This window comes from Microtus pennsylvanicus, chromosome 7 (genome assembly GCF_037038515.1).
Source record: "Microtus pennsylvanicus isolate mMicPen1 chromosome 7, mMicPen1.hap1, whole genome shotgun sequence".
Classification (NCBI taxonomy): Eukaryota; Metazoa; Chordata; class Mammalia; order Rodentia; family Cricetidae; genus Microtus; species Microtus pennsylvanicus.
Genome location: NC_134585.1, coordinates 52985261 through 53052727, shown reverse-complemented (window position 1 = coordinate 53052727; position 67467 = coordinate 52985261). Strand labels below are relative to the sequence as shown.

The 67467-nt window shown below is 52.2% G+C and overlaps 6 protein-coding genes across 6 annotated transcripts in view; 2 read left to right on the top strand and 4 right to left on the bottom strand.

Annotated features, from left to right (window-relative positions):
- Hsp90ab1 (heat shock protein 90 alpha family class B member 1) overlaps positions 1-4559 on the top strand; it is a 6185-nt gene extending 1626 nt beyond the window's left edge. Inside the window, exons 2-11 of the mRNA XM_075980706.1 lie at positions 314-460; positions 574-780; positions 1000-1293; positions 1390-1698; positions 1929-2094; positions 2287-2477; positions 2565-2712; positions 2829-3097; positions 3764-4097; positions 4206-4559. Coding sequence (XP_075836821.1) covers positions 314-460; positions 574-780; positions 1000-1293; positions 1390-1698; positions 1929-2094; positions 2287-2477; positions 2565-2712; positions 2829-3097; positions 3764-4097; positions 4206-4315 — 2175 coding nt within the window. The 3' untranslated portion in view covers positions 4316-4559. The remainder of the gene's footprint in view (positions 1-313; positions 461-573; positions 781-999; positions 1294-1389; positions 1699-1928; positions 2095-2286; positions 2478-2564; positions 2713-2828; positions 3098-3763; positions 4098-4205) is intronic.
- Positions 4560-4654: 95 nt separating this feature from the next.
- On the bottom strand, positions 4655-8436 carry Slc35b2 (solute carrier family 35 member B2). The gene is made up of 4 exons (XM_075980709.1): positions 8313-8436; positions 7614-7807; positions 7288-7445; positions 4655-6048 (listed from the first exon to the last, which is right to left on the bottom strand). The coding sequence occupies exons 1-4, from the start codon at positions 8321-8323 to the stop codon at positions 5113-5115; spliced, it is 1299 nt and encodes a 432-aa protein (XP_075836824.1). The 5' UTR covers positions 8324-8436; the 3' UTR covers positions 4655-5112.
- A 746-nt stretch (positions 8437-9182) lies between these two features.
- Nfkbie (NFKB inhibitor epsilon) lies at positions 9183-17251 on the bottom strand. The gene is made up of 6 exons (XM_075980707.1): positions 16574-17251; positions 14336-14438; positions 13104-13326; positions 12087-12175; positions 11701-11940; positions 9183-10367 (listed from the first exon to the last, which is right to left on the bottom strand). Exons 1-6 carry the CDS (start codon positions 16939-16941, stop codon positions 10302-10304), a joined length of 1089 nt encoding a protein of 362 aa, XP_075836822.1. The 5' UTR covers positions 16942-17251; the 3' UTR covers positions 9183-10301.
- Positions 17252-22451: 5200 nt separating this feature from the next.
- On the top strand, positions 22452-30139 carry Tmem151b (transmembrane protein 151B). The gene is made up of 3 exons (XM_075980704.1): positions 22452-22895; positions 25031-25471; positions 26173-30139. The coding sequence occupies exons 1-3, from the start codon at positions 22779-22781 to the stop codon at positions 27301-27303; spliced, it is 1689 nt and encodes a 562-aa protein (XP_075836819.1). The 5' UTR covers positions 22452-22778; the 3' UTR covers positions 27304-30139.
- Drc5 (dynein regulatory complex subunit 5) lies at positions 29443-48941 on the bottom strand. Its single transcript, XM_075980705.1, has 6 exons — positions 48702-48941; positions 45829-45913; positions 38437-38816; positions 36626-37194; positions 31607-32056; positions 29443-30991 (listed from the first exon to the last, which is right to left on the bottom strand). Exons 3-6 carry the CDS (start codon positions 38705-38707, stop codon positions 30782-30784), a joined length of 1500 nt encoding a protein of 499 aa, XP_075836820.1. The 5' UTR covers positions 38708-38816; positions 45829-45913; positions 48702-48941; the 3' UTR covers positions 29443-30781.
- Positions 48942-54919: 5978 nt separating this feature from the next.
- Positions 54920-67467, bottom strand: part of Aars2 (alanyl-tRNA synthetase 2, mitochondrial) — a 13660-nt gene continuing 1112 nt past the window's right edge. The window contains exons 3-22 of the mRNA XM_075980703.1: positions 66694-66839; positions 66301-66468; positions 65726-65870; positions 61021-61166; positions 60746-60854; positions 60372-60410; positions 60183-60294; positions 59692-59825; positions 59218-59362; positions 58812-58984; positions 58581-58694; positions 58356-58496; positions 57950-58087; positions 57760-57869; positions 57533-57641; positions 57132-57254; positions 56823-56933; positions 56248-56331; positions 56011-56121; positions 54920-55623 (exon numbers count right to left, since the gene is read on the bottom strand). Of these exons, the coding sequence (XP_075836818.1) occupies positions 55459-55623; positions 56011-56121; positions 56248-56331; positions 56823-56933; positions 57132-57254; positions 57533-57641; positions 57760-57869; positions 57950-58087; positions 58356-58496; positions 58581-58694; positions 58812-58984; positions 59218-59362; positions 59692-59825; positions 60183-60294; positions 60372-60410; positions 60746-60854; positions 61021-61166; positions 65726-65870; positions 66301-66468; positions 66694-66839 (2523 nt within the window). The 3' untranslated portion in view covers positions 54920-55458. The remainder of the gene's footprint in view (positions 55624-56010; positions 56122-56247; positions 56332-56822; positions 56934-57131; positions 57255-57532; positions 57642-57759; positions 57870-57949; positions 58088-58355; positions 58497-58580; positions 58695-58811; positions 58985-59217; positions 59363-59691; positions 59826-60182; positions 60295-60371; positions 60411-60745; positions 60855-61020; positions 61167-65725; positions 65871-66300; positions 66469-66693; positions 66840-67467) is intronic.

Genomic DNA, 67467 nt, shown 5'->3' with positions numbered 1-67467 from the left:
CAGGGGTTGCTTGGGGGTCTTAGTGTGTTGGCGAGTTATTCTCGAATTTTAACAAGGTATGTCGGTAGCCAGGATTGAGAGCCTGATGATCGAGCATACCGTTCAGAAATTATGACTTTGCGTTTGTTGGAAGAACCGTTCTTTGGGGAATTTTCCACTGTGGATTTGCTTCTCGCTGTAGCTTCAAGGTCTTTTTAAAAATGGCGGTTCTCCCTTGGGAAATGGATACTACCCAGTTTAAAGCAGTTTGAACTGGATTTTAAAATGTGCAGCTACCATGGTCTTTGATAAATGTGTGATCTTTCGTTCTTAGATGCCTGAGGAAGTGCACCATGGAGAGGAAGAGGTGGAGACCTTTGCCTTCCAGGCAGAAATTGCTCAGCTCATGTCCTTAATCATCAATACTTTCTATTCGAACAAGGAAATTTTCCTTCGAGAGCTGATCTCCAACGCTTCTGATGTGAGTGTTCTGGATTTCTAAAATTTTTGGAAGTGTAGGGAGTGCCAGTTTGAAAGGGGAGGGACCGTTTGGATAAATGGAATAATGTGGCTGTGTATATTATGTATTTGCAGGCCCTGGACAAGATTCGCTATGAGAGCCTGACAGACCCTTCCAAGTTGGACAGTGGTAAAGAGCTGAAGATTGACATCATCCCCAACCCTCAGGAGCGCACGCTGACTTTGGTGGACACAGGCATTGGCATGACCAAGGCTGACCTCATCAATAACTTGGGAACCATTGCTAAGTCTGGCACAAAGGCTTTCATGGAGGCTCTGCAGGTGTGTGGTCATTCCTCGCCAGCACTGGTCCATCATTGCTTTTAGCTTGTTAATTTCCCAAACCTTGTTTCACTAACAAGTACATGTGGAGGTCAGTGGATAACTTTGACCAGTAGGTCCTGGGGATTGAACTCGATTGTTATACTTGCTCAGCAAGCACTTTTGCTTGCTTGTGCAGAATCGTTTGCTTCCCTCTCAACTTTTAAAATTCTTTGGCAGGCTGGTGCAGACATCTCCATGATTGGGCAGTTTGGAGTTGGGTTCTACTCAGCCTATCTGGTGGCGGAGAAAGTGGTTGTGATCACAAAGCACAATGACGACGAGCAGTATGCCTGGGAGTCCTCTGCTGGTGGGTCCTTCACAGTGCGTGCCGACCACGGTGAGCCCATTGGCCGGGGCACCAAAGTGATCCTTCACCTCAAAGAAGACCAGACAGAATACCTGGAGGAGAGGAGGGTCAAGGAAGTGGTGAAGAAGCACTCCCAGTTCATAGGCTATCCCATCACCCTATATGTGAGTATGGGCTTGGCAGTTTGAGAAGGCTGCTGGGGTGTGGCTCTTGCCTTTCCTGGTGGTCTCTACAATTCATTATTCAATTTGATGATTTAGCTGGAGAAGGAACGAGAGAAGGAGATCAGTGATGATGAGGCAGAGGAAGAGAAGGGTGAGAAAGAGGAGGAAGATAAGGATGATGAGGAGAAGCCTAAGATTGAAGATGTGGGATCGGATGAGGAGGATGACAGTGGCAAAGATAAGAAAAAGAAAACAAAGAAGATTAAGGAGAAATACATTGATCAGGAAGAGCTGAATAAGACTAAGCCCATTTGGACCAGAAACCCTGATGACATCACTCAAGAGGAGTATGGTGAATTCTATAAGAGTCTCACCAATGATTGGGAGGACCACTTGGCAGTCAAGGTATGTAACTGGAGCCATAGGACCTGTGCTTGACAGTGGTTTTACTACCTTTTGGAGGGACTCTGGGTGTTGGGCATGACGGCCATAGTTCTGATTGGAGGGCACTTTGCTGCTAGTATTCTAGGTTTCCTTGGTACTGGGGCTGGTTTCTTGCTAGGGCTTTAGGAGTGTTGTTTCTGTGGTATATGCTGGATGCTGGGACCTGAGATGCACTACTGGGTTTCTTTCAGCACTTCTCTGTGGAAGGTCAGCTGGAGTTCAGAGCATTGCTCTTCATTCCTCGGCGAGCTCCCTTTGACCTTTTTGAAAACAAGAAGAAGAAGAACAACATCAAACTCTATGTCCGCCGTGTGTTCATCATGGACAGCTGTGACGAGCTGATACCTGAGTACCTCAGTGAGTACCTTCTGAGCTTCGGTTATGTAGTGCACACAAACTCTCAGTAAATCCTGCAGCATACAAACTGAGACTGTCTTTAGCCCAGATAATTAGAGTCTTTGGCTTCCCAAACCTTCACTTGACTGGGTGGTTTGAATCTGACAACCAGGCCAGGTTTGATGGGCTGTGCCTTGCTCTGGTTGATTGTAGACTTCATCCGTGGCGTGGTTGACTCTGAGGACCTGCCCTTGAACATCTCCCGAGAGATGCTGCAGCAGAGCAAGATCCTGAAAGTCATCCGCAAGAACATCGTGAAGAAGTGCCTGGAGCTCTTCTCTGAGTTGGCTGAAGACAAAGAGAACTACAAGAAATTCTATGAGGCCTTCTCCAAGAATTTAAAGGTAAAATGAACAAGTATTTTCTCTCCTGATTACTTTGTTTAGGGTATTACTTCTTTCCAGCTCATAGGACTCTTTCTTTGCCTATAGCTTGGGATCCATGAAGATTCTACTAACCGCCGGCGACTCTCTGAGCTGCTCCGCTATCACACCTCTCAGTCTGGAGATGAGATGACCTCCCTATCAGAATATGTGTCTCGCATGAAGGAGACACAGAAGTCCATCTACTATATCACTGGTATGTAGGAGCTTGGGTATGACGGAAAGAAAGCTGCCTTGTGTGGGAGATTGAGGAGGGACAAGTGGCAATATGGAGGCTTTTTGGTCACTGCGTCATGTTTAATAATCCTATAGGTGAGAGCAAAGAGCAGGTGGCCAATTCTGCCTTTGTGGAACGTGTGCGGAAGCGGGGCTTTGAGGTGGTGTACATGACTGAGCCTATTGACGAGTACTGCGTGCAGCAGCTCAAGGAGTTTGATGGAAAGAGCCTGGTCTCTGTGACTAAGGAGGGCCTGGAGCTGCCAGAGGATGAGGAAGAGAAGAAGAAGATGGAGGAGAGCAAGGCAAAGTTTGAGAATCTCTGCAAGCTCATGAAGGAGATCTTGGATAAGAAGGTTGAGAAGGTGAGTTTGTTGTAAGTTTGCCCCCTAGAAATGCTCCTGCTGCTGTATAGCTGCTACTGGGTTGATCAGATAACGAGCTCTCTAGGCTCTTCTTCCCTAGCAATATTGTCAGTCTCTTGATGAGAAGGGTAGGAACTTTTTTCCTAACAGTGATTATCCCACATAAAACATTAGAAAAAGGCCCTGATGTGTTGCCCAGGGTTTTTTGTTGTTTCAAGGTAGGGTTTCTCTGTAGCTTTGGAGCCTGTCCTGGTACTCACTTGGTGGATCAGGCTGACTTCTAACTCAGTGGTGCTCTGCCTGTCTGCTGGGATTTAAGGCATGTGCCCCCACTACCTGGCTGCCCAGGTGTTTTTTTTTTTTTTTTTTTTTTTGGTTTTTCGAGACAGGGTTTCTCTGTGGCTTTGGAGCCTGTCCTGGAACTAGCTCTTGTAGACCAGGCTGGTCTCGAACTCAGAGATCCGCCTGCCTCTGCCTCCCGAGTGCTGGGATTAAAGGCGTGTGCCACCATCGCCCGGCTCCAGGTTATTCTTGAATCTCTGAACTCAAGCTACTTTCAGCCTTCATAGTAGCTGTAGTCTATTCATCTTCCATACTTAAAGCAAAGAACTTTACATACAGCAGTTCCAGGGCAGCCAAGGTTACATCTTGTGACTTTGTCCATAGGTGACAATCTCCAATAGGCTTGTGTCTTCACCCTGCTGCATTGTGACAAGCACCTATGGCTGGACAGCCAATATGGAGAGGATCATGAAGGCCCAGGCACTTCGAGACAACTCTACAATGGGTTACATGATGGCCAAAAAGCACCTAGAGATCAACCCTGACCACCCCATTGTGGAGACCCTGAGGCAGAAGGCTGAGGCTGACAAGAATGACAAAGCTGTTAAGGACCTGGTGGTGCTGCTGTTTGAAACTGCTCTGCTCTCCTCTGGCTTCTCACTTGAGGATCCCCAGACCCACTCCAACCGCATCTACCGCATGATCAAACTAGGCCTGGGTGAGTGAGGGAGGCTAGGCTTGTGAGCTGTAGGTAGCAAGTTACTGAACCGGCTAGACCCTTGGACAGACTTAATACTACCATCTTGTTCAAATCTTTTTTTTTTAGGCATTGATGAAGATGAGGTGACAGCAGAGGAGCCCAGTGCTGCTGTTCCTGATGAGATCCCCCCGCTTGAGGGTGATGAAGATGCCTCCCGCATGGAAGAAGTAGATTAGAGATGCCCTGGGAAGACCATGTCCTCTGTATAGTTTCCCTGTACTCCCCTAGCAGCCTTGACTGGCCCTGACCTACCTGGCTCTCTGCTCATGCTAGAGGATCTCTTACCCTGTCTTGTGCCTTAAGGCAGGAAAATCCCCTCCCACAGAATAGCAGGGTTGGGTATTGTGTATTGTGTTTTTTTTGTTTGTTTTATTTGTTCCGGAATTAAAAGTATGCAAAAATAAAGAAAATGCAGTTTTATGTAGTCCTGTTCTCCTTGTAACCCTCAGGATGCTGTGGTGGTCAGTACATTCACTTCTTCCCTTGAGTCCCTTTCAGCCAACCAAAACACATGGCCAAGTCACTGCTGCAGTTTAATCAAATAAGCAAAAGGTGACAAGTACCAAAACTTGAGCAAAGAACACAAGGGTCCCAAGGGGCTGGGCAGGGCTCTGCCTTTGGCACAGCACCATTTTTCACTGACACCCCCTCTCCAAGGTAGGGCCTGTAAACGTTTTGTTTTTCTTGTGCTGTTCTTGAGGGGTGGGTGTTAAGGGAACAAGCAAAGGCCTGGTGGTACTGGTTCACAGGTCCACCAACTAATCTCAGATTGGGGGAGCTCCGCGTGGATCACCTCTAACTCAGACCCACAACTGCCACTAGCATGAATAGTAGTAGGTGGGGCTCTTAAGGCAAGGCAAAAAGAGGCTGCCGCTAGGGCTCCAATCCTCTGCTTATACTGAGAATATTTTGCCCTTGAGCCAGTGCCTCTGAGAAGCTACAGAAACCAGAGTGAGGGTCCTTATTCCATTCCTCATACCTTCTGTACTGGGGGCTCAGTTGGAACAGCCTTCTTTCCCCGCTGCTTACGGCCCCGGGCATAGACTCTGAGTAGTAGGGCAGTGAAGACCACAGCCACTCCTAGTCCCCCCACCACAGTGACAGTGTGACCATAGAGAAGGCAGGAGAGAAGGATGGCAATAGCCTGGCGGAGAGTCATGATGATGGTGAAGACAGCAGCTCCGAACTGTCCAATGGTATAGAAGATGAAGAGCTGACCAAAGGCAGAGCAGATGGAGAGGAGGAGGGCATGGAATGCAAACTCACTGTGCCGCCCCATGAAGCGGGCTCCCTCCAGTAGGGCCCCCTGCTCCAGTAGTGAGCCTACTGTGAAAAGACAGGAGAATAAATTGACCCCAAACATCATCTGCACTGAAGACATCTTATAGGCAAACAGGGCATCCTGCCAGTTTGAGGTGAAGCTGTCAAAAGCGATGTAGCCTGCCAGTAGGACCAAGCCTGAGAGTGTGGTGGCTGGAGAACTTCGGGGCTCTGGTCCACTAGACAGCAGAAACATGCTCACCCCAATGGAGATGAGGCCAGCAGTCAGGTATTCCCAGTGTTCATAGCTTCGTTTAGATACCAGCTTTCCCATCATCATGACAGGAATCACCTTGGAGGCCTTAGCCAGTACCTGGGTAGGGAAGCTGACGAATTTAAGTGCTTCATATTGGCACCAGCTGCTGAGCACATTTGACAGACTGGCAAAAGAGTATCGGTACATGGGTGCCCCATGACGGGGTTGCTTGCATAGGACACAGTAGAGACCTGCCACAATCAACGCCAGCACACGGTTCATTAGCACCAGGAACTGTGAGTCCGTGAAGTGCTCGCCTGGTGATGTGTCTGTGGCTCCATAGCTGCCAGTCATCACTCTTTCCTGCAGTACACCCCAAGTCAGATAGGACACCTGGGAGGAGGGGAAGAATGGCACCAGTAAGCAAAAGGAAAAGGGTCCTTCATTTTCTCCTTTCCTTGGGATGATGGCATGTGATATAACGGACAGCATCCTTTTGGTTTCTCTCTAGTAAAGGTTTCTTTTCTAAGCTTTACTTCACATTGTAGAAAATCAAATGGAGTTGTAAACACAGTGACACCTGCTTCAGGACTGGACACTGCCCAACTTCTTGGCACAAGTCATTAGAGCTGGCTCCATATACCATATAAAGTTTTATTTTGAACCAATTCAAAATAAATTGGGATGTTTGGAAGCCTCAGGGAGGGCTGGCCACTTTCAGTTCAACATATAATCTAAGGTGAACTGGCATCCACTCCAAACTATGGCCCGTGATAGTATCCCACACAAGGAGAGGCATAAATTCTTGTGTGTGTGGTCCCGGGGATCGTCTAAGGTTTGTACATGGCAGGAAAGGGCTCTACTTTTGGGTTGTACCCCCAGAGCCTCTCCCACATTATTACTTTCAGACAGGTCTCACTACACAGTCTTAGTTATTCTGAAACTTGACATGTAACCAGGGCTATCTCCAACTCAAAGATCCACCTGCTCTGCCTCCCACACGCTGGGACAAACCCACCATAAAGCTTGATTTATTTTATGTTTTGACAGAATCTCACACTAAATTGCTCAGGCAGGCCTTGACACCCCTCCTCCCCTCTCTGTCGGCTTTTCGAGACAGGGTTTCTTTGTGTAGCTCCAGCTGTCCTGGGATTTACTCTGTAGACTAGGCTGGCATTGAACTCAGAGAGGTCCTCGAGCCTCTGCCTCTAGAGTGCTGGGATTAAAGGTGAGTGCCATCACCACCAGATGCTGCAGGCCTTGAACTTTCAATCCTTCTGTTTCAGCTTCCAAGTTTTGCCACCATGCCTGGGATTCCCCCCAGATTTTGTCAGCGAGATTATATATACAGAAAGCAGAAAAAGAGCACAGAAAAAAAAATACAGAAAAGACACACTAGACATCATTATATATGTGTACGGTGAAATTTCAGTACAGGTGCAGAAGGAGGAAAAGGTAAGAGGAAGGAAAGCACTTCAACGCTTTCAGGGTGGGGCCGTGTCCTGGTCCTGCAAGGACATAAACCATACCTAAATCAACAAACCTTTGGTGTGGGCAGGGCAACTTTGGTTTTATTAAGTTCCTGGCTATCTGGACCCAATCTGGCAAGAGAAGGGGAGCCTGTCTACTTACTTGGAGCCCCGAGGCACAAAAGACCAGCTTCAGGATCTGCCAAGACGGGGTACTATCTGCCGTAGCATCTGCCCGGAGAGTTAGCGGAACCTCATCAGAGGCCTTGGGCTCACTGCCAAACACACAGGCTTTCACCAGCGGAAAGCAGAGACCCCTGCCTGAAGAAGACACAAAATCAAGCCCCACAACTTCTCCACAGCAGTCAGCAAGCTCCCCACCCCGACCTACTGACCTCCCTCCCTTCCCAAGTCACACAGTCTGCTTTGAATGTCTGTCAACACCTGCAATAGAACCTGGTTTGTTTCCCTACCCTTTGACCACATTACCTGTCTCCAGGTAGTTCTTCCGTCTAAAGTATTGTACCAGAAGGTAGCCAGGTACCATAAAGCTGGCATAGCCAGCAGCATTCAAGAAAAAGCGGGAGAACCACAGCTGTGTCCATGACTGCGGAGGGGCTTCGGGTGACTCTCCACCTGCTCCCAAAGAAGGGAGCACGGCGAACACCACCAATGTCCACCATCTGCTGGGACAGCCAAAGCAGCGATTAGGGTTGAAGCTCTTCAGCCCCTCTGCCCTCCGGAGGGGACTGTACCAGGGAAGTGCCCAGTGGCGTCCCCGCCCCCTCCGCTGCAGTCCAGCGGGACAGACAAAGAGCCTCTCTCTCCCTCTCTTTCGGGGGGTCCGACGCAGGCCAGGCAGAACCTCCTCCCTTCCCAGGGGCGGCCCCGCCTGCCCAGCCACATAGGTCGCCTCTGTTCCCTCCAGCGCGCGGGCAGCTCAGGCCACAGGCGCCCCCCCCCCCCCCGCTCCGGAGCGCCACAATCCCACGTCTCCTCCGGACGACACTCCCGAAGCCCCCCAGGATCACAGGCCACACGCCGCGCCCCTATTCACACTGGCTCCCTGACAGCGCCACGCGGGTCTGCAGCTGGAAGACCCCACCCCGCCTCCCGAACCCTGGGGTCTCGGTCACGTGGCCCTGGGGTCTTAGTCACGTGGGCCATGGCTGGCCGAGCCCCCCCCACCTGGCGTCCATGGCCCAGCCGCGTGGGGCGGAGGGGGGACCGGGGAATGCGAGTCCCCGGGCCGCACGCTCCCTCCGCTCCCTTCGCCACCCGCTCCAGCAGCCAGCTAGCCAGCCAGACAGCGGAAGTGCCGTGCTCTTCCCGCCTCCTCCCCGCCTGAGCCCCTCCGCGGAACCCCGGCCACAGCGCCCCCGCGCGGCCCGGAGGCAGACCAGGCCCGGTTCTCGCGGGGAACCCCAGTTGGGACTCCCTCCCTATTCGTCAACTTGCTTGGTCACAGCCATCAACCCTTGCCATCCCAGACACAGGGACGACTGTTGCCACCTAGCGGAATGGACTTTTGAGTATCTGAGACCAAGCACTTCCCCTTATGTTTTACCTTTTTTTTTTTTTTTAACAATGATGTCTCCTTCCTGCTATCCCCCTAGCACCGGTGACCGTGACCTTCCAGACACTGCACGACCTCGTGCGTCCTCCTCGCCCACTCACTCGACCAACCTTGTAGAATCCTGCTAACCTGTTTTCAGTTCCTTTAACTCATGGGAGGCCTTCCCCCGATGCTCTACCCCTTTCTTTGCTCATCCTATGTCACAACTTCTGTCTCTTTCGGTTTTTCCACACAGGGTTTTTCTATGTAACAGCCCTGGCTGTCCTGAAACTCACTTTGTAGACCAGGCTAACCTCGAACTCACAGAGATCTACCTGCCTCTGTCACCCAAGTGCTGGGATTAAAGGTGTGTGTGATAATCACCACCAGGCTCTGAAGCTTCCTTGGTCACCCAAAATAATAGTTCTCCACCCACTCCACTGCCCTCCTTCCTGCTAGTTTTCCCCCTCCCAGCACCCATTGCAACTTCTGACCACGTATTTAGTTGTCTATAGTTTTAATAGCTGTCCCACTCACAGGATGCACTTGCTTAGGGTTTATAAGCACTAAGCATCACAACTATGTTGGTTTATTTCTTCTTGTTCTTCATGCCGGTCATGGGCCTGACCTAGCAGGGCCCTCAGTGTGTGAAATCTAAGGGGAAGTAAAGTAGAGTTGCAGCAGCTCTCTTGTGCTCAACGTCCCCAGCATCTCTAGGGACATGTCTCCAAATTCCTCCATCCCTGACCATTCCCACATGAAGGAGATGTGTCTGTGCTGGCAGGAAGCAGGCCTGAGAACTCCCAGGCCTCCCACCCTACCCAGTAAGTGTTATAATTCCGCTACCCAGGTGACAGGGAAAGCCAGCAGAATTATAACAGCAAGGCCCTACTTCCCCGTCTCTGTCTTTACCCCAGGATCACAGGTCCGGCCTGCCTATGCAAACAATTGTAGAAGGGAAACATTTTTTTTTTAAGTCTCTCTCTTCCATTTTAGTGTCATGTTACAGAATTATCCCTTTCCAAAGGCTCAGTTTGGAGCCTTATGTATGAAGTCTTTAGATATGTGTGTTTTTCTGGGCCCACTGCCATCAGACCCATAATCCCAGTTACTCAGGAGGCCAAGCAGAAGGATCCTAGTTCAAGGACTGCTTGGGCTACAGAGTGTGTTCCAGGCCATCTCAGGCAACCTAGTGAGACCCTGCCACAAAATTAAAAGTAAAAAGAAGGCTGGGGACAGAGCTACTTGATAGTAAGCTTGCCTACCATTGGGAGGCTCTAGGTTCAACCTCCAGTCCCAAGCATGCTCACAAAGGGGTTTTAGGTAAGGCCCCTCAGGGTCCTGTTTGCTCATCCGTTTTCCTGATGGTTGTCAGTTTCAGCCCATGCCATCTTCAACAGAAGCAAGCAGGCTTTGAGGGTCTTTCAAGAATCTCTATCCTGTCCACCTGGGAAGTTCTTCCTTCCAGACCGGCTTCCTCGTTTGCAATCCTTCCTCTCCTGTTAGGACTACACTAGCCCCCATGCTCTGGCCTCTGAGGAGGGGCATGCTGCTTGGGCCCCAACTGCAGCAGCTGTGGCTCCAGCTTCCAGGTAGGAAAAGGTGGGACCCCTGGCCTGGCTTCAGTCAGTACACAGCAGTGGCTTCCCGGAGATTTTCAGGTCATCAAAGGGCAAATAAGAAAGGAGCTGAGGAAGACAATGAAGAGGAACAGAGTTAATTTAAGGTCACGAGAGAGGGCAGTAGGGAGCAGGTAGGAACCCTGCCAATACTAACTTCCCAGACAGTGAGTGACCTGGGTATGGCAGAGCCCTAAGGCTTTAGACAAACTCTATAGTAAGTCATGCAGAATATCAGAGCCAGGAGTGACTTAGAGCTGATCTAGCCCACTGGACTATTCTTTGTTGGTGGTATTGGGGGAGTGGGGAAAGAAGAGCATTACATACTTTGTTTTTGAGACAGGGTTTCTCTGAGTAACCACCTTGGCTGTCCTGGAACTCACTTCATCGTAGAGGAGGCTGGCCTCAAACTCACAGAGCCTTTGCCTCTTAAGTGCTGGGACTGAAGGCATGTGCCAGCACACCTGGCTGAATATTTTTTTATGTATAGAAAATGTGAGTTTTGCTGGTAGGAGGAGGCGCACACCTTTAATCCCAGTACTCAGGCAGAGGCAGGCGGATCTCTGTGAGTTCAAGGTCAGCCTGGTCTACAGAGTGAGTTCCAGGACAGGCTCCAAAGCTATAGAGAAATCGTCTCAGAAAAAAAAGAAGATAAAATAAAAGAAAATGTGAGTTTTGCTAGGTGGTGGTGGCGCACACTTTCAATCCCAGCACTCAGGAGGCAGAGGCAGGTGGATCTCTGTGAGTTTGAGGGCTGCCTTGTCTACAAAGTGAATTCCAGGACAGTCGGGGCTGTTACACAAAGAAACTCTGTCTTAAAAATAAAAAAAAAAAAGGTCTAAGACCTGGACCAGGTATAGGTTTGTATGCTGCAGTCATTTGCTGAAGCCATGTGCAGACAGGTATTGCTCTTTGGGTTCTCCCGGGCCTCAGCATGGCTTTGTCTTCCATGTGGGTACTCACTGATTCACTCCTGTGAGAGTCCAGGTTTGGGCTCTTCGGGCCTGCTAGTTTAGGAAACTGGCTGAGGGCCAAAAACAACCCAAGATGTCACGGTTGTTAAGCTTCAGTCCTGTTCTGCCCTAGCAGTTTCGGGGAGAGGGAAGGGTTGAGCTGAGGCTGGCCCTGAAGTTGCTATATAGATGAAGACCTTCGGTATTTGATCTTTCCGCCCCCATTCCCCAAGTGCTGAATTCTAGGTAATTGTCACTTTATGTGGTTCTGGGGACTGAACCCAGAGCCTCTTACATGCTAAGCAAGCCGTCTGTCCACTGAGTTGCACTCCCAACCTGACCCCAGCACTGTTAACTTAGTGAATGAGACAGAGGTCCTTTGCCTAGTTGAAAGAGCCCAACTCTGTTATGGGTGGGAGGCCCTGCAAGGCAGAGCGTCTGTCTCTTACATCCTCAGCCAGGTCCTGGGGTGTCTCATCTTCTACATTCAACAGCAGGGAGTCTGCACCAGCCTCACACAGAGTGGATGAGATGCTGTTGAGGCCGCGGCCGGCTGCCAGATGCAAAGGCGTGCAACCATTGAGCATGCGGGCATCTACCCGGGCACCAGCCCGGAGCAGAAACTGTACCAGGCTGCGCTCCTGGGTTTCCACAGCCAGGTGCAGTGCGGTCTTTCCACTGGTGGCCTCCTGGAGATGAGTGGGGGTGTCAGTTAGGAAGGTCAAGAGGTAACAGGCTGAGCCTGAGCTCTAGAGTTTAACATTAGTGGGGACCTGCAGTTAGAGCAGATGGTGGCAGGTGGCGGGCCAGGTGGTGCCCTGATTGGTGCCCTCACCTGTACGTCAATGTCAGCTCCGTTCTGAAGCAGCAGTTCTATGAGTGGTTGGTTCCTCTGCAATGTGGCGATGTGGAGACAGGCCAGACCTGGGGTGGAGTAGGTGGGGACTGCTGTTTGGTGTCTACTGATCCTTTTCTTCAGGGACTCCCCAACCCTTTGGCCTCATGGGACTCTGCCTACTCAATGCCTCTAATCACAGGACTGTTAAAATACAACCTCCCCAAAACCCCCTCAGAAGTCTGAGAGGAGCGGAACTCAAAGTTTCCATTTGTTCAGTCATGTTACTGAAACCTTCATGCTTCGAGGGTCAGGTTGCTGAGTGACAGCCCCAAATGCACACATTCTTCCAATAGACACCCCACGCCTGGTAGTTCCAGACTTTCACCTGCCTGGGGATCCTCATGGCCCAGTCTCTACCCATGGGTGGTTTCTTCCTATATGCCCCATAGCTTTTATTTTACTTTATTTTGCTATTTCCCTCCTGGCTAGAACCTTCTTCCTTTCTCCAAGCCTGCCTGTAATAGAGACCTAGATTAAAATGTCCATTTTTTTTTAAATCACATTCCAGTCTCTTCTGTTCAAAGATCCTTGACTCTGAGGACTTCCCTGACAACCCTACAAAAAGCCCCCCCCATCTCAGTTCTCCTCCCTCTGCTCCCCACCAACGCCCATTTCCTTTAAACACACATAGAGTTCGCTCTGTGTAGTTATCAGCTGTCTCTTTCTTCGTTGGTTTTGCTCGCAGATGGTTTTGCTCCTAGGGCAATGTGTGGCGCACAGAAAGTGAGATCATTTGTTCATCTAATTGTTAATAAATTAAATATCTTTAGGATTTAGATTTCTGCTCACACACCGCAGGCACTGGGGAAATTCTGAAACAAGTCATTCACTGGGTCCCTTAGTAAGGACATATTGAGTGCTCATGTACTTAGCCGGGAGGAACAGCAACAGGCAGGGTCACTTGGGCCCTTCCTTACCCCTCCTCTACCCCTCAGGCCCTGGAGCTACATGCACCTTGCCAGTTCTTCAGTTGGAGGTCCAGGGGGTGAGATGGCTCTCTGCCTGGCTCTGGCTGCTCCTCCAGCAGGCAGCATGCACAGGCCAGATTCTGGCGCTGACAGGCTACATGCAGGGCTGTGTCACCGTGTTGGTCCTGTAGTATCCGGCTGGCTCCCTTCAGCACCAGTGCTCGAACTATATCTGGCTGGTCCAGGTGAACAGCTAGATGGAGTGCTGTCTGTAGGCACAGAGGGTCACAGGGTCACAGGGCGCTGCAGCAGGCTCCTACCTCTGAGAACATATTTGGGGACAGGGTACAACCATGTTTTTTAAAGATTTATTTATTTGTTATATGTGCAGTGTTCTGCCTGCATGTATGTATGTATGGTTGTGAGCCACTATGTGGTTGCTGGGAATTGAACCTCTGGAAGAGCAGCCAGTGCTGTTAGCCACTGAGCCATCTCTCCAGCCTGGTACAGCCATCTTTAAGTCCTAGCATCTTCTCTGAAAGTAACTGTAAAAGCCAGACTTGGATCTTTCATGAAATTATTCCTCAGTCTTTCCCCAAATGCTTGGGACTCCAATTCTGGTATCAGGGTAAGGGAAATAGAGCTCCCTGCTCTTAATCCTTCATCCTCTGGCGATATCTGTCTTATCCTCAAAGGTTGGTCTGCAGGGGTTGAGTGAGGGGAGGAAAGACAGAACAGCCAGGGCAGTCTCTCTGACAACTCCCTCTTTTAAGACTCAGTTAAGATGTCATCTCTTACCCAGACAACAAAGAGGACCCTAAGAGAGACATACATGGATCTAATTTACATGGGAAGTAGAAAAAGACAAGATCTCCTGAGTAAATTGGGAGCATGGGGACCATGGGAGAAAGTAGAAGGGGAGGGGAAAGGAAGGGAGGAGAGCGGAGAAAAATATATAGCTTAATAAAAACAATTTAAAAAAATATGTCATCTCTTTCATTTGGCCTTCCTTGCCTGTCCCTCAAAGTCACCAGCCCCCCCTGAAGCTGGTATGATCTTCAGTACAGCTGTTACCATGTTATAGAATTATGTGAGCTCTATATATATGATGAGTCTGTGGGCACCTCGTGGGCAGAGGCCACATCTTACTCAGTCATCTGTGTTGCAGATGCTGGCTCGTCTGGCAAATGGCTTCCTATGGCCTCTGGTTTGGCTGCTGGATTTGGTAGCCAGGTTACAGACAGGTATCTGGACATAGCCTTCTCTCTCTCTACTCACCTGGTAAAGGTTGTTCTGAATGTCCAGAACTTCCTGGGGCAGGAAAGTCAAGCAACAGAACAGCACCGCTGGGGCTTCGTGAATTACTGCCAGGTGGAGCAGCCTGCAGCAGGAGAGGGCTAGGGTCAGGGCCCAGGCGGGAGAGGGTATACCAGAGTCTTGGGGTTAGAATGAATGCACCAGCCTCTAACTCACTACCCACAACCGAGTCAGGGCAGGAAGTGAGAGTTTGGGCCAGGAAGTAAGGGGTTGTCACAGGAAGCCAGGATTCTGGAGGTGGGAGCTCCAAGATCTGCCGGCTAACCTGTGGAAGGCCTTGGCTGGGTGGGCATGTGGGCAGGGTGCTGACAGGGCGACAGCCTTCCTGTCCGACTTGCCCACACCCAGCTCCCTTCTGCCCCCAGGGCCTTGCCAGGCCAGCTGCAGCTCAAAGCTAAACTGAGAGCTGCTGGCGGAACTCAGAGGGGGTTTCCAGGGCCGAGTTACCCACCTCCCCACAACAGGGAGGACAGGAGGAGGCAGATGTGGGGTTCCCCCGGCAACTCAATGTCACACATTCCAAGGGAGGGGAGAGAGCAAGCATGGCATGTCGATCTGTTGCCCTACCCATGAGTCAAGAGGCCCATCCTGCAGCCTGGGCAGGTCAGAGGAGGCCTGGTCAGAAACCCTCTCCTAAGCACAGCTCCAGGGGGAGTTTGGTGCAGTGTAGAAAATGTGTTTGATGGGGAGGGGGTGACAATGGGGCAGTTGGGGCATTTGGGATGGGAAGTTCCAGTCTTGGGGTTTCCCCACATCAGGTGGGGAAAATGAAAGCTAGGGCTAAACGCCCAAACCTGGACAGCTGCCTTGGGGCAAGTTGGCTAAAGGCCTGTCTGGGCTAGGGAGGGGGATACTTAGGCAGGAGAAGGGCAAGCTTTTGCTGCAGGCGGGCGGTAAAGAAGGCCAGGAGAGAGTGACGAGGGAGGGAGGAACCACTCTGGAAATCCCCTCGGCCAGGGCCTGCTCTCTGGGTCACATTCCTGCAGCCACCTCCCTCTCTCCCTCAGTCTCCCCTCCTCCCACTTCCTTTCCCACTTCCACACTTCCCACAGTCCAGCCACCTCCAGAGGAGGAAAGAGCTCCGTTGGGGAGTCCCGACGCTTCTCTGCACACAGCACCCGTCTCTAGTCTCTAGCCAGAGCAGTCAAGCCTGGAGCTCAGAGGCTCACAAGGGGGGCAGCAGGAGAAGTTCTGCACGGAGCTCCCGAAACTCTTGAGGTTCTGGGCTAAGGGGTTGTGATCCAGGCACCAAATACAAAGGGCTTCCGTCCTGTCTCCCACTCACAGGGTGGAGACCCCCGTATCTCCAACAGGCACAGGACAGGTACCCCCTGCATCCCAGCACACCTCTCATCTGGGACTCCAACAGCCCCTGTTCTGTCTGTCATCTCAAAGCCCAGTCACTCCCTCTGCTAGCCTGTTCTTCCACCTAGGGCCAATTCTCATACTGGCCACTCGATTGCTCTTAGTCCAGCTGCACCTGACTCCAACAGGGCCTAGGGGAGGAACAGGCAAATGAAGAGATAAGAAAGGACAGTGAGGAGAATTTGGGGAGCTCAAGAGGTGCAGGGTGTTGGGGAGGCTGACACCAAGCCATCACTTCCCTTTTCTCAGCAGAGGAAGTGAGCTGGGGCATCCAGCAGCCTGCCCTGTTTGCTGGGGCAAGAATTCTCAGTCCAGGCACCCTGCTTTTGCAACCAATTCCAAACAGGCAACCTGGGAGTTGAGGTAACCCTTAACTCAGCTTCCTGGGCTCAAATGGCAACCGTAAGCTGGTGTTGCTTTTCTTCCTAGGGACAGGGCATTCTGAGCTCGGACCCTGGACTCTCAAATTTTGAGCAAACAGGGATGTCCCCTCTCCCAACATGAAAAATAAAAACTGAATTGGTGTGGGGAATTCCTCTTCCCAGGGGTGGGTCATTGGAAGATTTTTCAAGATTCTGGCTAGTGTTCCTGGTTCCCAGGGCCCTGCTAGCTCTGCCTACCCCTAAAAGAGGGAGATGGTGTCTCGTCTTTTGGTGTGAACCTGGCTATAGCTTAAAAGTAGGCTATGTGAGTTAAGTTTAGAGAAGCATGTTGGCCCTTCCAGGAAGGGTCTATCCTCTTGGGTGGTGATGGTGGTGGTGGATGCCCAGTCAGTTTTAGCTCCCGGGGAGCCACTGACGGAGCAACGGATCTCGGACTAGCCAGTTTACTCACGTGTCTCCATCTTCAGAGATGTATGTGAGCGCTTCGAGTTGCTGAGGGCTCAGTACCTCCGTGTGGGGCAGCGGTGAGCCTGGGGCCGGGTCCTCTACTTCGGGTCTCCCCAGCAAGGGCAAGGACTCAGTGAGAGAGGAGGAGGCATAGGTGGAGTCCGCCCGCTCTCCGTCTGCATCTTCTTTCTCCCCTGGTTCCTTGTGGGTCTCTGGAGGGTGGTTCCAGGGCTGTGGACAGCCTCTGTGCGATGGTCCGGAGACTAGGGCCGCAGCAGGCTCGGGCAGGGAGCGCAGAGAGCGCAGCGACTCTATGCCCGAGTCGCACTGGCTGTCGTCCGCCTCGTCAGGCTCCTTCCGCGCATCCGACATGCCGGCCTCCCCAGCCCGGGGTCCGGGGTCCAGCGGGATCTAACTCTGAGATGTGCTGCGCGCTTTTCCGGGTTGGTGGGGCAGCCTAACGGAACCAGAGTCCCTCTCCGAGAGGCCTCATTACCCGGCTGTGCAGACGCAAGGAGCGGTCCAGAAGCGCGAGAGGTCCGGGGCTCCGGCCAGGTCCACGGCAGCGGATGCTTTGGGCAGCTGAACTGTCCCTAGTCCAGTCTTCTCTCTTGCCCCGCCCCCGGGCCCAAGAAGTGGCGGCCAGTCACTACCACGCCCACAGCCCCGCCCCCAAAGGCGCTTCCGGGTAGAGCCCCGCCCCTCAGAATCCCCCTGACTGCTGCCTGCGTAGGCTGGGAGTCTCTGGTTACCAGTCTTGACTCACTCCTGTGTGGTTTCGCCCATTCATTCGTTCATCATTTCACCCTTCCCGTTCCCTTTTATTTCATTCATTAATCCCATGTTCGTTCGTCCTTTCTTTCAGTTCTGTGTCTTCATTATCTATTCGTGCATTCTTTAAAAAGTGTATTTCTTTTTCTGCACAAACTGGCTGCTTTGTGGGGAGACCGCATAGGTCGGTGGGATGGTGTCTTAGCGCTTCTGTTGCTCCAAGGAAACACCATGGCCAAAAAGCAAGTTGGGGAGGAGAGGGCTTATTCCACCTACACTTTCACACCACTGTTCATTAATGCGGGAAGTCAGGACAGGAACTCAAATAGAGTAACCTGGAGGCAGGAGCTGATGAAGAGGACACGGAGGAGTACTGTTTACTGGCTTGCTCCTCATGGCTTGCTCAGCCTGCTTCTTATAGAATCCAGGAGCAGCAGCCCAGGGATGGCTCCACCCACAATGGGTTGGGCCCTCCCCATCAGTCACTAGTTAAGAAAATGTCCTGCCAGGCTGTGGTGGGGCACACCTTTAATCCCAGCACTCGGGGAGGCAGAGGCAGGCAGATCTCTGTGAGTTCAAGGCCAGCCTGGTCTACAAGAGCTAGTTCCAGGACAGGCTCCAAAGCTACAGTGAAACCCTGTCTCCAAGCCCCCCCCCCCCCCAATTATCCCACAGTTGGATCTTATGGAGTGTTTTAATTGAGGTTCCCTCCTTTCAGATAACTAGCTCCTGTCAAGCTGACATAAGACCAGGCAGCACAGACGGGAAGGCTTTCCCTTTGCCTATTTTTCTTTTCTTTTTCTTTTTATCGACAAGGAAGAATGCTGGTGCTCCACTAACTTCTTCTTCCTTTTTAATTTTATACACATTTGGTGTTTTTGCCTTCATATATGTCTGTGTGAGAGTGTTGGATCTTGTGGAACTGGAGTCACAGACAGTTGTGAGCTGCCATGAGGGTGCTGGGAATCAAACCCTGATCCTCTGGAAGAGCAGCCAATGCTCTTAACTGCTGAGGCATCTCTCCAGTCCCCCCCCTTTGCCTATTTTTCTCAATTTCTCTTGTCTTTTTATCTTTTCCTATCAGTGCCCAGGGTTATGGGTAGGAAGGGGGTACACTTCATTATCTTCAGGGAAGCAGCTTTTTCTTGGGGAATCTTTATAGACAGTCTCCTGTGCCAGCTCCCCAGATTCAGCAGGAGGATGTGATTTGGAGAAGTGGGTTTTCTGGGGCAGACTTGTCTAACAAGTCATGGTGGTCATGTGGTTTCTCCTTCCTCACAGGGTGATGCATTGGCCTTTGGTGGGTACAGTATCTGGCTACCCCTAGTAATCAGAGTCAGAGAAGTCTAGTTCCTCACAGTGCAACCAGGATGGGGAGGCCCCTGACACTATGGAGGTCTCCACCCCAGCCCCAGCCATGAAACATCTTTCTCTCCCTGACATAGCGGGGTTGAGAACAACACCCACACGTGAGCCTGAGCTGGAGCTTCACGCTGCTCTTCCTTTGGGCTAGCAATACCCTCGAAGGTCCTTACCCACTCAGGGAACAGCTACATTGCATTCCTGGCACTGGAGAAAGGAAGCTGGGGTAGATAACTACTAAGCCATTCTCTACTGCTCTTTCCCCAGGATTATGCTAGTCATCCAACCATTCACTCATTTGCAAACATAGATTAATTATATTGATATATCTGATATCCTCTGATCTCAGAGACAAATCAATAGCCACAGTAACAAGCAACAGCCACTAGCATTTCCACTATCACCAATGCCATCACCATAAGAAAAAACAATCCAGTCTTCTAAAAGTGTTTGGCCGGGTCTGGAGAGATGCTCCAGCAGTCAAGAACACTTGCTGCTCTTGCGAAGGACCCAGGTTCAGTTCCCAGCACCCACAAAGGGGGCTCACAACCACCTGCAATCTGATGTCTGATCTGATGCCCTTGTCTGACCTGCATGGGCACTTGGTGTGAACACGGTGCACATGCACACATGCAGGCACAGTCACATAAAATAAAACAAATCTTTTAAAGTTTCTGGCAGTTGCCACTTGGAATGTTTGTCACACAGCAGGGCCAGCTACCTCCTGAGAGGCGAGAGGGACGAAATCGGTTCAGTTTGAACTGGAGATGGGGAGGGAAAGAGCTGAGAAGAGAAGCTGCCTCTTCTCACCCACCGCTCTCCATCCAACTAGAGGACTAGCCAGCGGACGCACTGAGCAGAAGGCAGGTGGGATCCTGTCAGGATAGTCAAAGAACCAAGGCATCTATTAAGAATGTAGATCAAAGGGTAGAATGCTTCTCTGGTAAATGCAATGCCTTGGGTTTGATCCTTGGCATGGTACCCCACAACAAATACCCCAACAATCAAAACAACAACAGACACTCCATTAGGGTCAGAAGTTTTCAACCTCCTCTTCCATTCTCAAAATTTAAGCAAATGTGCATGCCACAGGCTAAAGAAACTGCCTGAGGCCCAGAAAGGTCAGCTGACTTGCCCAAGAATCCATAGTCAGAAAAAATACAGAACTGGCTTCTTCTGACCTAATCCTATGTTTTATACATTTTCTTCAATGGAATTCTTATCACGATCTAAATCTCACTGATGGTGGAACCTGTGCACTCTGCAAGGGCACAGACTCAGGAAAGTGCAGGGACCCTCTTTCTAATTCACAAAGAAGCCAAATTTGAAGATGACCCTATTCCCACCCACCAGGTGTCTGTGTAGTCCTGAACCCTAACAGTTGTGTGGCAACTCCTTTATTGACCACAAGAGGGCAGCATTGAGCCACCCACAGCCCCAGCCCCAGCCCAAGCAACTGTTCTCTGAGAGAGCCTTTCTGTCACTCCCACAATGGAGAGGACCCCAGTGGCAGTGTTCTCGAAAAGGAGGGCCTTTGGCCTTTGACTCTGGCTGCAGTGTGGTCAGGCTCTGACTTTTCTTAGCAACTGTTCTCTCCCAGGTGTGGCCACTCAGCCCCTCCTTTTGGCGTCTTCTGGGTCCCTTTGGATGCTTCTACTTCCCACCTCCAGCCACTGAGCTAGGCTTATCTTCAGAGAAACAGGTCCAGTTTCCATGGTGACCAGACGGTCAGCTTCTTCCACTAGCTCCTCCTTTCAACCCCTGTTTCCTGGAGTTTCCAGGGAAGGATATTGGTTATGACCAGAGAAGATGGGGGTGGTCTCTTGGAAGTTCTGGAGTTGACCAAAGAAGTTTCAACGTCCCCTGAGGTAGGGAGACAGTGGATGGCATCAGGAAGAAGAGCATCACTGAACTGAGAGTGTGGTGAGTCCACATGGGTTTTGTGCAGGAGGAATGAACACGGTGAGATGAGGGGCTGACACCAGAGCGAGGGGCTGGAGCTGGCTGTTAGGCAGGCTTCCCCAAGAGCAAGGGTGGGGACCACTGGAATGAGCGACCAAGACAGATTCCTCTTGCATTGTGGTGTGGATGGGAGCTCTCCCTTTCGGAGACCACATCCTTTTGAGGGAGAATGGACTTCTGAACTGAAGAGGGTGATTCTGGCTGACACTTCAGGACAGTAGGTGGCCAGAAAGCCTCCGGTCCTCACTTGGAAGATGGAGGCAGAAGCAGGAGTAAGGATGGAGAGAGTGGTTCTCCTGATCCAGAAGAGGCAAGGGGGCACCGGGGTACCCGAGCATGCTTACTTCCTGTCCCCAATAACAAAACTGCCTCAAGGCCACTTCCTGCTCCAAAGGGACTCCCGGTATTGCGATTGAAGCTAGCTAGGGCTTGACACAGTGTTCTGCTACTGGACCACAGCCCCGACTTACTACCTACTTCCCCCCTCCCCCGTTTTTAGTGTTTTCTCTGTGTAATAGTCCTGACTGCTCTGGAACTTGCTTCATAGACCAGGCTGCCCTTGAACTCACAGAGATCTGCCTACCTCTGCTGGGATTAAAGACGTGCGCGTGCGCCACAACCGCCTGACCAACCTACCCCTTTTTTGACAGTGTTTTGGTATGTAGTACAGAGTGGTTTCAAAGTATTGATCCTTCTGCCTCAGATGTGTGCCACCTCCTTTCATGAACTTTTTTTTCCCCCAGAAAAAGCTCTAAATTCTAGGAGTAATTCTGTAGGTGCTGGCGGGGGACCCCATAAGCACTCACCTGCTCTCCATTGGCCTTGGTTCCCTACTGGTAAGAGAGAACAGTTTTTGCATGTCAAAGACCCTGGTAATACAGTCACCACACAGACTGACCACGCCTGCCTCTCACCACACTCTATAATAAAGATTGGATGCATGTCTTCTCAGTTAGTCTGTGCTTCTTGAGGATGGAAAATGCTCTTTTATTTCTATACTTGACATACAGTAGGTGCCGAGTACTTGCTTATCTGTGGATGTACCTAGGAATGCATGCCCGAAAAAATACCAGTCTCTTGTGTGTCCTAGGCAATGCCGGGAACAACAGTGGGTGGACAGCACAAAGGGCTTGGCTGCCTGCAGCTACTCAGCTTCCCTGTGGTCTGTGACTTTGTCTCCCTACCCTGGCAGCCTAGTGAGGAGGAAACAAGGATTTAGAGGGAGAAGGTACTTGTCTAAGGTCGCACACCTATTGTGAAGGAGCCAGATTAAGAGATGTCCTTGACCCCTATCTTAGGGCACTGGGCACACTTCATTGCTTCTCTGGGGCTCTCTTGTGAGGGGCTTAGTGTCTCCGATCTCTGCCCTCTAAGGAGTCCTTTCTGGGATCTAGCGCCAGTGTCTTCTCTTTCACCCTATTCCGTCCCTCTGGAGTCTGTCTCCTGACTTAACTCCTTACCACGCAATTAGAAGCAACGGTCTTCCCTAGGATGCCCAGACTCATTTTCCAGTCCCCAGTCTTCAGCCTCAAGGACTTGAGGATGGAAGAGGGACGCTGGTTGACTTCCCAGGGCCCTTCTAGCGAGGGCAGCTGGAGAGGGGTTGAGGCTGCGATCTTCCCAGAATGGGCAGGCAAGAGGAAGATGCGGTGAGCAGGGTTGAGAGAAAGGGTGTGGAGAGCCCCTGTTGCTTCACCCCTTTGGCGGTGTGGTGGTGGTTATTAGGAAGGCTTGGTGAAGGCGGAGTTTGGGGGGCCGGGGGCGGGGCTCTGCTGCACTGGGAGGAAGAGGGGGGGCGCGCTGGCTCCAGCTCGGCTCAGACAAAAGGCGGCGGCGGGAGCGGGCGGGAGGCGGAGCGGCGCCGCGAGGGCCTCAAGGTGACACCCGCCCCCGGCCCCGGCCCCCCCAGCCCGGCCCCTCCAGCCCGCCCTCCCACCCATCCCCCTATCTCCGGCCCCCCCTTCGTGCCCTTTCTAGGCCCCCTCCCCCCGGCGGGGGGTGGGGAGCAGAGAGGGCCCCGCCCCTCGCGCCCCCTCCTCAGGGCCAGCGCAGGATGCCCCCGGCCCCTGGCAGCCCCCCGGGAGGTCCTGAGCTCGACGCGCCCCCTCTACGCCATGTCCCCCCCTGGCTCGGCCGCGGGAGAGAGCGCCGGCGGCGGCGGCGGCGGCGGCGGCTCCGGGGTCCCAGAGGAGCCCATGGCAGCGGCGGACGAGGGCCCCGCCCGAGAGGAGGTGAGAGCCGGCGGCCCTCGGTACCCCCGCACGGCCGCGACCCGGCCCCCATCCCCCGCGCCTCGCCGGCCCCCATCCCCCGCGCCTCACACGGTCCCCGCCGGTTCCGCCGCAGAGCGGCCGGCGCCCCGCACCCCGAGCCGGCCGCTGCAGCCGCAGTCCGCGCCGCTGCCCCGACCTGGCGGCCCGCTCAGTCCGCGGAGGCGAGGAAGGGGCCGCGCAGGGGGCGGGGCTCGGGGGGTCCTGGGCAGGGGGAGGGGCCCGGGGCGGAGCCTCGCAGACCCCGGGCTTAGCGGAGAGGGGCTACGTCGGCTCCTGGATGAGGATGGTGGGCGACATCCCACCTTGAAGGCCGGGAAGGAGGACTGGAGGGGCTAGGAACCAAGAAGGGTGCCTTGGGGAAGCAATGGTGTCGTCCGAGCTGGGACCACAGGGAAGTCAGACGTGTACAGAGGCCATACCCCCTGGGGTCACTGGGAGAGTGAGAGTGTAAGGGGGCTATTCACCTCTCTCTCAATGCTGGCTGCTCCCCCTAGGGGGCACTAAGCTTAAGAATTTTTGAGTCAGTACTAAGCATGTACCTAATTAGGGTCTTACTTTAGTCTTTTGAGAACTGGAGACAAAGAAACTAAGGGAAATACTGTAAGCCCTCCGCCCCATCCTCCCATGCTCTCTTGTGCACACCGTGCCCTTTGAACAGGGGCAGGAGGACAGTGGGAACAGACTTTCGGGTAGCCCTTTTCAGTTGTACTCACACTGGGACAGCACATAACCAAATGGGCATACAGGTACACGCAGGTACCCAGCTTCCAAGGACACAGATCCTGAAAGGCAAGGGTACGCTCCCTTCCTTGCAGACACATGCTGTCCCTCCTACCTATCCACAGAAATCTAGGGCCTGCTGTCTAACTGTACACTTCGTTTCCACTGCTTTCTCTCTCTCTCTCTGGCTGGCCTCAAGGCCAGGCGTGAGGAGCTGAAGGGGCCAGTCACCACTGCAGCAGACGGTTTTGTGTGTGCATGTGTGTGCACACACATGTGCATGAGTGTGCAACAATGTAGAAGGGGTGGGAAGACAAGCTATTTGAGCAATCAGACTCAGCCTTCATTGATTATGTGCCCCATGGGTGTCACTTAGGAAGCAAAGAGAACAAGACATGGGCCCTGCCCTCAGGAGCACTTCATCTGGGAGAGAAGTAGACACGTAAACAACTCAGAACGTGCCAAATGCTTTTAACAGACAGACCTAGGAGAGTATCAGAAATTAGTGACAAATGGCTGGGCTCCCAATATCTTCCTCACTCCGATCCCCTCCTCTCCTTAGCCACAGGCCTCTGCCCTTTTGGACTGTCTTGTGTGAAGGGGCCCCAGCCATTCTTTCCCCATCCTAGAACAGAGGGGAAGAATGTGTGTTTGTTGGGAGGCAGGTGTGAGCAGTAGGAAGACTCGCGGATCATCAGAAGTGAGATTGGCCTGGGTTAAGGCCCTTCTCCAAGGGAAGTGTTAGATCTTGTCTGTGGGGGCAAAGGAGAGGTGAGTGAGACAAAGGGGCATGCTTCTCTAGAACCCAGGACTGAAACTATCTGCAAGAAGTCAGGGCCCTGTTAAGTGGGGAGATGATGTCAGTGGGTCCTTCCCTACTCTCCCGGCCCACCTGGAAGTCAGGGGCCTGTTAAGTGGGGAGATGATGTCAGTGGGTCCTTCCCTACTCTCCTGAGACACTTAGAAGAGGTCTGGGCCAGGGATCTGCCTTCGCTAATGCCTGTTTGTCTATTCCTTCTTTCCCATCCACACCTTCTCTTCCTTCATTGCCACCTTGTGTCTGTCTTGGCCTCTCTGGATTCCATCCTATCCATCGGTGTCATTTTTGCTTCCTGGGCCCCCACTTCCACCTCTTGGGGTGTCTCTCTTTGCACTTTCCTGTATTGGCGTTCTGGTCACCTTTTCTGTCCTCATGGCTCTCTCTGGGTCACTTCTGTGTTTATCTCTGGTCACTGGCTCCCATCTTTCTCTTCCTGTTACATTCCTGTCTGTAACCCTTGTGCCGGCCTCTGTCTCTCAATCTCTGTGCTGGGTCCTGCCATTCTGTCTCACTTGGTCCTCTTCTTGGCACCCCTCCCTGCCCATCTAAGCAGCAACGACCCATCCAGCCCTCTTTCACCAAATCTCTCTGCCGTGAGTCCCATTGGAAGTGCCTCCTGCTCTCACTGCTCATGTACGGCTGCCTGGGGGCAGTGGCTTGGTGCCACGTCACCACAGTGACCCGCCTCACCTTCAGCAGCGCCTACCAGGGCAATAGCCTCATGTACCATGACAGCCCCTGCTCCAACGGCTACGTCTACATCCCCCTGGCTTTTCTGCTCATGCTGTACGCGGTCTACCTGGTGGAGTGTTGGCACTGCCAAGCCCGCCACGAGCTGCAGCACCGAGTGGATGTGAGCAGTGTACGGGAGCGTGTCGGCCGTATGCAGCAGGCCACCCCCTGCATCTGGTGGAAGGCCATCAGCTATCACTATGTGCGACGAACCCGGCAGGTCACCCGATACCGCAATGGAGATGCCTACACTACCACCCAGGTGAGAGGCTGGAGGTGAGTGCAGGCCATTCAAGATGAGAGAGGTTGCTTGGATTGCCTGCCTTTCTCCCCTCTTGTGAGGGAGCATGAGGCAGCAGCGAGCCCCCATGGGCACTCAGTAATAACAGCAGACACCAACAGAGCCAAGCTCTAGGCACTTATAAGCGATTTATTTCTTACAACAAATCTATGAAGTAGGTATATCCCATTTTACAAAGGAGCAAATGGGTGTGCAGTAAAAAAAACAAACCTGTCCAGGGTCAAATAGTGAGGAGAGGGACCTTAAACTCAAGTTAGCTGGCTCCACGGTGGAGTCTGCTCAGAGCGTCCTGGCTGCAGATGGCTTCACAGGTATACACTTACCTGTCCAGTGGAGTAATTATTACTGACTACTTATTCACAGCTAAGGAGAGACCTCAGCTCAGACTGGCCTGGGGTTGCTTCTACTTGGCAGTGCTAGGCTTAAACCCAGGCCTCTGGATCTCAGCCCAAGACTCTTAGAGGAGGTGGGTGTGCGTGGTACAGGGTTTTCAGGGCAACCACCACTTATCGCATTAACTCCCTTAGGGTTGGGAGAGGGAGGGGGAGGAGATGATGATGGAGATGAGCCCAGGTATTATGACTTCCGTCTCGGTATTGGGATGGGTAGACAAGCCGCGGTATGTTCCCCTTGCGACTCCAGCCTCCTCTTGCGCGCTGCAGGTCTACCACGAGCGTGTCAACACACACGTGGCGGAGGCCGAGTTCGACTATGCGCGCTGTGGCGTCCGGGACGTGTCCAAGGCGCTGGTGGGGCTGGAGGGCGCGCCGGCCACGCGGCTGCGCTTCACCAAGTGCTTCAGCTTCGCCAGCGTGGAGGCGGAGAACGCATACCTGTGCCAGCGCGCGCGCTTCTTCGCCGAGAACGAGGGCTTGGACGACTACATGGAGGCGCGAGAGGGCATGCATCTTAAGAACGTGGATTTCCGCGAGTTCATGGTGGCCTTTCCCGACCCGACTCGGCCACCCTGGTATGCCTGCTCATCGGCCTTCTGGGCAGCGGCGCTGCTCACGCTGTCGTGGCCGCTGCGCGTGCTGGCCGAGTACCGCACTGCGTACGCTCACTACCACGTGGAGAAGCTCTTCGGCCTGGAGGGGCCAGGCTCGGCCAGCAGCGCGGGCGGTGGCCTGAGTCCCAGCGACGAGCTGCTACCGCCGCTCACTCATCGCCTGCCTCGGGTCAACACGGTGGACAGCACCGAGCTCGAGTGGCACATCCGTTCCAACCAGCAGCTGGTACCCAGCTACTCGGAAGCGGTGCTCATGGACCTGGCTGGACTGGGCGCGCGCTGCGGCGGGGCAGGGGGCGGTGGCTACGCGCCCACGTGTCGCTACGGCGGAGTGGGTGGCCCGGGCGCGGCGGGCGTGGCCCCGTACCGGCGAAGCTGCGAGCACTGTCAGCGAGCGGTCAGCAGCTCGTCCATCTTCTCGCGCAGTGCGCTGAGTATCTGCGCCAGCCCGCGGGCCGGCCAGGGGCCTGGAGCCAGTGCTGGGTGCGGGGGCAGCCGCTTCTCGCTCGGTCGCCTCTACGGTTCCCGGCGCAGCTGCCTGTGGCGCAGCCGGAGCGGGAGTGTCAATGAGGCGAGCTGCCCCACGGAGCAGACGCGGCTGTCGAGCCAGGCCAGTATGCGGGACGACGAGGACGAGGACGACGAGGAGGAGGCCGGGCCCCCGCCGCCCTACCACGACGCCCTCTACTTCCCGGTCCTTATCGTCCATCGTCAGGAGGGGTGTCTGGGCCACAGTCACCGACCACTGCACCGCCATGGCTCCTGCGTGGAGACCTCACTGTGACCTCCCGCTCTTGGAGGAAGCCTGCGCCATTCATTCTCCCTCCTGCCCCTTGATGTGTTGTGCTCCCTGTGCGTAGCAGGGGAAGGCAGGATGGTGACAGAGGCCAGGCAGGGTACGCGTGAAGGCGGGAGGTGAGGGGCACGCCCAGACAAGACTCCAGTGGGCCTGAGACTGCTTCCCTGTACACGGACAGAGGATGGAGAGATTGTCAGCTCTCTGAGAATCCCACTCACCGGGGCAGAGGTGGCTCTTTTTCAGTCCCCACCGAGTTCCTACGGGGACATTTACTTTTCCACACGCACGCGAGGTCCCTCCCACCCCCAGGCTTTCATCGAGTCTTGACTGTTACCAGGCAACTATGATGTGGAACCCTTTTTTTTTGGCCTCCCCACCAAGGGAACCATCATGGCAGGCCTCAGGAAAGGCATTTGGGGCTTTTTTATTTTTGCGTCGCCCCCCCCCAGCCCCTGGGGGTGGGGCAGTGATTTGGTGAAGAGTGGCCAGGCCGGTTTCCAACCACCTACTGAAAGAGGCCAGCTGGCAGCCCAGTATTCCTCTCAACACCTTGAAAAAGTTTTGACCTCTTGGCGCCGGGTGGGTGAGGCTCGGTGGTTCCTTTCTGCCGCTCCCACCCCGGTTGTTTATTTCACTGCGCCTCAGAGGTTCAGTCCTGGAGGGACTTTTCACGCACCAATGACGTCATTCACCTCGGGGGCTTACTGGCTCTGAAGAGCTGTTGTTAGGGTGCAGGGGGAGGGAAGTGAAGCTGGGGAGGGCACATCCCCGCCCTTTCTGGAAAAGACCCAGCCTCCCATCAATCAGAAGCTTCCTCCCCTGGGTTCTCAGTAGGTGCTTCCATTAAGGAGGTCCATTAAAGTTGGCCAGAGTGAGTGACCAAGTGGACTGGAGCTTGAGACACACTTTGGTGTCAAGAGAACTCAGAAGGCAGGTGGGAGAAAGAGCAGAGCTGGTAATGGTGGATGGAGTGAGACCAGCTCTGAAGGGGTGGCGGTGGCATAGCATTTCCTCTCAAAGATGCTTAAGAAGTAGTATGTCCCTCACACATGCCTGGGTGCAGCTGAGTCCATCACAAGCCCTAGCTGGAGAGGCACTCAATCCCAGAGGCAGGAGATCAATTCTTGCCAGACCCTCCACTTCCTCTTATCCTATGAGCTGAAGTTCTAGGTCTTCAGAAGGGCATCATGCCACAGCCCCAGGGTACCAGCCCCTGTCCTGTCCCTTCAAAGCTTTGACTCCAACTTTGCTCTCCCACCCCTTCTGCTTCCTTAACCCCTCCACCCCACTGTACTTCATCGTGCATGTCTGTGTTTGGCCCCTTGCTCTCCCAGCTGCCCTGGCTGAAGTTTTCCAAGCAGACGTAGCACCCAGGGATTGGGCTCACATCCATCCAGTCTTGCTCCCTCTGCTTCGTGCTTTGTCATCACCATAACTCCATCTTCTTGGCCTCCCCTCTTCCTCCTGGCCATGCCAGGCCTACGCCAACCAATGGGAGTGGCCCCTACCTATGCAACATCTCTTCTGGCTCCCTATCCCTTCTTCCCAGGGGGATGTGGGAAGCCCAAGTTGTGGGGATGCCATGATCTATGGTTCAGATGGGGGTTGTACTTTCTAGCCATACAGAGATGGTTGGGTGAGGAGGGAAGGGTGGCAGAGAGGGAGAGGTCTGGGCAGACAGAATCAGCGTAGCTGCCCATCAGGATTCCTGGACAGCAATGTCCACTGGCCTAGCAACACTGAACCCTCTAGGACCCCGAGTCTGAGTTTGTCCCCGTGTGGGGGTAGCTTGGCTGTTGGAGCACCCCGCTTTCGCTTGAGCAAGGCATCTGCTGAAGCACAGGTGGTGGGGGAGCTGTGGCCTTGGGCCCCAGTTCTTGGCCAGCTGGCACCTGAATGTCTTGTTCTCATTTAGGGTCAGCCTGGGTACCTCACAGCTCCAGGGAGGGAAGGACTTGGCTCAGTCTCTGTCACGCTGGGTCCAGAGACAGAGCTTGGCCTTGGGAGAGGAGGAGGGGAAGCCCTGTTATTATTTCTGCCTGACCATTTCTGCCTAGGTCTTTTCATACAGACAGCCTCACCTCCCACACACGCACAGACTTAGAGAGAAAGCAATTCTTTGGTCTCTTTTCTTGGTAGCTTTATTGATTGCCAGGGAAAATGAAAACCAGAAAATTAATTAATCTCTAAAATTAAACTTTACACTGAATGTTCTTGTTTCTCTAATTAGAACCTCTGCTAGCAGCTGTGGCTACACACACACAGACACACACACACCCTCACACCTACATGTTTGCACTCTGGAACTGTCAAGAGGGTGTCAGGCACAGATGGCTGTAAGTTGCCCGGACAGGCACACACATGGTCACTCCCAAGTCCCCTCTGGTGCTCTGTTCTGTGTCTGCTTGTTGCAAAGAGTCCCTGGAGTGCTGGCCCTCCTGGATTGCAGCTGCAGTTCAGTCAGCCGTCTTTTGGCGAGGTGGGCTCTGGGCCACTTAGCTCGAGGAGAGTTGGGAGATAAGGGCCTTGGCCTGAATGGGTCTGTCAGATCCTCTCACGGACCCATAGGCTGATGTGGTTCCTACGGGGGTAGCCCCAGGGTGGGCAGTCCCAGAGAGACAGGGACTCGTGGAGGGTACCTGGAAGACTGTATGTCCTGAGGATAAGGGCTTGTGGGGTGGGCTGGGCCTGGCTCGGGAGAAGACAGAAGAGTTCTGTCAAACTGGGTGCATCACACTGTGGCCTTTTTGTCATGGAATTCCAAGCGCAAAGATTGTACAAATCACACTGGTGGATAATAAAAGTGTGGATGACTCACTGATCCCCTCCTCGGAGTGATGCTTATTCCCTGTCCTTGGTAGGAGGTCTCTGTCTGAGCCCCTCTGTCACTTGTTACCCCTTCCTAGCTTGAGAATTACAGATGACGCAAGGTGTAGAAGTGGGGCACACCAGGATGGTGACAGGCAGGTGGCATCTTCAGGTAGGGTAGGAGAGCAGAGAAAGACAGGCTGTGTGTGTGTGTGTGTGCGTGTGTGTGTGTGCATGTGTGTGTGTGTGTGTGTGTGCATGTGTGTGTGTGCGTGTGTGTATGTGTAGATTGAGATCAGAGCTCTAGGGTCTGCTTAGCAGAAAGGGAAAGGGTGGGCCGAGTTGGGGTAGATGGCGTTCATGAAGAGTTTGGGCAGAGAGACTCTCTTTAGAATCCTTCGCCTTCCCTGTTCCTGGAAGCTGATCATTTATGCAGGTCTAGTAATGGCCACTTCCGGGTGCAGGAGTTAGCTTACCCTCTCTTTATCCTTAGGCTCCCTTCCCTACCTCAGCATCTTCATGCGTACAAACTTAAGGAGATTCACGATCCCCCCTTCTCCCCCAGACCCAGGGACAGGCGTAGCAAGGGCGTGAGATGAAGGGATGGCTGTTACAGGGACCCATCAGATCACTGTTCAAGCCCTGTCCCCTCATCTTAGCCTACAGAATTCTCAGTACTGTTGTTAGTGATGGATGACATGAAGTAGCCAGGACTCAGGGTCCGCTGGCGGGTGGCCTCTCGGTTGGCATGCAGAACCTGGCCAATGAGGTACTCGCTCTCCTGGGATACATCTGACAGACGCAAGTCAAACTCCAGGATGGTCTTGTTGTCTGACATGCCTTCCAGGAGCTGTTTCCCGCCATCCTGGGGAGGGGAGAGGCAGAGGGATCATTTTTTATTATGTCCCAGGATCAAGTGCACACACACACACACACACACACATACACACACACACACACACACACAGATGGGTTACCTTTTGCAAAGCCACATGTAGCCCATCTGTTTGGGACATGGATTTGGGAGGTTGGCTCAGTGGGGAAAGCACTCATGGGCGAGCATGAGAATTGGAATTAGGGTCTCCATAACCCACGGAAATGCTGTGTGGGCATAGCAGCCCACTTGTAATTCCAGGGGGAGACAGAGGACCTTAAGAGCAAGCTAGCAAGCAAGACCAGTCATTTCAGAGAGCTCTGGGTTTGCTTGAGAGACCCTGCCTCAGTGAATAAGGCGGAAGAGCAATTGAGGATGATCCTTGACCTCAACTTTGCATGTCCACATGCATGCACACACGAGCAGAGGCTCATACATGCAAAAACAGGTATGCATGCATGTATACTGCAGATACATGAAAATGAAAAGAGGAAATGGACGCTGGAGTGCAGACGACAGATGAGAACACAGTCTCTAAGCAGTCCACCGCACAGTCGGTAACTGGATCCCACCCCGTGCCCGCCTGCGCCAGAAGCCATGACTCACCAGCCCGATGTGGTTGCAGGTGAGGTTGAGGCTGATGAGCGTGGTGTTGACGGGGAGCACCTGGGACAGGAGTGTGGCTGTGGGCTCAGACAGCTCATTGCCTCCGAGGTGCAGCCTGGTGAGGCACTTGTTGGTCTCCAGGGCGTGGGCAATTGCTTGGCCACCCTCGTCCTCGATGCAGTTGAGGTGGAGGTTGAGGGAGACAAGGTTGGTGTTGTGTGCCAGGGCGTGAGCCAGCGACTGGGCACCAGGCGCCCGCACTTGGTTATTGGCGAGGTTGAGCACTCGCAGGCGACTGTGGCTCAGCAACTTGGCCGCTGCTCGCGCGCCACGGTCTCCAATGAGGTTGTGGGACAAGTCCAGCTCCTCCAGGGCTGGGTGGTCCAGCAGGCTCCGGATTAGGATGCGTGCCTTGTCATCATCCACCTTGCTTCGGGTCAACCTGAAGACCTGTGGGCAGGTAGGAGTGTTATAGCATCTGCCAGTCTGGGATAGCCTGGACTACCTAACTGCCCTGTGCTGGCAGAGAAGGAGGATACAAGGTGACTGGAGGCTCAACACTTGGTATTGGCCACCTGCCTGGCTTTTAAATGGGAGGAGGATCTACCCAACGATACAGAATTGGTGGCAGGTGGCAGTGGGGGAGGGTGTCACCATGGCCAGCCCAGTCTATGCTTTCTGCATTCTTCTGACCAGGCTACTGACAGCGGAAAAGCTCACCTATGGCACTGATTGGCAGCACAGAACCTTGCAGTGTGGTGTGCCAATCCAACCGTGTTTCTCTGGACAACAAATTCTCTTATAATCTGTGACGAGTTCAGCCTTTCCTGCCTCCTCACACGCTAGCATCTCCACACGCTCCCTTTCCACTGACGGCCTCTCTTCTCTTCTCCTGGTCACTAAACAGGACCTGCTACAGCAATCCACCACATGCCAACCGCCCCACGTCAGGTCTCAGTCCCAGCTGAGCCGTCCCTGAGCCGCGAGCCTCTCTCCTATATATAACTGATGATTGTATTGCTGACAGATTCAGCATGAAGTACATGCAATTTCTTCTCCAGAGACCCGGATCCTCATCTATTCCAGCTCTGCTCCCCACTTCACAATCAAGCTCTTCACAAAACGATCACAGCCACCTTCTCCCTCACTTCCCACTCCCTCCATATCCACAGCTGCCCAGCTTCTGCTTCTGGCGCCCGATGAAGTACCACCTCCCAAGGACCTCCATCCCATCCTATGGCTCACTCCTGCTGCTTGAAACGTGCCTCTGTCTGGGATCTGTGACAGACACAATGTCATGTCCTCTCCACTCCTCCCTCTGGGATCTGTGAACATGTCATGTTCTCTCCACTACTCCACTTTTCTCCACTATCACATGCTAGGCTTCCCTTTGGCTCTTCCTTGTAAGACTCCATCCAAATGCAATGTCACACTTAAGACAGCTCAATTTAGACTCCTTCTCCCAGCATCACATCCCCTGTGCCGCTATCAAGATGATCTCTGCTTTGGGCCACCTCAAGCTGAAACTCACTCTTTCCCCCAGAATGGTCCTCCTATTTTATTCCTTGTCCACCGGTGATCCCTACGGCAGCTGGTCTCATGAGAAGGGGCCTCGACACCTCTGCGCCTTCCTTCTTGTGTCCATCTTCCTTACCTCACAATGGCAGGCGATCTGACTGTGTATCTCTCCAGATTCTTTGCTTCATTCATCTTTTCAGATATGACGGTGGCTCTAACTAACCTCATTTGGAAGGGGAGGGGACGGGGACACTGCTTAGAGTCATCTGAGAAGAGATCCTCACTAGAGGACCTAGATCAGATGGGCTGGGAGAACGCCTGTGTGGCTGTCTTGATGGTCAATGATGCAGGAGGGCCCAGCCCACCGTGGGCAGCACCATTCCTAGGCAGGCAGTCCTAAGCTGTATGAGGAAGCTGGTTGAGAGGCAGGAGAGCTAGCTCCAGTGGGTCAGAACCGGCACTGCTCTTGGAGAAGACCAGAGTTCAGTTTCTCCTACCCACATTAAGTCGTCAATAAAGTCCAGCTCCAGGGATTCTGAGGCCCTCTATGGTCTCAGTGAATCTGAACTCATGTGAATGTACCCTCTCGTACATATAATTCATAATAATAAAAATAAACCTAAAAAAAGAAAGCCAGCTGAGTAAAAGCTGGTCTCCGGGCCAGCTCGCAAGCAGCAGTCACCTGTCACTTCGTGCTGGACTTCTTTGGCTGTGAGGGAGTTCCTTGGTTAGAGGCAGTGCTATGCGGAACAGCAAGCAGGCCTTCCTTCACGTCCCTGCCTTGACTCCCTTCAGTGGGGACTGTGACCTGGGAGTGGAAGCCAAATCCCTTTTCTCTCCTAAGTTGTTTTGCTCAGAGTGGTTTTTTTTTTTTTTTATCACAGCAACATAAAGGGCACTAGAAGAATCTTACATAGGAAGTCCAGGCTGGCCTTGGACTTCCTATATAGCCAAAGACAATCCTTTAGCTTCTGATCCTCCTGCTTCTGCATGCTTCTGCTGGGATCACAGGTGCAGGCCGCCACACCTGGCTTATGAGGTGCATGCTAGACAAGTGCCCTGCCAGCCGCGCTCTACTTCCAGCCCTAACCCTCAACTTCATCTGCACTTGCAATGGTCTCCTAGGTGACCAGCCATGTCTACTGTGGCTCTGTCCAGGGCATTCTCTTCCGTAAGCACAGTGGCTTTTTCCATATGTACAGTCCAGTACCCTTGGACGGCACTTTACTTTGGATGAGGTAGACAGCCCCCTCGCCCACCCCCACAAAGATCCCTGTGCTAAAGCTTGGTCCCCTCTGTGATGCTGAAAGATGCAGACTGATGGAATGCAGCTAGGTCACTAGGGACACCGCCCCCGGAAGAGATGGGGAGGCTCTCTTGGGAACCAAGTTCTTGCAAGAGTGCTTTGCTTGTTCCCTTCTCCCTGCTTTCCCACCACTAGTGTAGGGGAAATAGTGTGGTCTGTGAGTCCTTTCAGCTGCCAGGATTTAAGCCAACTATGCTTCTCCCTCTCTCCTTCATGTCTTCTGTCTTATTAAAAGAATATTTTTAAGTGTGTTACTCGTGTGTGTCTTTGTGTGGGTGTGTGGGAGGCAGGAAGAGAGTCAGAGCCCCCAGAGCTGGAGTTATGGGCAGTTGTGAGCTCATGTAGGTGCTGGGAACTGAAACCGTGTCTTCCACTAGAGCAGTATGTACTCGTAACTACAGAGCCACCTCTTTATTTTCTGGGGGACAGGATTTCCTGTAGTTCAGGATGATCTCCACTTCACCATGTAGCCAGGAATAGCCTTGACCTTTCAACCTTCCTGTCTCCAACTGCGGAGTGCTGGTATTACAGGCATGTTATACCACACTTGGTTCATGCAGAGCCGGTGATCCAACCCAGGGCACCGTGCGTGCAAGGCAAGCACTGTAGCAGCTGGGCCCCTCCCGTATCCCAATTTTTGTATTTTTATATTTGGTGCTGGGAATTGGATCCTGAGACTCATGCCCGCTAAGTATGGGCTCTGATTTCCAGCCCCAGACTGAGCACGTTACATGTTACACGTCGCTACAGGTCTTGTCGCTGTGATAACATCCTGACAAAGGTAAGTGAAGGAAGGAAGTGGTTATCCGGCTCCAGTTTCAAAGGTATGGTTCATCATGGCGGGGAAGCAACATCAGCTGCTGGACTCCGTGAAAACCTTGGAAAAAGTCAAAGTCCTCAGCTCCCCAGCTTTGCAGCCAGCCCTCAGACTGACAGCGTCAGGCCCTGTCCCAGGTGCTGAAGATGCAGAAAGAAGCAAAATTGCACCATTTGTGCCCTGTGGAGCGAGCAGTCTGGTGGGATGAAAGGCACTGATGAGCAGTGATATAAATGTGCAGTTGCAGCTAGGCTACGACTGCCAGATTTCACAAATAGAAACACGGGACGTCCAGTTAAATCCGGATTTCAGATAAAAGCCACAGTGTTTGGATGTGTAGCCCAAACATTACAAGGGGCATACTTGATGTCTGAAATTCTCAATATAACCAGTATGTTGGTTAATATCACCAACTTGACAAGATCTAGACTAACCCAGAGATGAGCCTCTGGGCATTTCTTTGGGGGATTATCTCGTTAAATAGCTAGCTAAATTACCTAGTTGGACTCCCCGCCTCCCTTTTCCCCTTTGAGACAGGGTTTCTCCGTGTAGCTTTGACTGACCTGGAACTCACTCTGTAAACCAGGCTGGCCTCAGACTTACAGATCCCCCTCTGCCTCTGCCTCTTGAGTGCTGAGATCAAAGGCATGCATCATCATGGCCCAGTTCATCTAGTTAAACCTTAAGTGTGGGTGGGGTCCTGGATTGAATACAAAGGAGAAAGTTGAGTACCACTACTCCATGCTCTCGGCCTCACCAGTTCCCCAAGCCCTTGCCACCATAGCTTCCCTGTCATGATGAACCATGTCTTTGGAATGGTAGCCAAACAATTGCTTCCTTCTTTAAGTTGCGTCTGCGAGACATTTTAACCACAGCGACAAGACAAATGAGTGACAACGAGCTATCCTGCTGTAATAGTGCTTTTAAACTTTCACCAGCAGCAGGGGCCAGACCCAGGGCCTCACACATGCTAAGAACACTCCTTGTCTCTGAGCTGCACCCTCATCCCAGGCAGTTTTTCACTTTGATCAGTCCTCAGCATCACATAGACCCAGCGTGGTGTGTGCCTGTAATCCCCACACTTGGGTGTGTTTGTGTTACTAATGTACATGTGTGTGGAGGCAGGAGGATAAGAAATTCAAGGTTATTTTCAGCTACCAGCGAGTTCCAGGCCAGCCTAAGCTATTTGAGACCCTGTCTCAAAAAAAAATAACCCCAAACATTGTTTCCAAAAACCCAAACATCTAAACACTAAACAGTCTCCTTCTCTATTGATGGATGAGAATGAAATGGGAGAAGATGGTAGGAGGGGAAGAGGTGGGGAGAAGCAGTCCTAGGGGTACTGAGAAGGGAGGAAGAAGAGTTGGGAGGCTGGTACCTTGAGGGTGTGGCAAGCTTTGATGGTGGCTGCCAGAGAGTGGCAGTCTCGAAAGGTGAAGAGGAAGAGGTTCCACTCGAAGTTCATGCCACAGTCTTTGACGCCGTACACCAGGTCCAGCTCCTCCAGGTGCTTGAGGCCAGCCACCAGACTCTCCAGCTGGTAGTGGTCCTTCTCCGGCTCGTTCCCCTCTCCCTCACTGCCAGAGTCGGACTGTTCCTCAGCCTGGGGCGGGGTTGGCAGCCTCACAGGTGGGAGGAATTGATCCACTTGGATGCGGCGCACGTAGTTCCTGCAGAGGGGCAGCAGGTCCAGGATCACATTGGGGTCCGTGGTGCCTGGGATGAAGAGCTTCAGCAGGTTCTCCAGGTGTCTTTCAAAGAACATACGCTTCCAGCTCCCACCATGCTTGTCCACGTGGCACACGGGCCAGCGCTTGATGCAGCAGCGGTGCCAATAGTTCTCGTCATCGATCAAGTTGGCGGTCACCGTCAGTGGCAGGTCATGGGGCAGGTGGCTCAAGACCTTCTTTTGGTGTTCTGGGAGCAGCTGCTTCAGGATAGGGTTGTCTTTGGGGATGAAGGAAGAAAAACAGGGTCAGCCACAGGACTGGGAATGTCGCAGCATGACGCCCTGGGCTGTCCTGCCCAGGGACACTGAGGAAATGGAAGGCACTTTGTGCTCTTGGGAACTTTGCTCTGAGAGGAGAAACAGTCTCTTAAACAGACACTCTTTAGGGTTCTCTTGTCTGCTGGCCATTGCACCAGGCAGTATCTGGTCTCACGCTAACTCCCCTGGAGAAGAAAGGACAGAATCTCAGGGCCAGACACAAGTGTCTTATCTAGTCTATTGGGAGAGACAGCTGACTTCTGGGACTGACTCCAATCATTCATTTCAGAATAACTGCATGTACTCTAACACCTACTATGTGCCCAATGATTTGGGAAAAATGAGGGAAATATGGGGCCAGGAAGATGGGTCAGTGAGTAAAGAATGCTTACTGAGAGAACCAGGGGCCCACAGTCCACCCCAGGACTCACACAGAGGTGGAAGGAAAGAGCTGACTGTGCAAGGCTTCTGATCTCCACATGTGCGCTGTGTTCTGTGGCAAATACCCTCCCACTCCCGCCTCCCTTTCTCTCTCTCACACACCAACATGTTTTAAAAATGGCCAGGGAGTGGTGGTGTGTGCCTTTAATCTCAACACTCAGGAGGCAGAGGCAGGTGGATCTCAGTGAGTTCAAGGCCAGTCTGGTTCCAGGACAGCCAGAGCTATTACACAGAGAAACCTTTTCAGAGAGAGAGAGAGAGAGAGAGAGAGAGAGAGAGAGAGAGAGAGAGAGAGAGAGAGAGAAACCAAACAGACTTGGCCCTGGCCTCTTGGAGTTCATATTTAGCTTGCTGGGGCACATGGCCAATCAATAAACAGCAGAGGAACATGTTGCATTAGGTGGCCAGGCCTCAGGAAGCCCTTGTCCCATAGAATAGGAGAGGGCCACTACTTTTCTCTGGAAAAAGTACACCAGGAACCCATCTGCGTCTTGGAAGACTCCAGCAGATGGGAGACGAGAACCAGAAGCTTCCTGGAGGAGGAAAAGAGGATGTGGCTAAGACTGAACTTGCAGGAGAGAGCAGACATGACCAGAGAAGAACAAAAGCATGGAGGGCACATTGTGTGTGTGAGGTGTGTATGTGTCTGGGGTGGGAACAGCAGGAGACACCACTGGTACTGGATGGGAGTGAATTTGAGAGTGCTTCCAGGCCTGGGTATGATGGTCCCCCCTCCTCCAGCCCAGGGCAGATGAACTCACTCTGGAAGTTCTTGACGATATGTTGAATGCAGAGCTCTGTAAGGAATGGTACAATGGCCAGAGTCCACTCTGCGTCCTCGGAGATGATCCGACGCATGCGCCGTACATTTGTGGTCTTGGGCTTCAGGTGCATTGGGGCAGGGTTTGGGGAAGTCTTTAAGGGTGACGCCCCGGAGCTGGCACCACCTGCAGTGGAAGCCTGGCTCTGGAGGTTGAAGGCGGACTGGCTGTGAGTCCTGAGGCCAGATGTTGCTGACGGGCTGTCCTGCATGTCGGCTGCGGACGAGGCAAGGGCAGGAAGCCCTTTCGCAACTTGTTACGGGAAATTTCTTAAACTGGAAGATCCTTGATGCAGGCAGGATATGAGATGGGGGTCGTGGCTTGAGCAAAAGGAAGCGGGGACAGTGTTACTTGGGGGGATTTAAGTGGCACAGAGTGGTGCTTACGTGGCAGTTTCTGGAGGGGAATAGACACAGTGTGGCTTTGGGCAAGTGAGCAAATGTTCTGGATTTCAGATGATGCCCCTCTGTGAAGTGAGGGCCATAGCTCTCTATAGGATTATTAGAGGAGTTGATGAAAATAACGCATTCAAAGGGCCACCGTGTGTGCAAGGAACATCTCCGAAGTTTAGATGATAGTTATTAAGCATTAAGTCATTCCTGTACTCTGGTATTCATTTTGGATATTGACTCATTTATCACAAAAAGTGGGAGAGGGGGAGATAGAGAGATGGCACTGAGCAGTTAAGTGCAGTTAAGAGCACTGGCTGCTCTTCCAGAGGATCCTGGTTCAATTCTCAGCACCCCCGTGGCGGTTCACAGCCATCTGTGACTCCAGTTCCAGGGGATCTGACACCCTCACATAAACATACATATGCAAAAAATACCAATGAACGTAAAATTGAAATAAATAAAAAATGTTTTGGAGACAAGAACTCATTATTTTCATCATTTTCCCCCCTGATGGGTAACAAAGCACAGAGAAGTCATTGAACACTGAGCAAGAGGGAACGTATTTTTATTTTTTAAAGTGTGTGTGTGTGTGTGCACATGTGTGCATTGAGGCCAGCATTGGATTCCCCTAGCACTGAAGTTGCAGGAGTTGTGAGCAACTGCTATGGTCCTGAGGCTGAGAACTGAGAACTCCCTCTGCAGTAAGTGCTCTTAACCAGTGAGCCACCTTTCCAGTCCAGTCATGTTGTGGGTTGTTCCCGTACTGCCCCTCTAAGGGTGAGCAGGAGGGAGGATACAGAATGCCAGAGGAGAGAGCTGTAGTGAGCAACTGTCTAGCTCCCTGTTCCTGGTGATGTGACTGAGAACACTGGCCAACAGTGTTGGGTGCAGGCCTCATGCACTACTTTCTCTTTATATTTATTTATTTTGAGGCAAGGTTTCAGGTTTCCAATGCTGGCCTCCAAGTTGCTATGTAGTAGAAGATGGCCTTGGACTGCTGATTCTTCTGTCTGTACCTCCCAAACACTGGGGTTACTTCTTCAGTGTAGTTACATGTCATCACACCCAGGGTTACGTCATCAGTGTAGTCATACGTCGTCACACCCAGGGTTACATCATCAATGTGGTCATATGTCATCACATCCAGGGTTACGTCATCAGTGTGGTCATACGTCATTACATCCAGGGTCATCAGTGTAGTCATACGACATCACATCCAGGGTTACATCATCAACGTAGTCATACGTCATCATACCCAAGGTTACATCATCAATGTGGTCATATGTCATCACATCCAGGGTTACGTCATCAGTGTAGTAATACGTTGTCATACCCAGGGTCATGTCATCAGTATGGTCATACGTCATCACATCCAGGGTCATGTCATCAGTGTGGCCATACGTCATCACATCCAGTGAGACTAGCACTGGGATGGAACCCAGGACTTTCTGCTTACATCAGGCAAGCTCTGCCAACTCAATCATACCCCCAGTACCTGTCTTTAAACTTCCTAGCATCCACATTTAAAGAGTAAACAGAGGGGCTGGAGAGATGGTTCAGCAGTTAAGAGCACTGGCTGCTCTTCCAGTAGACTTGGGTTTGATTCCCAGCACCCACATGGTGGCTCACAACCTTCTGTAACTCCAGAACTAAGGGATATAACCCCTTTCCCTGTCTTCCAAGGGCACTTGGCAAACGTGGCGCATGGACAGCATGTAGGTAACATACATATATAACAATTTTTATGTTGTTTCACTTTCCAAGACAGGGTTTCTCTGTGTAGCCCTGGCTGTCCTGCAACTAGCTCTTGTAGACCAGGCTGGCCTTGAACTCACAGAGATCCTCCTGCCTCTGCCTCCTGAGTGCTGGATTAAAGGTGTGTGCCACTACCAGTAAACAAAACTTTTTAAATATGGAAGAAATAAAGGCTTAAGTAGAGCTGGGGGTGTGGCTCCACAGCCGAGCTTGCCTAGCACCCCCAGCTTTAAACAAACAAAACAAAACACAAAACAAAAAAAGCCTACAAAAAACACAAACAAACAAAACAACAAAAACCCCAAAACAGGTGAAATTAATTTTATAATTAACCCAGCGTGCCCAAAATATTATCATTTAAATGCGTAATCTTTGTAGTTTGTTTTTATATTTTAATTTATCAAGTGTCTATCTGTGTCTGCACATAGGGTGTGAGTGCATACAGATGCCCATGGAGTCAGGGCGGGTGTCAGATCCCCTGGGGCTTGAGTTTGGGTGTGAGCCAACAGATGTGGGTGCCCCGACGTGGGTCCTCTGAAAGACCAGTCAACAAGCCCTCTTAATAGCTGGGCCATCTCTTCAAACCTCTGCGTAAAGGTTTTGAACAGGAAGAACAGGTCCCTTTGTGTTCACATCAAATCTGAGCCTGTGGCCTCCATTCAGAAGGGGACGAGAAGACACAAGCTTGACCAGAGTGTCAGTGCCTCTCCTCACACCCCTCACTCACAGCCGCTCCTTCTTCAGTCTCCCCTCATACCAGACGGTGGCAGGCAGGCGTGGGAGGCGAGAAGGCAGCTAAATATGGGCCCGAAGACAGAAGACCAAGGATGCTGTCTGGGTCTGGGGGACCTTCCTGCTGCAGGCACCCTGCCAGTGACCTGGAGGCAGTACAGGGGTGTCTGGACCTCTGCCCATCCTGGGGATCTTTCCTTTGTGCCACGGGGAGTGTGGCCAGTGAGAGGGAGCACCCTGCTCCAGCAAAGGCGTCCTTGGCAGAGGGAGGGACCAGATGGTACTCCCTAGCCTGCCAGGCAGCTCGAAGAGGAAAAGCCTGGGGAGAGGGGCCCTGCAGAGAAGATATTTATGCATTATGTCATCCTGTATGCAAATCAAATGCAAATTCACAAACCGTGTCCATCTTCAACTAAAGCCTTTAATCCCAGCACTTGGAAGGCAGAGGCAGGTGGATCTCTGTGCGTTTGAGACTGTTTGTGACTCTCTCAAAAGAAAAAAGGACAGAGCTGAAAGTGGGTACCATTTACACCGTTTCTGACTTGCTATGTGACCTTAGCCAAACTGCATAACCTATTTGGACTTCAATTTCTTCCCTTTCTTTATCTGTAAAATGGGATAATAATGTCTTCCTATGTAGACCTCTGTGGAGATTTCTGTCTGGAGCGCTGAGATGCGGCCTCAAATGGATGCCAGGTTTCTGAGACTTGTCCCTATCTCTACAAAAGAGGTGAAGGGCAAGGGGTCAGCAGTGACTTGGGAGTTAGAGGCTGGAAGGGGCTCAGAGGCAACAGGTTAGGCCCCTCCTGCCAGGCCTGCGTCTGGACTCCTGACTTCTAGGCCTAAACATCACATGATTCCCTAGGATACCTGTGGTCCACACAGGGACCCAGGAGCAAGCTTGGCAGGAAGGCCCAAGTTCCTGGTAGGTGTGGCTTTAGAGCTGGGGTCTCCGGCATCATTCACCTGCCACCAGTCCCACTAGCTTGGGGCATGGTCCTGCTCCTTCTTCCTAGGAGGCTGCATCCCAGCTGGGGCCAGCTGCGAGCCCCTCAGTGCTGCTGTCTTTTACTCTGGGTATCAGGCAGTTCTTCCTTAGGTCTAGCTCTGGTTGCTTTTGCTGCTGTTTTGTGTTTGTAGTCTGCCTCTGGCAGAGGTCACAGAGCAGCGCATGACGCTGACAAATCTCTCAGGAGAAGGGGTAGAGCCCCCACCCCCATAGCTACTGCAGGTTCAGCAGACATATCAGAGCCCCTGCCAGCCTTCCATGTTTACACAAGTACTCATGCCCTGGGTCTGATGTCTTCTGGTTTTTTATTCATTTATTTTTAATTGTTTTGAGACAGGGTCTCACTTTGTGGCTCTGGGTGTCCTGGAACTCACTGTGTAGACCAGGCTGGCCTTGAACTCACACAGCTCTGCCTACCTTTGCCTCCTGGGTTCTTGAATTAAAGGCATGGACCATGCCTGGCCTGATGCCATTATTTTTTTAAAAAACTTTTAATTTTTTTTTGCCTGATGCCATTTTTAAGGCAAATATTGAAAACAATTACATTATAAGGTCAGAGTTGACCATTTTCATTTAATCTCCCTTTGAATGTTTTAAATTATATTATTTGTAATATGGAGATTAAATACAGGGCCTTGCAGATAGCAGCCAAACATTCTACCACTGAGCCACGCCGCCAACCTGCTGCTGCTGCTTCTTCTCCTTTTCTCCTTTTTTGAGACAGGGTTTCTCTGTGTAACCCTGGCTGTCCTAGAACTTATTGTGTAGACCAGGCTGGCCTCAAACTTGCAGAGATCCACCTGCCTCTGCCTCCCAAGTGCTGGGATTAAAGGCATGTGCCACCACCGCCTGGCTTTATTTTTTATTCTTGAACTCATTCTGTCGCCTGGGCAGACCTTTGAACTTCCTATCTCCCTGTGGACACCTCCCCGGCAGTTGGAATTACAAACCCGCACTACCTTGGCTATGAAGAGATTTTTTTAACGGAAAGTGATTACCAGGCACAGCTGGGTCTGGTGGTGCAGACCTGTAACCCCTGCTGCAAGGAGGCTGAGGGAGAAAGATTAAAAATTCAAGGTCGGTCTGGGCAATTTAGTAAGACTCAGCTTAGTGATAGAACATTTGCCTAACATGTTTGAAGCCATGGGCTCAAACCCTAGTACTGCCAAAAATAAGAAATAAAATCAAATAACCAAACAGAGAGTTCATCTGTAGAGATTCTAGTTCCATGTGTTTTCAAACATCTATTTTGAGGACTGGGGGCGTAGCGCAGTTGGTAGAGTGTCTGCCTAGCATTTTGGAAGCCCTGGGTTTGATCCTGTTTAAACTGGCTTCGTGGTACACATCTGTAACCCCAGCACTTAGGAGGTAGAGTCAGGAAAATCAGAAATTCAAGGTCATCCTTGGGCTACACGTCACAAACAAATCAACAACAACAACAAAAAAATCTATTTTGAAAAACTATTTCAGAAACAGGAGTTGGTGTACGCTGCTCTTGCAGAGGGCTTGAGTTCAGTTCCCAGAACCCACGTAGGCAGCTTGTAACCAGCTCCAGCTCCAGGAGGATAAAACACAAGCACATTTAGCTTCAGAAGGTACCTGCACTCAAGTGTACATACCCACACAAAGATGCACAGTTAAAAATAAAGCAAGGGGGCTGGCGAGATGGCTCAGCGGTCAAGAACACTGGCTGCTTTTCTAGAGGACCGGGGTTCAAGTCCCAGCACCCACATGGCAGCTCACAACTGTCTGTATTTTCAGTTCTAGGGGTTCTGACACCCTTACACAGACACACATGCAGGCACAGCACCAATGTACATAAAATAAAAATAAATAAATAAATAATTAAAAACTAAGCTTTGAAAGAAAGAAAAACAATCTACTGGTAATACATCAAAGGACCCTTGGTAGACCAGTGAGAAAACAATCCCTTGGCTGTGACACTCCCACCTCTTCCTCTGCCTCTCACGCCATCTTTTTTTTTTAATTTTTAATTTTATGTGTATAAGAGTTTGCCTGAATGTATATCTGTGTACCGCATACATGCCTGGTGCCTGAGAAGGCCAGGAGAGGACACTAGATCTCCTGGAACTGGAATTACAGCATTTGTGAGTCCTCTGGAGGGGCAGCCAGTGCTCTGGACCTCTGAGCCAATGTCTCTCCGCCTCCCCCCCCCCCCCCCCCCGCCTCCCCTCCCCTCCCCATCGTTTCCAGGATGCCTGCAGACCGTGCGTCAGGCACTGTCCATGGTTCTGTCCACCACTCTCCAATCTCTTTTGAGTTTCACACTCAGGTCCTGAGGCTTCCATCCGAGTCCCTTCAGACTCAACCTACACAGAAGATGGAGCTGAAAGCAGGTAGCCAGCCTCTCCTGCAGGCCACACAGGTACTGGCCTGTCCCCTCTTAGTTCTCTTTCTCCTCACTTTGTGCCTGTCACATAGAGCTCCGGCTGCTCGGCACCTGGCCCTGGCGTTCAGGCTGGTCCCCTCACAGACAGCCCTGCACAGCTATGGTGGCCGGCCTCTTCAGTGGCCCACCATTGCCCGAGGACACAAGTCAGCTCCCTCAGCCCCTCAGAGGACAAGGGCCTTCTGCCATGACTGGTGGTTCTCTGAAATGAAGTCTCCTCTCATCCAGGACACTGACGTCTAGTCGGGCTTTAGCTCGAGCCATTCCTTAAACTTGGGATGCCCTTCTTACCCTCTTCTAGGAAAGAGACAAACTTTCATCCCTGACTAGTTAAATCACCACTTCGTCACCCCCACCTCACCCCACCAACCCCTCAGCTGGAGCCTCAGCACCCCAAGACCCCTATGTCCCCTAACCCTGTGCCCCAATCTACAGCAGAGCTCTGCATCTTGGATCTGCATCCCCAAACCCAGTGCCAGGTCTGCCTTAGGCAGGTAGCTGCTTTGGGTCTGCCCTGTTTGCTTCTAATAATAGATTTTGAAGAGTATCCTATTGGCTCCAGTGAGTGATGGGCATGGCTTCCTAAAGTCAGCCAATCAGAGACTTTCTTAGGATTTGTCCAAGTAGAGGCAGACTGAAGGAAGGACGCTGTGTGTCCTTGAAGGCACAGGAGCCCCACTGCTGGGAGTCACTGTGCCTGACTTATTCGGAGCTTATCTGCCGCAGCAGAGGGCCAAGCCTGGTGGGGACCGGCAGCGACAAAAATCAGGGTCACACAGGTCTCAACAAGCAGCCTCCTTACAGGTCCCTGTCTTTCTCCTTTGGGACCACAGGGTCCTGAGCATTGCTCACTGTTTGGGGGATAAAATGGAGAACCCCTAAATCAGAAGCTCAAGGTCATCTTCAGCTAGATAGGAATTCTGAGGTCGACCTGGCCTTACGTGAAGCCCTGTTGAAAAAGTAAAAAAGAGAAAGGAAAAAGGGAGGGAGATGGGGAGAAGCAGAGGAAAGGGAGAGACAGGCTTGCCACTTACATCATTCTCTAGTTGGGCTTAGTCCGGCTGGCTGTCGCCAGGCTGCCCCGAGGTGGTATTGAGTGGTATCTTCTTCCCTGGGAGTCTGCAGGGATGGACAGAAACCCATTAGCTAGGGATCCATGGGGCAACCAGACACCCCCAAAGGCTCACAGGAGGGAGACAGTTCCAGAAGAGACAGAGAGACCACCTTCCTTTAGAGCAATGAGTGGCTCTCAACCTTCCTAATGCCGCAACCCTGTAATACAGCTGACCAAGCCCCCAACCATACAATTATTTTTGTTGTTACTTCATAACTAATTTTGCTACTGTTATGAAGTATAATGTAAATATCTGATATACAGATGGGCTTAGGTGACCCCTGGGAAGGGGTCATTTGACCCTTTTAGGTTGAGAACTTCTGTTCTAGAGCCTTGTCTCCCTTGGGAGCCATGGGGTGGGGAGAGCATTGGAGTTAGTACTACAAGTGTGTTCAAGGTCGCACTCCCTTCTCCATGGCAGGAATCTCTTTGGCCTTCCAGAGAAGCTGGGGCCACCAGGAATGTGTGTGTCTTGTGTGTCTGCTGTGTGATGTCCCTACTTGGAGTGGGGAAGCGAGAGGGTGAGGACTTGCATAGTTGACTTTCATCTTGGGGCCTGTCTCATGGCCCACGGACTTTACCTTGCTGTGTCTCCAGCACCAAGCACAGGCAACCAGGACCACTACTGGTAGGGAAAGCAATCCTTTCTCCAACTCCACCTCCATGTCCTCAGGACCAGGGGAGGGATGTGAAACCACAGAAGGTGACATTCACACAAGGTCATGACTCTAAGGGTTGGGGATTTTTAGGCCTTGGTATAGGTAATAAAAAAATGGTCTCTCACCTTGGCTAGGGTTGTCCTCATTTTGGATGGCTTGTATGTGGTGGGTGGGTGGTCTGGGCTTAGAGTCTTGGTTGTGTGTAGCTGTGGTTTATTGCACTGCAGGGCATTAATAGCAGATGCTCACCAGGGGCGCTACAGTGGCCAGCTGAGTGTCAGGCTCTGGACTGCCATATCCTAACTCTGCCTCTCACACCTGCAAGACCTCGGGCAAGGACTTAACCACACCGAGTTTCAGGGGCATCACCTGTCAAATGGGATAGTAATTACCTCCATCACATGTCACTCATGTAGACAGTTAAGGAACTAAAAGGTGTGGCATTTCATGCAGGCTTGGCTTAGAGCCAGTACTCAAGGCATGAACATTAGAAGAAGCTAACGGTGCACTATGAGAAACTCACTAAGCTCTCTGAGTCATAGGGGAGGCTTGTCATTATAACACCAATGTCCCCACTTAACACAGGAGGAAACGGAGGCTTAGAAGGCTGAAGGAACTTCTTGTCACTTACCCAGCAAGTGAGAGCCACGCTTCTTGTGCGTGTCTGTCCAGGGAGCCCTTTTACTTCTCTGAGGTGCAGCTTACTCCCCGCCCCCGTCTTTTTTTTTTTTTTTTTTTGGTTTTTTGAGACTGAGTTTCTCTGTGTAGCTGTAGCCCTGACTGTTCTGGAACTTGCTCTGTAGACCGGGCTGGCCTCAGATTCACAGAGATCCTCCTGCCTCTGCCGCTCGAGTGCTGGGATTAAAGGCGTGCACCCCTCTCTAGTCAGTCTTCTGCCACTTTCTCCCACCATGGAGCCCAGCTGTCGCCTCCAAAGCCCGGCATCCTTATCCTAATTCATTATTGGCACTAGAAACTTCCAGATCATCGCTGACACCTTGGCTGAGGTCCCCACAGGGCCCAGAGACTATCTCAGTTTTACTCTTCTGCCCTGCTCATGCTGGCTCTTCATGTTGCTCACAGACCTGGATCAAGCTCGGATCTCCAGCATTTCCGTTTCCATCCTTCCTCAAGTCACCAGTAAAATCTGGCCATGTCAGAGAGGTTCCTGTCACCTACGCAGGAAAGTGAAGAGCCCTGCCATGCCCGTGTTCCTCTCAAAGTGTAGCTGTGATGGTCTGCTGGGGGCCTTGGGGGTCTCCACTAACCTCTCTTGCCTTCTCAGTCAGTTCCCCCCTTTACCCCCAGGGTCCCCCCAAGGAGAACTCTCAGGCCTCAGGTTCCTGTTTTCAGGGCCCTGGGCTTTTGTTTATATCTTCCTTAACCTCTCTTTTCTTGTCCAAATTCTCTTTGTGAATTCCCAGTTTCTGGGACTAAAGAAAGATTTAATCTATCTATCTATCTATCTATCTATCTATCTATCTATCTATCTATCTATCTATCTATCTATCTAATTTTAAGTTTCTCTGAGAGCCCTGGTTTGGTCTGGCCCAGAGAGATATCTTGTTCATAATCCCTGGCCCCTCCTCCTCCAGCTCAGGCTCCTTTATCTGCTGTACTGAAGGGGACACTAGCAGTAGCTCCCCGGGGCTCCAGCCGTGCTTCCTCAGCCACCCCAGCAGGAAAGCACAGCTTCAAAGATCAGCAAGTCCCTCCTCTTCCCCTCGGTAACCCTGAGAGACTAGGCCCATGGGGGACTTGAGGGAGGTGCGGAAGCCACTGCACCTGCAGCATTGACCTCAGCTGAGAACTGGAGACCCTCCTCTTCTTAGGTCCCCCACTTTCTCTACTTTAACTTTAGGCCTCTGGATCAGTTTACAGATAGTCGCCCTGTGGGATGCAGAGCCTGCAGAGTCCCACCTTTACAAGACTGGGATGAGCTACGGGGCCTCAAGTAGCCGCAGAACAGGTTCTCCCACTCATTACAGAAAACATGAGGCTAAGAGGATAGCTGCAGAGCCACAGACCCGCGTGGGTTGCAGGAGCTGGTGGGGCTTTCGCGCTAGACCAGTATGAGTGGGATCTGAATAGGGAGACCAGAGTTGAGCATCCCTTTGCCCAGAGATCACCTCACCTGCTCAGGGGACCCAGGAGTTTGCTCTTGCTCGCGGTTGGCGCAGTTGGTCGTTAGGGACTCTTAAGTCGCCAGGGGGCGGGGCCGTGAGCTCTAGGGCTCTGGGCGTTGACTGGCGCCTCCTCCGCACCCTTCCTCCCCATTTCGTACTCCTCCCTCCTCGCGTGCTCAGATCACGACCCTAGGGTCTTGGACTCTGCTTGTTATTCTGACTGCGTGTTTCGGGATGCAGAAGCTTCTGGCGGGGAGAGAAAGATGGGTTAGGAGTGGGGGAGGGGAGAAGGCCCAAGCAAACAAAGGAGGCAGCACTTAAGTCACTGGAATTCCCCTGTGGCTGAGCTGTGGAGGCCAACTCTGCTGGGGAGCCTCTTCACCTTTCTCCCACACGAACCAAGTGTCAGACACAGAAAGGGCCAGAGCCTCCACAATGCTCCTTCACTCAGCCTGAAGTCTGGAGCCTCCAAAGCTTCCAGCCCTGGCACGACAAGATAGGGCTGCTGTCCCGCCTCCAGGGATCTGGCTGTGTTTGCTAAGAGGAATCGTCCTCCAGAGCTGAGGGACAGCAGACTGACTTAGGAGTCCCAGGGAGGCAAAGCTTCTCAGGTCAGATACCTCTGATGACTCCCCAGTTTGGTGGCCATGGAGGAACTGGGGTTGTGGAAAACACTATAGACTAGCCTACTAGCAAGCTCCAGAGATCAAGCCGAGCAGTGAGGAACCAGGCTTCTGCTGAGTCCCTTCAAGCCCTCACAAGTGTCTTACAAAGTTGTGGGTGACCTTGAACTTCTGTCATTCCCGCTTCACCCAGTGCTGGGATTACAGGGGTGTAATTTGGCTCTTTGGATTTATGTGGTACGGGGATCAGGCCCAGGGCTTAGTACATGCTAGGTACTCTGTCACCTGAGCTCTATCCCCAGCCCAAATGACCACGCATGAGTCCCAGTGTGGCACTATGGTATCATGCAGGCCCACTGGGTTTATTAACCGTGTGGGGGAACCTTTGCTTTAAGCACCCCCACTCCTACCCTTCACTCTTTCCTATATCTAGGTAGAGCTCTGGCTGGGTGGTTTGTTCTGATAGAGGAGGGGCCTCCGTACGTTCCTTGGCCTCATTTGCTTCAAATGCCATATTTCAGCTTTGGATACTTGTGTACATCCGTGTTCCCGTGTAGATAGGTGCTTGTGCACATACGTGTTCCGTGTAGATAGGTGCTTGTGTACATACGTGTTCCCATGTAGATAGGTGCTTGTGTACATGTGTTCCCGTGTAGATAGGTGCTTGTGTACATGTGTTCCCGTGTAGATAGGTGCTTGTGTACATCCGTGTTCCCGTGTAGATAGGTGCTTGTGCACATCCGTGTTCCCGTGTAGATAGGTGCTTGTGTACATACGTGTTCCCATGTAGATAGGTGCTTGTGTACATGTGTTCCCGTGTAGATAGGTGCTTGTGTACATACGTGTTCCCGTGTAGATAGGTGCTTGTGTACATCCGTGTTCCCGTGTAGATAGGTGCTTGTGTACATACGTGTTCCCGTGTAGATAGGTGCTTGTGTACATGTGTTCCCGTGTAGATAGGTGCTTGTGTACATACGTGTTCCCGTGTAGATAGGTACTTGTGTACATACGTGTTCCCGGGTAGTTAGGTGCTTGCACTGCCTTCTTTACAACTCTGCAACCTGGACAATGAAACGCTCAACAGTGGCTGAATGTGTTTGAGATGGCGTGTCTCAGGAGGATTCTAGGCGTCACACGAAGAGATAGGCTGCACAATGATGACATTAAGAAACAGCTCCATGAGCCGGGTGATGGTGGCGCATGCCTTTAATCCCAGCACTCGGGAGGCAGAGGCAGGCAGATCTCTGTGAGTTTGAGGCCAGCCTGGTCTACAAGAGCTAGTTCCAGGACAGGAACCAAAAGCTACAGAGAAACCCTGTCTCGAAAAATCAAAAAAAAAAAAAAAAAAAAAAAAAAAGAAACAGCTCCATCTACAGAAGTAAACTACAGGATACAGCAACGGTGCTTGAGATACTTTGGCCATGTAATGAGAATGAATGACGGCAGACACCCAAAGATAGCACTGCTTGGAGAAGTGCACGGGATAAATCGAAGAGGAAGGCCCAGAAAACCTTGGACAGACAGCATAAAGACAGACTGTGGAACCTTAGGTATGGCAATGACAAAAGCATCTAGGACTGCCCAGGAAAGAAACAACTGGAGAACTGCCATAAACGGGCTGTCCGTGCATGCTTAGCATTGCCGGGGCATACATGATGAAATGATGATACAGATAGGAACACACGTGTGAATGTAGATATGGAGGTAGGTTGAGAGATGATGATGCAGATGGGAACACACGTGTGTATGTAGATATGGAGGTAGGTTGAGAGATGATGATGCAGATGGGAACACACGTGGGTATGTAGATATGGAGGTAGGTTGGGAGATGATGATGCAGATGGGAACACACGTGTGTATGTAGATATGGAGGTAGGTTGAGAGATGATGATGCAGATGGGAACACACGTGTGTATGTAGATATGGAGGTAGGTTGAGAGATGATGATGCAGATGGGAACACATGTGTACACACATATGGAGGTAGGTTGAGAGATGATGATGCAGATGGGAACATATGTATACACACATATGGAGGTAGGTTGAGAGATGATGATGCAGATGGGAACACACGTGTACACACATATGGAGGTAGGTTGAGAGATGATGATGCAGATGGGAACACACGTGTGTATGTAGATATGGAGGTAGGTTGAGAGATGATGATGCAGATGGGAACACACGTGTGTATGTAGATATGGAGGTAGGTTGAGAGATGATGATGCAGATGGGAACACACGTGTGTATGTAGATATGGAGGTAGGTTGGGAGATGATGATGCAGATGGGAACACACGTGTGTATGTAGATATGGAGGTAGGTTGAGAGATGATGATGCAGATGGGAACACACGTGTGTATGTAGATATGGAGGTAGGTTGAGAGATGATGATGCAGATGGGAACACACGTGTGTACACACATATGGAGGTAGGTTGAGAGATGATGATGCAGATGGGAACACACGTGTGTATGTAGATATGGAGGTAGGTTGAGAGATGATGATGCAGATGGGAACACACGTGTGTATGTAGATATGGAGGTAGGTTGAGAGATGATGATGCAGATGGGAACACACGTGTGTATGTAGATATGGAGGTAGGTTGAGAGATGATGATGCAGATGGGAACACACGTGTGTATGTAGATATGGAGGTAGGTTGAGAGATGATGATGCAGATGGGAACACACGTGTACACACATATGGAGGTAGGTTGAGAGATGATGATGCAGATGGGAACACACGTGTGAATGTAGATATGGAGGTAGGTTGAGAGATGATGATGCAGATAGGAACACACGTGTGTATGTAGATATGGAGGTAGGTTGAGAGATGATGGTGCAGATGGGAACACACGTGTGTATGTAGATATGGAGGTAGGTTGAGAGATGATGATGCAGATGGGAACACATGTGTACACACATATGGAGGTAGGTTGAGAGATGATGATGCAGATGGGAACATATGTATACACACATATGGAGGTAGGTTGAGAGATGATGGTGCAGGTGGGAACACACGTGTGTATGTAGATATGGAGGTAGGTTGAGAGATGATGATGCAGATGGGAACACATGTGTACACACATATGGAGGTAGGTTGAGAGATGATGATGCAGATGGGAACACATGTGTACACACATATGGAGGTAGGTTGAGAGATGATGATGCAGATGGGAACACACGTGTACACACATATGGAGGTAGGTTGAGAGATGATGATGCAGATGGGAACACACGTGTGTACACACATATGGAGGTAGGTTGAGAGATGATGATGCAGATGGGAACACACGTGTGTATGTAGATATGGAGGTAGGTTGAGAGATGATGATGCAGATGGGAACACACGTGTGTATGTAGATATGGAAGTAGGTTGAGAGATGATGATGCAGATGGGAACACATGTGTACACACATATGGAGGTAGGTTGAGAGATGATGATGCAGATGGGAACACACGTGTGTATGTAGATATGGAGGTAGGTTGAGAGATGATGATGCAGATGGGAACACACGTGTGTACACACATATGGAGGTAGGTTGGGAGATGATGATGCAGATGGGAACACATGTGTACACACATATGGAGGTAGGTTGAGAGATGATGATGCAGATGGGAACACACGTGTGTACACACATATGGAGGTAGGTTGGGAGATGATGATGCAGATGGGAACACACGTGTACACACATATGGAGGTAGGTTGAGAGATGATGATGCAGATGGGAACACACGTGTGTACACACATATGGAGGTAGGTTGAGAGATGATGATGCAGATGGGAACACACGTGTGTATGTAGATATGGAGGTAGGTTGAGAGATGATGATGCAGATGGGAACACATGTGTACACACATATGGAGGTAGGTTGAGAGATGATGATGCAGATGGGAACACACGTGTGTACACACATATGGATGTAGGTTGGGAGATGATGATGCAGATGGGAACACACGTGTGTATGTAGATATGGAGGTAGGTTGGGAGATGGTGATGCAGATGGGAACACACGTGTGTATGTAGATATGGAGGTAGGTTGGGAGATGATGATGCAGATGGGAACACGTGTGTACACACATATGGAGGTAGGCTGAGAAAGGGTCTTTCACTGCCTTGCAGCTCAGTGACTAGGCTAGACTAGGTGGTTCACCCAGGGCTCTGCCTGTCTCTGTGCACCCCTGCCCACACAGCACAGCTGGGATCCTAAGGGCATACCACCACACGTGGCTTATGTAGCTTTTGGTACTTGAATTTGGCCCCCACGCTTGCCGAGCAAGGACTTCACCGCAGTGCCTCTTCAGCCCCTCAGCCCCAGCTTCTGCCTTCTGCTTCAGCTCTGCCTTGGGGCAGGTACTATGCTAACTTTCAAAAGTTTGTCTTTGGCTGGGCATAGTATTTTATGTGCCCAAACTCAGTGCTTGGGAGGCAGAGGTCTCTGTGAGAGGCCAGCTTGGCCACACAGGGAGTTCCAGGCCAGCCAAACAGCTACATATGGAGACCGTGTGTCAGGTAAAAAGAAGTCCATCACTGTCTGACCACGGTTCCTTCTCTGAATCCTTCCTTACAGCCTGGGCGTTCACTGGCCATCCCAATGAGCTCAAAAGCCTCTCAGATTTCCTCGAGGCTCACACCCTTGCTGCCCAGCTCAGACACCTTATCTCAGTGATGAAGCGAAGCCAGTCCTGTCCTGTGGCCCGCTCTTTCCTTTTCCATCCCACACTCCTCTCTCCACCCCCACTTGGAAGCATGTTCCACAGGGGAGAAGCTGTTACGTCTGGGGTTTGTCACTGTCAGTTGACCAGGCAGCAAGCCATAGTGGCCTCACTTCAAACAAGTCACTGTTAATAAAATGAATGACACGGGCGCATACCCTGCTGTTCTGATTTTAACATGACACTCTGGGCCTTGATAGCCAGAAGACCCTTCCTGGTACCCAGGCAATCCTGGCCCACAGTCCCCATTTGAACCACTCTGGTGGTTGGATGATCTAGAGTTAGGAACCAGATGCTTTTCCATGAGGGTGAGTGGTCAGATTAGTGATGGGGTACGCATGAGGAAGGCCATTCTCACATTGCATCTGGGGGTGTGTGTATCATAAGATTCACAGGGGCCCAAAGAATCCAGAGAAGGGATTTGGGTGTTCTGGTGGTGGAGTTAGTGACTGTGGGCCACCACGTGGGTGCTGGGAACTGAACTTGGGCCTCTGCAAGAGCAGTGAACATTCTTTTATTTTGAGACAAGGTTTCTCTGTGCAACAGCCCTAGGTTCCTGGAACTTGCTCTGTAGACCAGGCTGGCCTCAAAGTCACAGAGATCAACCTGTCTCTGCCTCCTGAGTGCTGGGATTAAAGGTGTGAGCTGCCACCGCCCAGCTGCAATGAGTACTCTCGGTGGCTGAGCAGGTCACTTTTTTTGTTTGTTTTTCAAGATAGGTTTCTCTAGTAGTCCTGGCTGTCCTGGAACTCAAACTCTGAGATCTGCTTGTCTCTGACTCCTGAGGCATTTGCCACCACTGTGTGACCAGGCCACTCTTTTTAAACATCAGAATCTTACAGGACTACCAATCTTCTGTGAAATATTTTTTTTTTTTAATTTTTATTATTTTGTGTGTTTGAGTGTTTTGCCTGCATGTATGTCTGTGTACTACATGTGTGCCTGGTGCCTGAGCCTCCATGTAGATTCTGGGAATTGAACCCAGGTCCTTTCAAGTGCTTTTTTCTGTTTGTTTTTTGAGACAGGGTTTCTCTGTGTAGCACTGGCCATCCTGGAACTTAACTCTGGTTGGCCTGGAACTCACACAGATCCGCCTGCTTCTGCCTCCCAAATGCTGGGATTAAAGGTCTGTGGTCCGCCTTGCTGGAACAAGTGCTCTTAACCACTGAGCCAACCCTCCAGCCTGGTGAAACACTTTTAATAGGCACTCTTAGCTACAAGAGCCTAGATCTTCATATTGTTGGGGTTGCTGCTTCTCAGTTCGCACTGGTTTCCTTGAGTCTCCTGGTGTGAAGTGGCCCAGGTGCCCTTCTTCGGCTCAGGTATCTGGCCTCCAGCTGCTGCCCCTGTGCCTCAGCCTCAGGAAGGCCATGTGGCTCCCTGCCGGCTCCAGATGCTTGTCTCATTCCTTTGGGTCCTGGGTGGGCCTGGTCAGAGCTGGTTGAGTGCGTAAGCCCGGGCTGTCCCGAGGGCAGCCTCCAGGTCAGCAGTGTGTCCAGTCCCCTGGGCGATCATGCGAGAGCCCCAAGCCTTGCCTCCCATGTGGCTGCACACAGCCAGTGCCCAGGCTTCTGCTGTGAAGGTGGGCGTGGCACCCTGGGGAGAGAATCAGGAGGGGAAGCCATGTGGAGCAGTCCCCTGTCACTATCCGTTCAGCAGACCCTAGGGACTGTAGTCGCCAGCAATGAGCACCCTCCCCCAGGCTGAGCACGGTAAGGAAAGGACTGGACTGGGAATGTGTGCGGAAGTGATGAGCGCCCAGGACTTACTTGCAAGGAACTGAGGCCTAAGAGGTAGGTGACTAAGAAACCTCACAATGCCTTCTGGGAAGGCGGAGGGGGTGGCTTCGGGGACAAGGAGAGATCACTCTATTCCTGTCATAGGTTATATTCCCCTACCCTAGATCTCCTGCTTGGAAGGAATAAGAGTTGGAACCAGAGTGAGTTAGGGGCCATTTAGGGTGGGCCCTTGGGACCCCCTCACCTGGGCCACCTGGCAGGCACACAGGACACCGCCAGTGGGCTGGGGGCTGAGCAGCAGCACAGACATGCTGGGGGCTTTCTCACACAGCTGCCGTACCACCTTTACCAGCACCTGTGTGAGGAGACAGAGCGATCTACCCTTCCCCAGATGCCCCGGCAGGACTCGGTCTTCCGCAGGCCCCAGGCAGTCATCCTCCTGCCCTTACCCCACCCCCCCAGGCCCTCCCAGGGTACTCACCGAGAGGGACTCAACAGAGACAGTGTCCACAATCAGAGGCCCCTCCGAGTGCCGTTTCAACAGCTCCTGGGATTTCTCTGCAGCCTGTAGGGCAGGAAGAGCAGCAGAGGGGTCGGGCACGGATATTCTGCTTCTGAACCGAGACCTGTCTAGCAGCCCCTTCCTTCCCATGCTTTCTGTTAACAGCGGTGGCAGGGCCCTGCCTGGCTTGACCTGCTTTCCTGGGTTCCATCTGTGACCTTCTGCAATGGCCTCACCAGTTCTATTTTGTTATAGGGCCTTTAAAAGTTGCTGAAGGAAAGAGGAGGAAGGCCAGATGGCACAGATGGACTGGGAGGGGACTAGGAACTGACAGGCAAGGAGCAATTAGGCTAACTGGCATTCGAGTAGGGAGGCTGCCTATGGGAAGGGCTGGGGGAGAGCTACGGTCGGGCAGAGGTGGTGATGGTTTGGTGATACGGTGCCCAGTAGCAGATCAAGTAGGAAGCTGCCCCTGACTCCTATCCCAGTTCTGGCAGCTTCTTGGATTGGTGCGGTAATGTCGGAGTAAAAGGCACGGCTGCCCCTTCTCTCACCTGGCCCTTCTCCAGTTTCCGGATGGCAGTGTTGGCACGGCGCTGTAGTGTCTTCAGTGTGGTCTGTAGCTCCTGCCGCTGCCACTGAGGCATCACAGCCGAGTCTATGACCTACGGCCAGAGCTGTGTGTCACCCTTGCCAGAGCTTCAGAGAGAGGACTGACAGAGCCTGGGCAGATGCCATACCCACCCTGAAGACAAACGTGGGCCAGCTGGAAGGCTGGAGAGGGACGGGAAGGATCCGGGAAAGTATGGGGAAGGAACAGGGCCGGCGGAAGGTAGGGAGTCCAGTGGTGAGGGTGGTCTGACCTCAGTGAGACGTCCTATGTCCTTAGATAGCCGATGAGCCTCTGGCAGGTCCCCGCTGCCCCGACTTAGCCGCTCCCTGGCTGCTTCCACTTCCTGAGACAGGCTCTGGCCCACCTCTCGGGCCTATGGGAGGCGCAAGAAAGTGAAGGCTCCCAGACTTGCCCTACCCGCTCCCAGGACAGGGTCTCGTATCTCACTGCAATCAGGGCCATGTTAGAAATGTTGACCAGCGGGGACACCAGCCCTACGTGAGCAGTGGCTAGCATTGCTATAGCACAGCAGTGTGTGTATAGGGAGGGATGCTGGCTACAGCACTGGGCATGCCCGAGCCTGAGTGTCAGCTGTGTGTCTGTCCCTCACTCCCCACAGCCACAGGTCTCCAGGACTTCGAGCACTCTAACCTGTTGGGCCTGCTCCCCAGTGATGGCCAGTAGGCGAGTGATACCCTTGACCAGCTGCCGATCCCCAATGATCACCAGGTCCCCCACAGCCCCAGTACGTAGCAGGTGCCTATAAAGAAGGTGGAGAAAGGGGTAATGATGGAGAGAAAGAATGGAGAAGTCCGACCCAAAGCAAGGCAGGTGGTGACGACCCAGGGTCCCGGGACAGGGTGGGAAGAGTGACTCACGTCCCACAGCAGAGCTCCACCGAAGTCTGCAGTGCATGCTGGGAGGCTGGTGCCAGTGCATGGGCCACGGGAACGCCCACTGAAACCACCCTCACAGGGTCTGGGTACACCTGAGGTGAAGGCAGGACAAGGGCTCTTAGCTGCCTGCGAAGGGCAGGGAAGCCCTCTGGGGTCACCCTCTACCGCTCACCTCATCTAGTGAGCGAAGGCCGGGGATATGGGCGGTGTGTGCCAGGGGTACCTCCTCCATATACACAGTCTTATCCTGCCCCACAGCCTCCTGAACGTAGCTCTCTACTGTCCGGAGCTGCTCTGTGGTCAGTGGGGCCTGGGGGTGGCACAAGGGAACAAAACAACAGGTGCGGGTTGGGTAACTGCTTCTGCCCATGAAAGGGGAAAAGGTGTTCCCACTGAGAACAAGGACGGTGAGGAGTGGCCAGAGGTGACAGGTCATGTCAGGAGTAGAGGGGACTGGCTGAGGTGAGGTTCCACAGGACAGATGGTGGTGCTGACCCAGGCGCTGGGGCCAGTCCACCCACCTCCTGTCTGTCTTGCAGCATGCCATTTCCCACAATGCCTCTCTGTGCCCAGCTTACCTGGGTAGCCACATCAAAGCGGAGCCGCTCAGGGTTGAGATGGGAGCCCCGCTGCTCGGTGGAGGGCCCGAGGGTCTGCCGAAGTGCCCAGCTCAGCAGGTGGGTGGCTGTGTGCTTCACCATGCATCCCATTCGCCAAGCCTGGAACACTTTTGTCACCCAGGGTCCTGGGTGAGGGTGGGAGTGGGGAGGGAGGGGGAGCGGCCGGGGTGGGGGGGCTCTTACCTTATCAACATACAGCTGCACTTGGTCCCCCACCTGCAAGCACTCGGGGGCCATGGCCTCATGCAGGATGAAGCCCCCACAGGCCTGCGCTCTGGCCACAGGGAACAGTACATCCTGGGGAGAACAAGACCAAGGTGTCACAGTGACTGCCTGCAGTTATCCCTCCACTTGGATGTCCCCAGCCTCGCTTTTGCCTCCCAAAGAAATCAGGCCCAAGTACTGGATGCTCACCTGCTGCCCTGTACGAACAAGGTAGCCACGGTCTGAAGCCTGACCCCCTTGTTCGGCGTAGAAGTTGGTTCTGTCCAACAGGAGGCCACAGAGCTGGCCTGCCCCCACAGAGGTCACCTTCGTTCCATCCTCTGAATACAGCTGTAGCACTTGGGCCTCACAGAGGCCAAATTCTGCCAGAGGCATAGGGATTATCAGTGTTAGGGCCTGGGATGTGACGGTTTGGAATCTGAGGGAAAGGCATTTGACTTTGGAGGGTGAACTAGGGAAGGCGTTTCCAAATGAAAGAGGCAGTGACCCCTGCTGGTCACTCTGGGGAGTGCAGGAGGCTGGTGGCTACCACGCCTTTCCTTTCCAGTCAAGGTCAGGTAAGCTTGTGACTACCTGCTAGGGTCTAGGCTCTCACCATAATCCCCGTTTGGTTGCAGAGAGTAGTTATACTTAGGGCTGTCATCAGTTGGGGGTACCCCATGACGGCGCAGCTCCTCCAGTGCGTGGACATCAAGACACAGTCCTTCCTCCTGAACTGGCTCTGCCTGCTGGGCCCGGTGCTGCAGGACAAGTGTGCGTGGGGGGAAGGGGGGAAAGGGGGAAAGCCTGCATTTGGGCACTTTGGGAGCAGGCCTCCTAGCCCACAACCACCCCTGGGGAGCTCCTCTAGGACACTGTGTTGGCCTCCTCTCTTCTGCTCTTGTTTGGTCCCTGGGGCTGATGTTCCTCTCTATGGACTAAGTGGGGCTGAGGCTCTGTCCCCTCTCCCGTTGAGATGATAGGACAGACCCCACCTCAGCTTCCAATTCAATGCCTAACTATAAATCTTGCCTCAGTTCAGGGCTGAGAGAGGGACAGCTGGGTTACCACAGGGTCCAGCAGTCTGTACCTGAGCCTCCTTCTGGGCTAGTTCCTCCAGTCCTGCTGCGTCCAGCTGCACCCCTTTCTCCTCCAGCATTAGTTCCACCAGATCCAGGGGAATCCCCAGGTTCCCAGCCAGTGACAATGACCAGGCTACCTCAGCTGAGGAAAGAAAAGCAGAATGTTGAGGATGGGGGAGGAAGCGAGCACGCGGGCTCAGGCTTTCTCCACCACACACATCCGCCAGTGCCCCTGACCCCCATACTAGGTCCTCTCAGGTGAGGAGCCACCTACAAGCTTCAGGCTCCACGGTCAGACAAAGGGAGCCTAACAGTTTAAGTGTGAAGCTGACATGGGAAACAAGGGATGGGAGGCGGACCTGGATGGAGTTAGGAGAGGGGGTGGCAGGGCAGGGCTTCTGTCGTGGGCAGGCCAAGCACCTGCGACAAACTTCTAGGCCCCTGGCGGGTTGAAAGCTGCTGCCTTTGCGTCTCTGCTTTAGCAAGGCTCCCAGCTCACCAGGGAACAAATCAGAAGGCCCCAAGCGTTTCACGGTGCGATCAATGATCCGCCGGCCTCGCTGCAGAGAGGCTAGGAAGGCTGCCTCATCCTCGGACACCAGGCTGGCTATCTGAACCAAGGCAGGGCAGAGTGGAGCTGTGTTTCCTTGGAAACAGGCAGCCCCTGCCTCCCCAAGCAAGTCAGTACCTGGACTGAGTTCTTCTGGAGTTCTGGGTAAGCAATTCCCTAGGGTGGAGGAGAATGTGGAGGTGAACAGCCTACCCTTCCTCCCTACCCCGGCATCAAGGGACTCCTGCCCCGGAGGCTAAGATGCTCTGAGAACTAGAGAACTCAAACAGGGAAGTGGTTTCCCGGGGGGGGGTGGGCAGGAATACAAGTGGAAGGGAACCCCACAGTCAAAGGATTCTTCCAAGGTCTCTGCTTTTCACGAGCAAGAGCAGCCTTCTCAGCCTCCTTGATGCGGTGCAGGACTGGACAGTGAGGGTGGAGCATGTCAGGGCTCAATGGTAGGCTCCCAAGGGCCCAGGAGGCATACAGAAAGGAGGAAACTCTGCACTTACCAATGTCTCCACCACCACTGGCACCAGGCTGCCCAGAAAGCCAGGTGGGGCCCGCAAGACCTCTGTGGAGAAGCGTACAGCTCGGCGGAGAATCCGGCGAAGGACTAGCCTAGGGGGGTTCACAGCCCAGGTATGAACTCCTAGGATCATCCGAGCAGCAAAACGGGGAGTGGGTGCTTGCCCTATGCCTTCTGAGTGCTCGACCTCTCTTCCCCTTCCCCTTCCCCTCCCTTCTAAACCTACCACCCCCGCAGCACCTGCCCTTCCAGACTCACGGGGCACCTGACATCCCTGGGGAGACACCATCAGCAATGCAGACACTGAGTGTGCGGATGTGATCGGCCACGACTCGGTAGGCTGTGTCTATGCGTCCCTCATCAGCTGCCCCTACCCGGCCAGAGTAAGGGGGCACCCCGCAGCCCTGAAAAGCAGGAAAACAGGCACAGCTGTTGCCCCTGCATGCACAGACAGGTGCCCGTCTCTGCCCTAAAACTGACCACATCAGAACAGAATCCAATGATGGAGTTACGTGAGAATTCGGAGTGCCTATGAGAAAACCCAGGGGGCTGGAGAGATGGCTCAGCGGTTAAGAGCATTGTTTGCTCTTCGAAAGGTCCTGAGTTCAATTCCCAGCAACCACATGGTGGCTCACAACCATCTGTAATGATGTCTGGTGCCCTCTTCTGGCCTGCAGGCATACACATAGACAGAAAACCCAGGGAAAGCAAGAGTCTTGTGACCTCAGTCTCTTCACAACACAGATCTGTTCTTGGTGTGTTCTCATGCTCCTCCAGGTGTGGCAGACAGGAGCGAGTTCACTTCAGCTGTTACTTGTCTACCTCTGGAAAAACATGTTTTTGCCGTGTGTGTCTTGCCCTTGTGACTGTATACGTTATACAGTGTGACTCTCCTTAACCCTCCAAGTATAAATTGTCTGACGTCTGAATAAAGTTGGCTACTGCATTAGGCTTTAGTCGGCCAGGTTCACTCCACCAAAGAGAGTGGTAACGACACCCCTAATGGCAATCCCAACACTCAGGAGGCAGAGGCAGGTGGATCTCTGTTGAGTGTGAGGCCAGCCTGGGCTACAGAGCTACTTCCAGGACAGCCTGGACTATACAGAGAAAAACCCTATTTCAAAAAACCAAAACCCCTAAAACCAAACAAACATAACAGCCTTCTGGAAAAGCCATGGTGGGCTAGGACTTGCTGGCCTGTGTGGGGTACATGCTGAGCTAAAAGGCCCACAGTGGCCATGGCCTGCTGAATTTCCACTGTGAGAGCAGAGGCATTCCTGGAGAACATGCCATCTGTGCCGGCTAGAATTATGTCACCCTGACACAAGCAAGAGTCGTTTTTGGAAAAAGGAACCGCAACTGAGAAAACGCCCCACCATGGTGGTGAGGCTGTGGTGCATTTTCTTGGTTGATGACCAATGTGAGGGGTTCAGCTGACTGTGGGCAGAGCACTCCTGGGCTGGTGGTCCTGGGTCCTCTAAGAAAGCAGGCTGAACAAGCCACAGTGAGTGGCAATACGCAGTGAGCCTCCACAGCCTTTGCTTTGTTCCTGCCCTGGCTTAACTGATGTGACTGATTGGAAGAAGAATCACAATAAACCCTTCCCCCTCCAGGCTGCTTGCGCTCAGAGTTTATCACAGCAATAGAAACCCCAAGACACCGTCCAGCCTCTTTAGAGGGCACTATCACCCTTGTTTGCTTTACTATTTATTTATTCACTGAGACGGGGTCTTACTATGTGTCCCTGCCTGGCCTTGAATTTGCTATGCAGACCAAAGTGGTCTCAAACTCACAGGGATCTGCCTGCACATGCCTGGTCTCAATACTTGTTTTAAAGAAGAGGAAAAAGGGTTTGCGGATGTGGTTCAGTTGGTAAAATGCTTACCTAACATGCATGTAGCCCTGGCTCAACCCTCTAGCACACATAAAACTGGGCATCGTGGCAGATTTCAGTAATCCCAGAACTTGGGAGAGGCAGGAGGATCTCATATTCAAAGCCATCCTTGGTTACCTGGAAAGTTCAAAGCCAGCTTAGGATACATGAGACTGTCTCTTTAAAAAGAGAGAATAGCCCAGTGGTGGAGATAGTGGTGTGCGCCTTTAGTCTCAGTACTCCCGAGGTAGAGGCAGGTGGGTCAGAGTTCAAGGTCAGCCTGGTCTATAAAGCTGAGTTCCAGGACACCCAGGGCTACAAGAGAAACCTTGTCTCGAAATAATGAAAAAACAAACAAACTGAGTTCGAGGCTAGCCTGGTCTATAAGAGCTAGTTCCAGGACAGGCTCCAAAGCTACAGAGAAACCCTGTCTCGAAAAACCAAAAAAGAATGAAAAAAAAAATCAACAAATAAAATTTAAAAAATAAAAGTAGCTGGGCGATGGTGGCCTACAGAGCAAGTTCCAAGACAGGTTCCAAAGCTACACAGACAAACCCTATCTTGAAAAACCAACCAACCAAACCTAATCAATCAAACAAACAAACAGCTATGTGAGACCTCTAGTTCACGTCTAGGAGCAGACGTGAAATCTAGACCAGGCTGGTGGGACTCCATGCCTGCCTCTCTGATCATTCTAGAGGTAGGTCAGGGGCCAAGGAGAGGAGTGGGGGAAGCTGACATACACGAACTTAAATGTGCCCCGTGGGCCACTTGATCTGCGTAGCTCCAAACACACTCTAGTGCAGGCTTGTGTTAGAGGTCCTGCCACCCACTATGCTGCTTAAGCCACTCCCCCAACCCCACCCACTGATGGGTCTTCTCCTTTGACCTCTGTGTCATCAATCTGCCACCACCCAAGCTGCACCCCTCCCCTGGCTTTGGCCTGGATTGATAGAGAAGCGGCTTTCTGGCTTTCACTGTCTTCTGGTCCCAGTTCATCGTCCACACAGCAACAGCACTGCCCTTGTGGGAGTGCGTGGCAGATCCCGCATCCCCTCCACCTGGGCTTTTCTGTGCATACGCAGAATAAAAGCTCTCTTTGGACTTCAGGACCCACAAGATGGGACTCTTGCTACCGTCTTTGCAGGAAAACTATTTGTAAAAATGTCCTTTCTCTGAGCACAGGCCACTGCCATAGGACTCTAAAGCCGCTTCCCTTCGGCAGATATTTCCCCACCTCTGGTGTGGAGGTGCATACCTGTCATTCCAGGAGGTAAAAGCGAAGGAATCAGGAGTTCAAGGTCATTTCTAGCTACACAGAGGTCCCAGCTCAAAAAGATAAAGAACACAAGGACCTTTCTACGGTCTGCCCTCCTTCTTGGAACCCTGCTGGGCTGAAAACAAGCCTGCGCTGAGCCAGCCTCCAGATGATAGCAGACACGTGGCTTAGCCGCCCCTACTGTCCCAAACTAACAGCCAACCAGTCCTAGAAGTAGAGCTGCCTTATGGCCAACCACAGATGTCTGGATGAGCTCACGCAAGACCAAAAGGATGACCCAGAAAAGGTGGCCTGGCCTGTGCCAATGCCCACAGACTCCTGGACAGGGTCACATTGGCGCCTTATAGCACCGGTGTACCCACAGCAAAAGCTCTCTGGCCCCACCCACATCACACAGGATTCTACGGCAGCTACCTGACTGTCTTGTCTTCCCGAAAGGCAGAAACTATTAAAAGGGTCTGGAAAGGAGAAGAAGGCCCCTAGCCAGGGATCTAGTTTGTGCTTCCTGTCGGTTGAGAGTACAACTTATAAAAGTGAAGCCACCCAGAGATAGTGCTTGGCTTCCTAAAACTTTTCCAACAAGGCTGTTAAAAGCCACACGCTAGGGGCTGGAGAGGGGACTCAACAGTTCGGAGCACTTGCTGCTTTTCCTGACGACCTGAGTTCCTCGTGATCTGATGCCTAGCCTTCTTCTGGCTTCTGTAGGTACCTTCACACACACAACACACACACACACACACACACACACACACACACACACACACACACTTAAAACAAAAACCACAACAAACTATGTTAATTTGGAGCTAGGATATATAAATATTTGTGGCAGTAAATTTTACTTTATTAGCACACTTATCTCATCCTTAAATGTATACAAGGTGCTTCAGAAAACCACCTTACAATTTCATCTGCAGAAGGAATTCTTGGAGAAAAATAAATAAACCAGTTTATATTTTAAATTTGATTAATCTTTAAACCTTGTTGCAAATGACATCCTTTCAGAAATATAACTTAGAAAACCACAGAGCCACAAATACAGCCACTGTGAAGGCACTGAAACGCAGCTCTCTTAAGAAGCTTGCATGCATGTTTTGAGTGTATTTCTCCTCTATATCTCCATCTAAATACTCAAACTCACTCTGCTTCCCTCTGACCTCCTGTGAGGCAGTCAAGGATCCTGCTTTATCTGGGTGGAGGTCATAAGGGGGCGGTGCTGGATTGCATCTCCTCGCCTTTGCCTTTGCTGACAATGCCGTATGTCAAGCATTTCCTGCCATGGTACCCACTGCCATCTGTCTGGAATAAGCTTTCTGTACTGACTCTTTCAGGGTCTAGATCTAAGGTCATCTCCCTGGCAAGTCGTGACCACACAAGTGGTCTAAGGTCCTCTGTAACACCTCCACCAGCGGCTATCTGCAACGCTTGTGGCCTGCCTAGGGTCTGTGAGCTACGATCTTGTTCTTTCACGCACTGATTTATTGTCTGCCACTCACTCATGCTTGAAGGTGATCTCCATTTCTACTTTGATCCTCTGTACCAAGCATAAAGATTTGGATTAGTGGGCTAGTCAAGCCATGCCCTTCTGCACAGCTTCTTTATTTCAGCCACCTTAAAGAAAAAGGCAAGCCCCTGCCAAAAGCCAACGATACACTGTATCAAAGAAGGCAGAGATGGTTCTTAAAGATGACAGCCAAGGTTGTCATCTGGACCACAGCCCCCCTACACACACAGATACACACACACACACACACACACGCATACGCACACACACACACAGAGCGACGGGGCGGAGGCAGAGGTGCGCTCACCTGGTGGATGGCACTGAGCAATGGCGAGAAGAGGTCTGTGTCATAGGTGGAACGCTTGCCCTGCAGCACAGCCACCAGCCTTTCCAGGCCCATTCCCGTGTCCACATGCCGCTGGGGCAGCGGGTGCAGGCTTCCATCTGCCTCTCTGGCCAGGGAAAAGGTGCAAGGTGAGGCCAGCTGGGTCTGACAGGTATGAGGCAGATGCTCAGGTTCAGCAGAAACCTGAGGACCCAGGGGCTGAGGGTAGCAGGAACCTGCAGGACAATGTCCTAATCCCCTACCGACACAAATGAAGATGATGACGGCTTGGAGTCCTATCCTTTCTTGCTTGGGCCCTTGTCTGGACCCCGGCTGCCTACTAAGCCAGATTCATTGTCTTAGAGAGGCATGTCAAAACATGTTAGAAGAAAATCTCAGTGATCACTAAATCCAACTCCACTATATGACAAGAGGCCAGAGAGCAGCAACCACCAGTTGAAACTGTCATGGACAAGGACTAGAATTAGGTCAGTTTCTATTTTAAAAAGAGCACGTGAGCTCAGCTAGGAACTCACGGTAGCTTCTGCAACCATTACCTGTTGTGCTGCATGAAGACCAGATTCCAAAGCTCCACAAGCTGAGGGGCTCCCACTCCCCCAGCCAGGTCATAGTGGATCTCAGTACAGGGCCCACAGGGCCCAGTGTCTCCCATCTCCCAGAAGTTCTCCTGGAGTCCAAAGGAAAGCACGCGACTGGCAGGCACTCTGGGGAGAAAGCCAGAGAAGTGCTGAAGCGCTGGGAGATGGGCATGCTTACAAGTCAGCACCTCCTCTGCCATGACAGCTCTTAGCCAAGTCCAGCTCAGGAAGAGGGGGTCCCAGGGCTGAACCACAGCATGCTCACACATGCTCAACTCAGGAATTTGTACTGATAGTCTGCTTTCCAGTCTTCCCATTGCCTGGGGCGGACAGACGAAGGTGTTAACTTACCCCAAGCTGAGCCAGATGTCTCTGGTCTCCAGGTCTGGCTCCAGCCCTGTCTTGGAGTCACCACCGAAGTAGGAGACCCATAACCTGTCCTCAGGGATCCCATAGACCTGAGTCAGCAGTTCCCAGGCCATGCTACACGCCTCTTCCTGCAGGGGAAACCAGGGTGGAGTCTCCGTGAGACCATCTGAGTTCAGGGACCAAAGACAAAACCATTCTCACTACCCACCGTATTTTCAGACCGAGACGTGGCCATTTCAGCCTTGAGTTCTTTCTGCCCAGAGAGTGTCTCCGCTCTTACAAAGTCCACCCACCTGACCTGGGGACTTTATATCCAGTGACCATCCCAGCACGGCTGTCTGGCCATCTGTTCGTGTAACTGTCACGCGGCCATCAGGCAGGAGCCACAGTCCCTTTCTTCAACCAGGGAAGTGAGCTACACTCCTTCCTGTTGTGTGTCTCTGTGTGTGTACACGTGACACTGCAAGGACAGCTATGGGTGACTGTACCAGGTCCCTTCCACGTTTTGCTTCAAACAGGGTCTTTCACATTACTTTAGAATGCAGGCCAGACTAGCTTGCCTCCTGTGGACTCCCAAGGATCCTTTTGTCTCCACCTTCCATTTGGAGGCTCCAGAATTATAGGCGCACACTACTGGCCTTCACTTTTTTTTTTTTTTGATTTTTGAGACAGGGTTTCTCTGTAGCTTTTTGGTTCCTGTCTTGGAACTAGCTCTGTAGACCAGGCTGGCCTCGAACTCACAGAGATCCGCCTGCC

Bases quoted from the DNA above. Each gene is read 5' to 3' on its own strand.
- Slc35b2 (XM_075980709.1), bottom strand. The intron at 7,446-7,613 runs GTAATGTGGTCA...TGTCTTCTTCAG, and splicing joins GAAGAACTACCTGGAGACAG to GCAGGGGTCTCTGCTTTCCG. The intron at 6,049-7,287 runs GTAAGTAGACAG...CCCTCCTCCCAG, and splicing joins TTTGTGCCTCGGGGCTCCAA to GTGTCCTATCTGACTTGGGG.
- Nfkbie (XM_075980707.1), bottom strand. From the start codon at position 16,941: ATGTCGGATGCGCGGAAGGAGCCTGACGAGGCGGACGACAGCCAGTGC. The intron at 13,327-14,335 runs GTGAGTAGAGAG...CTGTGCCTACAG, and splicing joins TTCAGAACAACCTTTACCAG to ACAGCACTCCATCTAGCTGT. The intron at 10,368-11,700 runs GTAAGAGACAGA...TGTCTTCCTCAG, and splicing joins CCCAGGACCTGGCTGAGGAT to CTCCTTTCTTATTTGCCCTT.
- Tmem151b (XM_075980704.1), top strand. From the start codon at position 22,779: ATGTCCCCCCCTGGCTCGGCCGCGGGAGAGAGCGCCGGCGGCGGCGGC. The intron at 22,896-25,030 runs GTGAGAGCCGGC...CCATCTAAGCAG, and splicing joins AGGGCCCCGCCCGAGAGGAG to CAACGACCCATCCAGCCCTC. The intron at 25,472-26,172 runs GTGAGAGGCTGG...TGCGCGCTGCAG, and splicing joins ATGCCTACACTACCACCCAG to GTCTACCACGAGCGTGTCAA.
- Drc5 (XM_075980705.1), bottom strand. From the start codon at position 38,707: ATGCAGGACAGCCCGTCAGCAACATCTGGCCTCAGGACTCACAGCCAG. The intron at 32,057-36,625 runs GTACCAGCCTCC...ACCTGCCCACAG, and splicing joins AAGCTTGCCACACCCTCAAG to GTCTTCAGGTTGACCCGAAG. The intron at 30,992-31,606 runs GTGAGTCATGGC...TCCCCTCCCCAG, and splicing joins CCTGCAACCACATCGGGCTG to GATGGCGGGAAACAGCTCCT.